The sequence below is a fragment of the Achroia grisella genome, unplaced genomic scaffold (genome assembly GCF_030625045.1).
Source record: "Achroia grisella isolate CSIRO2021 unplaced genomic scaffold, CSIRO_AGI_Agris_v1 utg1496, whole genome shotgun sequence".
NCBI classification, from domain to species: Eukaryota; Metazoa; Arthropoda; class Insecta; order Lepidoptera; family Pyralidae; genus Achroia; species Achroia grisella.
The window spans coordinates 48,303-120,391 of NW_026712646.1; the positions used below are offsets into that span (position 1 = coordinate 48,303).

General features: G+C 47.2%; 2 protein-coding genes across 2 annotated transcripts; one reads left to right on the plus strand and one right to left on the minus strand.

Moving 5' to 3' along the window:
- Positions 1–31,947: 31,947 nt before the first annotated feature.
- On the minus strand, positions 31,948–32,466 carry LOC131840864 (uncharacterized). Its single transcript, XM_059189056.1, has one exon. The coding sequence runs from the start codon at positions 32,464–32,466 to the stop codon at positions 31,948–31,950; it is 519 nt and encodes a 172-aa protein (XP_059045039.1).
- Positions 32,467–34,102: 1,636 nt separating this feature from the next.
- On the plus strand, positions 34,103–39,854 carry LOC131840866 (neurofilament heavy polypeptide-like). The gene is made up of 3 exons (XM_059189057.1): positions 34,103–35,165; positions 39,358–39,507; positions 39,688–39,854. The coding sequence occupies exons 1-3, from the start codon at positions 34,103–34,105 to the stop codon at positions 39,852–39,854; spliced, it is 1,380 nt and encodes a 459-aa protein (XP_059045040.1).
- Positions 39,855–72,089: the final 32,235 nt, after the last annotated feature.

Below are 72,089 nucleotides of genomic sequence, written 5' to 3' on the forward strand. Positions count from 1 at the left end.
TAAGATTTTATAATAAACTGCCAGAATCTGCACTAAATCTGACAGAGAGGCAATTCAAATCTTATATTAAACAATTTTTGTGTAAGAAAGCCTATTACAGGATAGACGAATTCATAGAAGACAACATATCAAGTAAATAATTAGTTTATTAGCATACAACGTTATAATTTGTTTATCTCATTGCTTTCTTGATTCAATTATTTTAGAAATATGAAAGCGTAGCGGGTTTTGTATTAATTGCCGCATGCATTCTTATGTGAAATGTGAATACTATAAACATCAGATGGCAATTGTGAGTAGCTATGACGTGGTCTGGTGTTTTGAGTAGTCATACTCACTAAAATGTCCAGACTTGTGGCGGCGTGGTGGGCCGGGTCATTGGGCTCCCTAAAATATGGTCGAGCGCAGTGATGGCTGGCTCATCCGTCATACTCGTGAACGGGTGCTGCTTGTAGGGACTGGTCTGCTCTAATCACTATGACTGATTTCCTCTTATTAATTGTTTAACCAGTTGGTTATGTATTCAATATTTTTTTTCTTTTTGAGTATTTAATTGAATTAGTGCTAATCGGTGGTTTGTATTCACACACTTAAACTTAAATTGTAAGTAAGAATAAATTATTTAAAAGAGCAACACACAAGTTTCTTGCTTGTTCTTCTTGTGATGAGACAGCATTCCGAATGAGCGGTAGATTAAAAAAAAAAAATGTTATGACTATTCAAAAGTGCTTCAATGTAAGTTTATTTGAATAAATGATTTTCTATTCTATTCTATTCTAATCATATCATCTGAGCCTAAATCAGAACCTAATATTAAAGATAATGCAGACCGATAAGAATTTAATGTACCATATTGTAAACCCTGTTCAAAGTATTTTGTCAGAAAGGACAAAACGCATGGCACTGATTTTTCATATGGATCTAAATTATTTGCAGAACAAAAAGAAAACCATCGCTTGTAAGCGATATCATATTGCTTCTTTGAATTATCAGATAAAGAGGCACCCATCACTTCGGTAGATGTAGGGGGAACGCCGCGCTTCAATAGTGCCGTCCGGATAACTTGCCAGCAACCAGGGTAAATCTGGGCAGATGGCGATTGCTGTGGGTAATTGAAATAATAGGTTCATCTTCAGGTTGAAAAGTTAATATATCTGATACTAGTAAACTTTCAAAAAGTGGATACCAAGGTTGTGTTGTCCATAGGGGTACAACCACAATACCTTGAGCGTTATCAGCTAATATCTTTCTTAATGTTTTTAATATTACCGCACATGGAGGAAAGGCATAAAAGTTTAACTCCTGCCAATCTAAAGTAAACGCATTAATGGCATATGCGTCTGGATCTTTATTCCACGACACGTAAGCTGTACACTTTTTATTGAGACGTGTAGCAAACAAGTCTATAGCAGGAATGCCAAAAGTGCTTGTTATCCGTTTGAAAGTCTCATTGCTTAGTTCCCATTCCATGTCGGGGTGATTCCGTCTAGATTCTGCGTCGGCGATATCATTATCTTTGGAACTGACATATGAAGCAAAAATATATAATTTTCTTACTTCACACCATTCCCACATATCCTTAGTTATCCTATTTAAATGAGGGAACCTAACACCCCCCATCCTATTTATATAGCTTATGGCTGTCGTATTGTCAATTCGTAATAGAACTTGACAATTAAATAAATGTTTTGCAAATATTTTTAAACCGAATAACGCAGCTAGTAACTCCAATTGATTTATATGGTACTCTTTTTCTGTATCGCTCCACTGACCATTGGCGGTCTCCCCGCCGCACGTTGCCCCCCACCCTGTTTTGCTCGCGTCTGAGAATATTTCTATTTTGTAATTGTCGTTCCTTATCGGACAGACAGAATTTCCAATTGATGTTAACCACCAAGATAAATACACTATTTATAGCTTCCGGTATATTCATATAAGTATCATAATTATCAGATTTTAACAAGGCAAGATATTTGCACCTTTCAAGTTGTTTCGTGTAACACCAACCATATTGAACAGCAGGGCAACATGATGTGAGGAGACCCACCAAGCGAGCAAAATATCTAATTTTACATCTGGATAATGTTTGGAATTTTAAAATCTCGTTCTTTACATGAAGTCGCTTTTTACTTGAAAGACTTATATGGAACCTCTTAGTATCGATCACGAACCCTAAGTATTCACAACAAGTTGTAGGGTTGTGAGAACCTTTATCATAATTTATTACGAAACCTAATGATTCTAAAACTAAAATCGTTTTACGAACATTCTCTAAACATTCTTCATATGAATCAGCTATACAACATATGTCATCTAAATATATTGTTGATTTAAAGCCAAGAGCCCTTAATAATGCTATTACAGGTTTCAATAATTTAGTAAATACATACGGAGCTGTATTTAACCCAAATGGAAGAACATTAAATTCATAAAGTTCACTATTGATATTATTTGAGTCACTCTGTAATGTGCGAGTGGTAGGATATTGAAATCTTAGGAATTTTTTATAATTTGGATGAATTGGAATTAAAAAATAGGCATCTTTTATATCAACGGTAGCCAGAAAACAGTTTCTGGTGACAAGCTTAATAGTAGATCGAAAATCTTCAATTTTAAAGTGTTGTGTTCTAATATGTTTATTGAGTGATTTTAAGTTTAAAATAAATCTCTTTCTACCATCAGGCTTGGGAATTAAAAAGGTACTAGAAATATATTGATCGGGTGTTGGCTGACACGGCGAAATAGCACCTTTATTTAAAAGGTCATTGATTGTCTCGATACGAATTTTCATATCGGATAAAGTCAACGATGGCATCAAAGGCACATTTGTTTGACATATAGGTTCATAAAAAGGTATTTTGTAACCTCTGACCCATGATAAAAGCGTACGATCTTGTGTAACAAGACGCCATTTATTATAAAAAAAATATAATCTACCAGACGGACTAACCGAATTTACTTGTGGGTGTGTGTGTGATTCCGCGAGCGCTGCGTATACGCGCGCTGCGGCGGCGCGGGCGGCGGTGGGGGCCGGCGGCTCGGCGCGCGGGTCACCCGCGCGCTGGCAGGCTGCTGGCGCCTCCCCGCTGGACCCGTCTGCCTGATCGACGAGACCGGAGGCTTCGAGTTTAAATTATGTTGTTGTTGAGGTCTCTTTTGTTGATATGTACTGGTAGACGGTGCAGAATGTTTCATTTCTGTACCAGATCTTTTTATAGCCTTAGCCGATTTTAATATATCAGGTAAGTTATCTCCAAAGAGGTTATTTTCTATTGGAGTGTTATATAGGTGGGTTTTTATATCTTTGCGGATTGATGAACACACGAAGCTGCGCCTATTCATCGACTCAGTATATTGTAGGTCACAAGCTAAACGTCCTGCTTCATTCAATTGTTGAATTAGTTTTAAGTCAGTGTCTTTCTGAGATAACAGAAGTGTCAATGACTGTCCAATAGAGGAAATAATGGCTGCTATTTGTTTTTGTTTATTTTCAATTGCCTTATCTTTTTTTATTAAAATATCTGTTAATGCTGCTTTAACCTCAGGATTTAAAACAGGCGCATCAAAACGGCGGCAATTATCAGGGATAAGTTGTTTATTAAGTAAATCTTTTTTGATCTCTTTTTGCATTCCTTTTACTGTTATATTCTCCCACCTAAGTGCTATGTCTTTTTGTATATTGTTACCATATACCTTTTCTGTCATTGGGGCTTCACCCAAAATATTTAAAATATCTACAGCCAGGGATTCAATAGGTACATCAGTACTGAGCAGGTCTGCTGCCGTCGCGGTACATTCCACCGATGTTGTTTCCTCTAATGAGGGTTCGGTCGAGATCAGAAGAGGATTTGGTATAGGATCCCCAATGCGTTCCTCAACATTGATCTCATTGGCTGACAGGACTTCGTTAGCATACTCGTCTGTAATAGACGATAACATTGAATTAAACAAGAGGGTATCACGAAGGTAACAGTCACTATAAACTGTACACAATTGAAACCCTTACGAGGTTGTCGGTAACATTCCCACAAAATGTACACACCTCGATTGGCACTTGTAGGTAATAACCCCAAGAGTTATACACAGTGCATTAAATATATATAGGTTTTTACTCGTAGATAAATAGGTTATCTACGAGTAAAAACCTAGTAAAAACCGAGTATTTTCTAATGTCGATATATACATAATTTCATTTCGAGTTCATAACAAAAAGCGGCGAAGTATATTTATCCGAGTGTAAGCTTGAATAATTCTAGGTAACTAAAAAAAGAATAGTTAAAAAACTTACCCACAATTACCGACGGTGACGATGTAATCGAACTATCCTGTGAATATGAATGTAATTCTTTCTTTTTTGCTTTCCTTCTAAGTTTGCGTTCAATTTTCCTTACTTTTTTCCGAATATATCTATCTAAGTCGTCTTCTTTATGTCTTTTAGGCATGTTTAAAATAAAATAGGTATTTTTCACAATTAACTATGAGAAACGTGGTTGATGACCCGAGCACTAAAACGCTAATGACTGGACCGGCAGTAGAGAGACGGTAATTCAACATCTACCTCATAATATTTTTTATTTTTTTAAATTTTCCTACCCTTTATTTAGGTTTTCAAATTTAGTGGTTAGATGGCAGCACCATGCGCGTTACTACATAGTTATCTTAATCTCGAGGACGAAGCGCTGGTATAATACCTACTTTTTACTTGTATCTATTGTTATCAAAATTAAATTATAAGTTCTTAACTTGACCACGACTATGTGACCCTCTCTTGGCGCCAAAACGAGTGAAAAAATTAACAGCATACGACGACGACGCAGTACCTATAGAGTGGAGCAACTGCTTATTCAGTTTTATTCAACTATTTAGTCCCTCCACCTTTACAATGAATGGAGGCGGATATTACAATGTATGTAGCATTGCGAATATAAAATATCTAGATTAGGTATAATAAATTCATAATTGATAGGCCGTTACGGTATCAGAGCCAAAAAGTCTTCTTTCTTTGTACTGTTAGATGCGACAGCGACTTTGTTTTATACCACACTATGTAATGATTGATATACCTAAAATAAATAAAATATCTGAGGTTTGGACAAAAATTCAAAAGGTACTTTATTTTGAAAAAGTATTTTGAAAATACCTATTTTGCATTTAGTATTTGAAATACAAAACACAAAACTATTTTTGTTTTTAGATTGACATTTCTATGAATTCACTGTCGATAGCGAGCGGTGCGATGGAAAAAGATAACCGTTTATAAAAATATAATAAATAGCCCTGGACAATTAACACTAGGGTTCATTCCCGGGAATTCTCGGGTCGAGAATTCCCGGGAAATCCTTGGGTTCTGTTCCCGGGAAATCAAGCTCGAGAAAAGTCGAGAACTCGAGAAATCAAGTACCTATATAGAAATTAAATTGACGTTTGTTGTATTGCGTGGCGGCACAATAATACAAGATATTAAGGTTTTCTTTCATGTATTTTTTTTTGTTTTACAGAAACTATTTTTGTTTACAAGTTTAAGGTAGATTTTTTCTAAATAACCAGCCAAAAATGGTGCTGTCATTATAAATATAAGTCTGAATAATATTAGGTCCTGACATATGAAAGTGGTGTTTTGTAAGGGAGTAACCTGAAGTATGTTTTTTCAAAATATAACATGTTTATTTCATCAAACTATGTACCATTGCTATTTACACTTTTGCCATCTCATAGGTATTTCATTGATCCCTTTACTGAAAAAAACATTTGAACGGGAACATTTGGACATATCAATAAAATCTTTGTACTTTGGACTGCCTCATCGGATTTGAATTTTTTCCCAATCAGTTATCCAAATTTCGAAAAAAATGGTAATCTGTTGGAGCAAGATCCGGGGAGCAATTGTAAAGTCTTAGACATTACAATTGAATCTCTTCCAATTTGGTAAATGTCAGTTGTGCAGTGTGTGGTCTAGCGTTGTCCTGAAGCAGCAGTAGCCTACGGCGATTGACCAGCCTCGGTTGTTTAGCAGCTAGCTTTTCCATTATGGTTTCTCAATTGCTGACAACACATATCTGCCGTAATCATCTGGCCAGATTTAAGAAAGCTGAAGTGAACAACACCGGAACTAGTCCACTAAACGCTCGCAAGTAACTTTTTTTGGGTCAATTTTCGCTTGGGGCAGGATTTGGTTGGTTTGCCAGGGTTTAGCCATTGCGATGAGCGTTTCCAAATATAATACAAGATCCACATCATCACAGGTTCGATTTAAAATCCCTTTATTATTATGCCGGTTGACTAATGTAACGCAGCAGTCTACGCGAGTTTGTCGATCGAAACGCGAATTGTCTACTCAATCCATGAGGGACCCACCTTTTAAGCTTTTTCACCCTCCCAATTTGCTACAAGTGGATTAATACAGTTTTGTCACTAACACCGCAACCTGAAACTAACTCTGACGTGGTTTGCGATGGATCTGCTATCATAATTACCAACCTTGGACTCCAGCCGCACACGGGGATTGTTTTGCAGGTCGAAATTTCCAGAACGAAAACGTTGCAAATACATTGTGCATTGCATTGTGTTTTCTTTTGCGACACCACCACCATACACATCATTAATCCTTCGAGCCGTTTCTGCAGCATTAGTGCCATGGCGGAACTCGTACTTGTACTTGTAAATGACGCGATATTTTAAGTTTTCCATTTTGTAAGCTGAGTGACCCAACGAAAAAACCAAGCACATGTATTACGGTTTTTGAAAAACAAATGCATGAGTGAATAGCCGTATAAATTTGAAATTGAAATTTCTAACCAAAGAGGAGATATTTAAGATCAAAGTGGCCAGTACGACAAAACGCTAATTTCATATTTAAGAACCTAATATATTTCAGTATTTAAAAAAAAATGGCTTATTCATAATATGTATAATGTTTTTAAATATACCTACTCAATAAAAGTTTTATAATTAATTTTATAGTTAAATTTTATAATTAATATTTAACAAAAAATGCAGTGGTTTTCGTCTCAAATGAAACCACTGAGTTTTTTGACGTTATTGGAACAAAAAATAAACCAAACGTACGTAAATGTAAATTTCTCGACAACCCGAGAAGACCCGAGAAATTAACCTCGAGAATTCTCGAGACCCGAGAAATCATGAACCCTAATTAACACAGACTGATATTGAACTGATATAAATAGATATTTTTATTTTGTAAATACATATAAAATACCCAGACCGATGAAAACAATCGATGACCGATGAGTACAATTGTTTGCACCGTGCGAGAAATCGAACCCGCGACCATCGGATGTAAAGCGGTGTGACCACCGAGGCAGTCGAAATATATAAATAATCTTATGAATTTAATTTATTCTAAGTTGTTTATATATATATATATATTTCTTATTCTTTTGAACTCCTGTTCTTTACAGTAAAAATGTTCTTTATCTTCATCTGAATGACTAGGAGATTCAGAATATCATCTCTTATTTGTTTAAACTTTGTTCAGTATTAAGTTGTTGATGTCAGGAAAATCTGAAAACAATATCATATATGTTACATTTTCATGAACTTACATGAAAGTAACTAAACTGTAACCTTATTAGCACAATAAACATATTATTCATACATCATATTCATTCAGTTCTAATAAAATATAAAAATAATACTACTGTTTAGTACTTTATTTTGATTAATAATTTTCAGTATTTTCTCAATCAATCCAAAATTATAAAATCAGTGTTAGTTTTCTTTTTTGAAGTTACATTCATAACAATAATAAAAACATAATAATACCACATTAAAGCGGTCACCAAGTACCTATGTTTATTATATTTTAATATGAAAGATACACACGCATATACATATGCAAGTTTTTAACAACTTATAGTTATACCTGGTATGAGATAATCCTCAAAGACACGATAGTTTACTAAATATTTGTAGTAGTCCTTAGACACATTTAAATTATTGAGTTTGACAAAAAAATAAGAAGTTCAATGAACTCTGAACAGGAACAATTCAAAAGTTGAATTGAAGTACCTACTTAACTTAAATGATGAAAAAAGAGAAAAAATCCAATGCTAGTGAAAATATGTTTTAAGCATTTGACTTAAAGTCGTTTATCCTATTCTTTTTATTATGGATTAAAACACATTTATATTTTAGAATCATGTTTTTAATATGAATGCTTGTATTGAGGCTTACATAGACTGATTATATTTAAGTACCCGACTTATTCAACTTTTTTGATAAAAAGTTATATTGAGGGTGCCAATAAAAGCACACACAATTATTGTTATACAACATACCTTTCCCTCAAGCTTAACACTAATATTAACAAACTCTTGAAAAAAATCAACAATGTATTGTTATCCTATTTACAATCTATCATAAGGGAGTTTAGAATGTCCTTTGGGTTTGTTTCTAATCTTTCCCACATTTGATGTTGATGGTATTCCCAGCATGTCCGCCCATTGGTCACAACTGGGTATCTCAATTGTATCTTGCTCCTGCACTGTTTCCCATGTCTGATCTTCACCTAAGTTTTCATTTGTCAATTCCTGCTCCACTTCTGTTTCCTGTTCTTGTATTTCACTTTCTGCCCCCTGTGTTCTTAACTCTTCTGTCTCTGTGTCCTTAAGGGGCCTATTACAAAATGATGCCGCTCAACTTTAGGTTTAATCGCATGGATTTACGCACACACACAGTAATACACGCACACAGACGCAAATAACCGTGTAGCGCAATCGGTGTGGATTTAGTATGAACCATTTTGATCCTTGTAATATTTTAATTAATAATGTGATATATTTCTACTTAACTGAGTAACATAAACTACTTATTGGATTTGTTTAAATAACGTGATTTATCTTAATTATCAAAGTGCTAATAATGACCATATTTTTTTATTATATTATTCCTAGAGGGTTGATGTCAGGATGCTGGCCGATTGTACAACTAAAAGCCAAAACCTTAAGTAATATGAGTAACAAATAATTGGGATAAGGACAGGAAGATGAAATTACTATAACATAAATTTACTAATTAATTCTTCTTACATATTAATTCAGTTTATTTATTAATAGATACAATATAATTTATTATAAGAGTCGGATACATTATTGCCATATTCACTTGTTCTAAATACTTAGCAAATAATTATTTTATTTATATATAATAGTTGTGTTTTCAAGGCTTTGTTTTGATTTAAAGGTCCCATCTTTATATGTATATTAGGTGTGTCCGCGACTTCGTCAGCGTGGTATAATGAAATTGACCAAATAAAGGAAATATATTTAGATTATAACCTAAAAAAGTTTCATTGTTTCACTTAAACAATGACGATACTTTTATACAACCTTTCATCTCCGCTTTTAATCCCTTACAATACTTTTTTCGCACTATAAAGTAGTCTATGACCTTTCTCAGGGTATACTATCTGTGTATATGTATATCTATCTATATAGACTACCTGTGTATATATATGGTAGTGAATTTACAGGGTACAGGGGAATAACACCCGAGTTTTCAGGAATGGCAACGCATGAGGGAAACAATATGCTGATATGAACATGTCAGGTACTGCTCATGTATATAGGCGACGGTTACCCCTTTCCATCAGGAGAGCCGTCAGCTTGTTTGCCATTCTAAGTTGTAAAAAAAAGCTTCAACTGCTATCATTGTTGTTCCTGCATCATTGACGTCGCCGCATGATATTGGCTGATATTGCAGCTTCTCGATCTTGGTTGGCCGATTCTTGATTCTTGATAAATAATTACTTGTTAATATCAAACCTTTTTATAAATTATTACAAGACGCCTCATTGATTATATGTAAGGAAATCACCATGAGCTATAGAGATTTTGGACAGAACCTTAAAAGACCTTAGAAACACCTCTGCTCTCATTGGCGGGATTACTTTTATACTTTTGCTGGAGATTTCTGAAAGACTCTGTGTTATTAACATCGTCTCCCTTATGGACTTTAATTAAAAGTATAAAACTACTGACAAATTTGAGAGCTCATTTTTATGGAAGCACAGATAGTGATTTCCCACACTAACTGCTCAAACTTGAGGAAGGAATTTCTCAAAAGCATGATCCAGTCATGAAATTTAAGCCCGCCGAACATGTGCAATGGCGTCCCATTGGATATGTTGCTTACTAAAGAATTGAAAGACAATTTAATTGTAGACCATTATAACCGGTACGTTAGCTGGGCAACCAGCTTATATACCAAGAATACCGATGATTCCAACTGATTCCAAGACCATTTTAACGACTTCAATTTCCGGTTAAAATATTATCAACACATGTAATAGATCTATGTATGTTTGATCTTAAAAAACTACGCAGATTTTGATTCGTTGTTATTTAATAGACATAATAGATAGACTCAAGAGGAAGGTTTATATATAACGTCCCAATACTGTACACGGATCTTTAAACTCGCGATAACCTATATATCCCATATTCACGCGGGCGATGCCGTGAGCTAAAAGCTAGTCTATAAATAAAAACATTTATAATGTTGTTGACTTTTCACCCAAACACGCATAATTATTTGACATAACTGTACAGTAATGAAAGTCCAACGAGTATAATAACAGAAACATTAAGGAATATAATTTATATATATGTAATTTGGTAATTTATTTACAATCCACATTGCATACTAGATGATATAACACAAGACAAATGTACGTAAAAATAATAATGGTATTTTTATAAACAATAATCCAATTTTAATTTAGAAAAAAAACTACAAAATAAACATAAAGTAAAATTGGTTTACATTTTTCTCTCAGATAAGCGTTATTTTTAAAAATACTAAAATGTTCTCTTTTTTAATTTTAACAATTAATTGCCATTAGTGTGACGAAATACCACGCTCTTGTGCTGTTCATAGTGCAGCAGGGTAATAGGTAATGTTCACTGACAAATGTTTACGAATATCTTATCGTAGCGGTGTCGTAAAAAATAGCATAGGTCCTACCTCGACGAGCGCTAGCGCAGCACTGAGAATTTACTTTTGGCGCAACGGAATTTATACAACTTTCAATTATTATTATTGTTTATTTTTTTCTTAGAAACTTATATTTTTTTTTATACTTCTAATTTACAAGTATATTAACTTTATTATTATGTTTTTTTTATGCAAAAATTTCGTTGTATTTATGAGAAAATTAGAAATGATTATGGCAAAGTTTTGTTGAAATTTCGGGTTTAATTATGATCAATTATTAGATATTTAAGTTGAAAATGAAAAAAAGGACGATGCTGTCTCAGTGTATAAAGTAATTATCAAGTTTTAGTAAAGATATCATATCAATTTATGTTTGTTCATTAATGAACGACGACCCCAAACTTCTGTCTCTTAGCGTTTTTGAATAAACTATTTTAGAAATTAGGAAGACTAACAAAGAAAAAATTAACATTTAAAAGATGTTGTTTTTAAGATTAGCTATCTATCTATATAATTCAGGAATCAAAATGTATATCCGACTCCTAATTTCTTAGAACCAGAACCCCAAAGACCCTGCTTTTAGGCCAAAAAATGTGAAAGGCCTCTTAAGTGTTACCAATTGATCTATGTGTCTATGCATACACTCTCCGTTTTCTGTTTCTATTCTATAGCTAGAAGGATCCTCCTTCCCTATTATTGTTCCAGATTTCCACTTTTCACCTTCAGCATAGTTCCTGTACATTATTTTCTTTCCAACTTGAGTTTCACGATTCTTCCTATTTGCATTATCTATAATCTGATTTTCTGTCTTTCTGTAATGATTGATATTTGGGTGAACAGTGTCTAATAAAGTCCGCAGCTGTCTATTCATCAATAATTCGGCTGGACTTCTCTTAGTTGATGTGCAAGGCGTACTACGCAATGTCAGCAAAATTCTTGGTAATTTTACTTCCCAAGGTACATCTGTCATCTTTTTTAGTTTATTTTTTAAAGTTTGAACCATTCTCTCGGCCTGCCCGTTGGTGGCGGGATGATATGGCGCTGTCCTAATGTGTTTTATTTTGTTAGCCACTAAAAAGTCCTCAAAATCCTTTGACACGAAAGATGTACCATTATCTGATACCAATGTTTCACAAAGCCCGTGTTGCGCAAAGATATATCGTAAATGTTTGATAACAATGCTAGATGCCATAGAATTTACAATGTGAACCTCAGGCTATTTTGAATATGAGTCTACTACTATCAAAAATATTTTATTTTGAAAAGATCCTGCAAAATCAACATTAATACGGGACCTTGGTCTAGCAGGCATAATCCATTCATGTGATGATCTTCTTGGCATCTTTCTATTTTCTAAACAGGAATGGCAGTTGCTGATCATCTTCTCTATATCTCTGTCCATTTGTGGCCACCATACATAACTCCTAGCCAGAGCTTTAGTATGTACTATACCATTATGAGTTTGGTGTAATAGTTTTAACATGTCCTCTCTAAGTTTATTTGGTAATACCACACGACTTCCCAATAAAATACAGCCATCTTGTATACTCAACTCCAAACGATGTAACCGATATGTATGTAACTCTTTATATGTAATTCGGGCTGGCCACCCTTTTAAAATGAACCATTTTACTCTATGGAGAGTTGGATCTCCAGAAGTTGCTCTTTCAATGTCTTTTAGACCAAATGGCAAGTCATGTGGTGTTTCTGCTATTAAGAGAACCTCCCCTGGAGTATCAATATCTTGACATGATACTGGCATTGGCCAGCGGCTAAGTCCATCAGCATTACTAATTTCCTTACCACGTTTATATTCAATTTCATAATCATGTGCTACTAAGGTCAAACATATACGAGTCAATCGTGGTGAAAGAATATCTGGTATCTTCTTCTTAGTCCCAAATATTCCCAGAAGCGGTTTATGGTCCGTTATAATTGTAAATCGACGACCCATCAAATAATTGTTGAATTTTTTAATCCCAAACAGAATTGCCGTGGCCTCTTTATCTAATTGAGAATATCGTCTTTCATGTGGGTGTAGTGTTCTTGATCCCATAGCTATTGGTTTCTCATCACCATTGTCCATAATATGTGCCAGAACGGCTCCTACCCCATAGTCTGATGAATCACAAGTTAAAATCAGTTTCTTCTTTGTGTCATAGTGTGTAAGACAGACATCATTTGCAAGTAGACTTTTTGCGGTATTAAGGGGGTCTTCCTATGTGATGGGTTGAAAAAATCGATTTTTTTTTTTTCATAAATTGCTCCCTTAACATGTCTAGAATACGGTAGTAAAGCGATTTTAGAAAATTCGAAGTCGTTTTAAAGATACAGCAGGTAAAAGAAAGAGCGGTTCGGAGCGGTGAGTTGGCAGTTAGAGACCGGGCCTATTGTGTACCGTCGGCTTTATACCTGGCCTCCCTTTTATTAATATATTTGTTTATACAAGTTTAGACACGTTTCTACAGACTTAAACAGAAATTTCTATTGTTATAATATTTTACCGAAGTTATTTTAGTCTTGGTTGAACTTCGAAGAGAGCAACAGCTACAAAATTCTACGGATTAGCAATTCGACGCCATCCAGATTCGCTTGAAGATATGAGAAAGGAAGTTTGGGCAACGTACTATCACAAATGTTCTTCTGATGAAAACCCTCAGCATCAATTTTGTCCAGAAGGCGAAGACAGTTGGTGTAAATGGCGTAAGGCTGAAGCTAATAATGAACTGGACCAATTTCATCACGATAAACCACCTCTAATTCCGCAAGTCCAAGAAGCTATCAAACCGGTTTTCGAAGATTTATCGAAAGACGAATTATTAATTCGTTGTTTAGGAGCAGAGACACAAAACAATAACGAATCTTTGAATTCTTTGATTTGGACTTTCGCTCCTAAACATCTTCATTCTGGTCCCAAAGTTGTTGAAATTGCTAGCTACTTAGCAGTTATTATCTTTAATGAAGGTTTTCAAGGTATTTTAAAAGTTATGTCGATTATGGGATGCCCTGTTGGTCGTGAAGCCCAAGCGTATGTTGAGAAACGGGATGAAAAGCGAATCTTACGCTCTGAGCGGCGCGTAAGTGATGTCGTTAAACAAGCCAGGATTGACTCAAGAGCTGAACAATCTGCTTTAAAAGAGTTTCACGAGGAAGAGGAAGGAATACTCTATGGACCAGGCATCGCCGATTGAGAGTAAGTTGATATTTTAATAGTTTTTAACGGACTTGAAACTTTAAACGCGTTTTTCTCAAAACTGTGTTTTTCAAACTTTCCTCCATTGTATCTCAGAAACGGCTGGACCGAATTACTTGAAATTTACAGGGCACACTCAATATATGTAAACGCATGGAATGAACTATTATCAATCGAAAATTTTCAAAACTTCGATTTTTTTATAGCAAAAAACAAAAAAAAAAAACGCCTAATTTGCAACTTTTATTTCAAATGTCTATCAAAAATCCAATTTTTTTTATATTCATTTGATTATAGGTCATTCCGTGCTTTTAAGCCTACAAATTAAAACGCCGTTTTTTTTTTTTTTTTCAGATAAGCCGATCAGCCGGAATCGTGGAGGAAGTGGGAGCTCTTTTTTTCGAGGCGGGGGTGTTCAGAGCGCTGTAACTCTAGTTTGACTGAATATTTTTAGCTGAAATTTTATATTTATACTGTCCAAATATGTGTTAATAAATGATAAAAAACTTGAAGCTCTAAATATTTACTGGTCGTAGAAAAAAAATCCTAAAATATCCCTAAAAAACAGGCCGTCACATAGGAAGACCCCCTTAAAAGATTGTTGTTCCTCTTTACTCCATTTCCAATCCTGCTTTTGGTCCAACAATCTATGTAGTGGCTCCAAAACTATTGCTTTGTGAGGTACAAAGCGTTCATAAAAATTATATAATCCAAGGAATGCTTGAAGTTGCTGAACATTCCTTGGAGGTGGCGTGTTTATTATTGCATTAATTTTGCTTTTTGCAGGGTGTATACCCTCGGCATCTATTAGAAATCCCAAGAATTCAACTTGCGTCTTTGCAAACTTACACTTGTTTTGATTAAGCTTTAGTCCGTTGTTTGTTAAACGTTGCAGAACAATATTCAGTCGAGTTTTCATTTCCTCTAGTGTATGACCAGTAATAATAAATAGTTTTTTTCGTGGGTAGGCGGTTAAATAAGTAACAGCTGATATTGTATATGTAGTATATTTATTTTAAAATAGTAATTCTTTATAATATAGTGTAAATAGTAGTTATAATTTATATTTACATCCCTATGCTATAATATTTGTGATTTGAATACCTGCCAAACACAAAAACCTGCCAAATACCTGCGCTAACACAACTTTCACTATCTCACTGTGCAACACACCCATACAATGACATCCATACTTGATGTACTTAGAACACAGGCCATCTTGGAGAAGAGACTTGACGAGCGCATTAACACCTTTGAAGCACAACTGAAGGCATCCCCACAAGAACCCAGCTTGAAGCAACTTAGTGACGAGTTCCAGTGTTTCCGTGAGCAGATGTGCTCTTCAGTTGCTTTGTTGAGGCAGCAAATTGGCCACCTTATAACCAGCATGGATGCAATGGAGAACCGTCACCGCAAGAAGTTCTTGCTTCTAGGGGGAATTGCAGAGAGGACAGATGAGGTAGTATGCGATGTAGCAGTCTCCGTCATTACCAAGCACCTAGGAGTACAGGAATGCACATCTGATAAACTCGAGGTCTGCCACCGCCTTGGTGCTCCTTCTGCTGGCCGATGTCGCCCCATTCTGATGAAGTTTACTGACCCATCACTTCGTCAGGCGATATGGGCAAAGAAGACGCTTTTTAAGGGCAGCTCGTATCTGCTGACGGAGTATTTGACTCGTTTGCGGCAGTCGCTGTTCATCGAGGCTCGAAAACATTTCGGGATCCGTAATGTGTGGACATTGGATGGAATTATAAGTGTGAAGCTTCCTGATAATTCACGTGTCAAGTTGTTTACATTAGAGGAGTTGGAAAAGCTGATCGCTTTACATAAGCCAGCCGAAACTTATGCGGCGCCTGCATCTGTGAATGTGGCTTCGGTTTCTGAAACTGTGGGCGTCAGTGGTAGGTCTGCTTCCGCTGTTACAAAGCAGCAGCGGTCGATCAGGGTGACCAGGAAATGATCTAGTCGTCGCGTGTTTATATGCCTTGTATACTACGTATATACTTCTCCACTCGAAAACATTATGTCAGTGGTTATATTTCTATTATTATGATATTTTTCTTGTTCTCTTCTTATAGTTTACACTTACAATTTGTTCATTTATTTATTTATGTAAATTGCTGTCTATGATATTACCGTAATATTGTTTTTATTTTATATTTAATACCGTCTTTTATTGTATAATATTAATGAAGTTTTGTTGTGACTATTTTTTTTTTAAACAACTCATTACTCATTGTCATTACGACTATCTTGTTGACATTTCATAAATTGTAATCATTCAATTTCAATTTGAGCATTTGATTGACACCGACTGACATAACCACTGATTGTCACTTTGAGCTTTCTCGACTGCGTTTCGTTTCACCTTTTTGTATATAGTATTGCTTGACTTTATGTATTGATAATTATATCTATTTATACTTGTTACAGCGTGCCGGCAGGTAATCAAATTACAAAGCGTTTTTGGCGTTTATATATTACTTTAGATTAATAATTCAATTATTATAAGTTAATCTTTAATATCTATACTTATTAATATATTTATTTTTTTATTTTCTATATAGTATATATGTATACATATATTTATTATATAGTTTTTAAAATTAAGTACTTGAGACTCAATGCTAACTGATGAAGACTTGTATGACTCTGCAGGTGATAGTAGTTTATCGTTCCATTCCGCTAACTCACCATTTTCTGACAATATTTGCATCAAAAACTTACTATGTGAAAAATTAGAAAAATCAAAATTTTTTAATGTATGCCACATAAATGCTCAAAGCGTGCCGGCACATTATAATGACTTGCTCGACACATTTTCTGAACCTAATCTCCACGCGTTACTGATCTCAGAATCATGGTTTAAACCTGGGTTACCTTCAACAACTTATCCACTTCCTGGCTTTGTCTTAATTAGCAACGACCGTACAGGTAAAGGTGGCGGCGGTGTCGCTATTTACCTGCGTAGCAATATAAATTATAAAATAATTTTATTTTCACCTTCGGAATTCGCAGGCACAGCTGAATTATTATTTATAGAGGTTGACTTCAAGGGGACCAAAGTTGCTGTCGGTGTTGTTTACTGCCCACCTTCAACAGATTTTTTCTTGGATCTTGATACTGCCATTGATCACATAAATACTTGTTATAAACACGTCATCATTATGGGCGATTTTAACACCAATCTGTTGAAGGACTCTTCTGAATCTCGCAAGCTCAAATCCATATTCACCTCCGCGGATTTCACAATTTTACCGTTAAGGCCAACACATCACAACTTTAGCACGGATGATACGTGGTTGGACATCATCTGCACATCTTCAACCGATCATGTTATCGAGTATGATCAGTACAGCGCTCCAGCATTTTCACGTCACGACCTTCTACTCCTAACTTATAAAATCAAGCCTGTTAAGCCAAAGCCAATCATCGTCAACGTGCGTAATTTCAACAGAATTGATAGAACTTTACTTTGTCAGGACGCTACACTTATTGATTGGAAGCCGCTGTATGACACTGCGGATATTAACGAGAAAGTATCTGTGTTTAATGCACAGATCTTATGTTTGTTTGACAAACATGCCCCAGTTCGTAAGGTAAAACTGCGTCGTCCGCCTGCTCCGTGGATTACAGATGATGTCCGTAAGGCTATGATGAAGAGAGACAGAGCTTTTCGCACTTATAAAAAGGAGAGAAGTGCTATTAACTTTCAGCTGTTCAAACGGGCTAGAAATCGTTGCAATCAGGTGGTAAGAGCTGCAAAACGCCGACATATTCATAAAAATATTTTAAATTCACCTTCAGCAGACGTATGGAAATTCCTCAATTCCCTTGGTTTTGGGAAAGCCCCAACCATCTCCGATTTAACAGTGCCATTAAATAATCTTAATAATCACTTCTCCTCTGTAACAACTCTCAATACAAGTATTAAACAATCCACCTTACAGGAAATTAAATCCATGCCTACACTCGCTTCTGACTCGTTCACATTTTCTCCAGTATCTGACGACGATATACGCAAAGCAGTCCTAACCATTAAATCAAATGCTAAGGGCTATGACGAAGTGAGTAGAGCTATGGTCTTTCTTCTATTAGATATAATTCTTCCTGTTCTTACTCACATTGTTAATTTCTCGCTATCCTACGGCTGTTTTCCCAAATTGTGGCTAAAGGCATTTGTTATACCCCTTGCTAAAATCTCAAATCCTTCTCTTCCTTGTCATTTTAGACCTATATCGATCTTGCCATTTCTCTCAAAAGTCCTCGAGGTTATTACTCATAAGCAAGTTTCCTCTTTTATTGCAAATTCCAACATTCTGAGTCCTTTCCAATCAGGTTTTCGACCAGGACAAAGCACCACCACAGCAATACTACAGGTAACGGAAGATTTTCGTGAGGCTATGGAGAACACTCGACTTACCATCTTGGTACTAATTGACTTCTCCAATGCCTTTAATTGTGTTGATCATGACCTGCTACTGATGTTACTCTCCCACCTAAACTTCTCGCCGTCAGTACTGGAATGGTTTTCTTCCTATCTTCGTGGTCGCCAGCAGGCTGTGCGCTCCGGGCAAGACTTATCTAACTGGTGTGACTTGGTCGCTGGTGTTCCACAAGGCGGTATTCTCTCTCCACTTCTGTTTTCTCTTTTTATTAATCTTGTTATCTCACACCTCAAATGCTCTTACCACCTCTACGCAGATGACCTACAACTTTATGCCCAAGCTGAACCTAATGCCATCAATGCAGCAGTTAATGAACTAAATGCAGATCTCGACAGTGTATCCCGCTGGTCCCGTCGTTTTGGCATATCAGTTAACCCAGTCAAATGCCAGGCGATAATAATAGGCAGCACAAAACTTCTATCCAAGTTAAATACAATCAATTCGTATGTGCGTTTTGAAAATAATGTTATCCCGTTTTGTCACTCCGTTAAGGACCTAGGTATATTGATTGACCCAACACTTCGATGGCATTTACAGGTAGCGGAGGTATCTCGCAGGGTTACAGGTATTCTCCGTGTTCTTTATCGGTTTAAATTCTTTCTCCCACCTTCCACTAAATTGCTCCTTGTCCAATCACTTATACTTCCGCATTTTGATTATGCTGACGTGTGTCTTACTAATCTCTCCCAAGATCAGTTGAATAAGTTGGACCGATTACTTAACAACTGTATTCGGTTCATTTTTGGGCTGAGAAAGTATGACCACGTCTCTAAATTTCATTCACAACTTAAATGGTTGTCAATTCGTAACCGCAGAAACTTGCGTATCCTTTGCACACTCTTCTCCATCATATTCGACTCTTCCTCTCCCACTTATTTGAAAAATAGATTTCGGTTCATTGGCGACTCTCATTCACGTAACCTCCGTTCAGTTCATAACCTCCTTCTCTCTACTCCTTCCCATCATACAAGCTTTATGTCAAACTCCTTCACAGTTACGGCAATTAACCTCTGGAATATAATGCCTGTAGACCTGCGTAGAGCACCGAGTAAGACCATTTTTAAAACGAAACTATTTAATTACCTGTTGAGTCGTCAAAATGAGCTTTAACTGTTTGGCGTTGAGTTAAGTAGGTACTTTCAACTATATTTAGCGTATTTATGTATTTATTCTGTATAATTTATATATTTCAATATATATATATATATGTGTGTGTATATTTAAAGTATATATTATATTTATATAACATAAATTATATATGTACATAGATTTTGTTTGCCTAATTATTTAGTACAGTATTAATATCACAAATTTTTGCCATTACTGCCCTACAACGCTTTCTAGTTCTACCCAAAGGTTAGCTGGTAGAGAATGCCATATGGCATTAAGCTCGCCTCTTGTACACTCTTTTAAAGTGCAATAAAGAATAAAAAAAAAAATGTCATCGAGCAGAACAGCAACTCCTGGGACATCTGCAAGTAATGCTGTCATTGCTCGCTGGAAAATACCTGGGCTGGCTTTAATACCAAATGCTAGTCTATGTACTGAAAACAGACCTTTGGTTGTATTTAATGTCAGTAGTTTTGATGTCTGGCATTCATCAACTGGCATCTGTGTGTACGCTCGATCCAGGTCCAAAGTTGTAAAAAATGGTCCTTCTGCCAGGAGCGCAAAAATTTCATTAGCAGTCGGCATCGGGTATGTATCCGATTCTGTAGCTTGATTCACTGTGCTTCGGTAATCACCACACAATCTAATGCTGCCATCTTTTTTTACAATGGGTACTACGGGAGTTGCCCATTCTGAATACGGTATGGGTTTCAATACACCGTCTTTGACCAAATTGTCTATCTCTTGTTCTACGCGATCTTTCAGAGCATATGGTACTGGTCTCGCCTTTATAAATTTAGGGACAGCTCCTGGGACTAAATGTATTGCTACAGGCTCTCCTTTGTAGGTACCTAAGCCATGTGAAAAAATATTTTTATATTTATTTAGTAAGTCTTCATACTGTATGCCCTCATGCTCTATTAAATTTATATTATTTATAGAAATATTTAGAGGTTGAAACCAGTTCCGACCCAACAAATTAGGGTCTTTTCCTTTGAAGGAATCTTTTTTTAGTCCGTTTACTTTTGGATTTTTGGGTTTTTTGGTGCTGATTGCTCCGGTGGGTATCTTTTAGTGGTTCAATAGGTGTTCCGGTAAACAAACCGCCTTCTCCTTCCCTATAAATAGAAAATCCGCGCGACACGAAAATCTTGTTTGACGTCAGTCTTCTTGACGACGTGTCGCGCTGATGTCTTTTACAGGGCGGTAGAAGATAGTGGATTTTTGCTGGCCCTATCGCTAGAAGATATCTGCTGTGTAGGATTGGCGTTCTGGTTGGGAGTCCGAAGGACACTTGCTCCCACAAATTCTGCTAGGTCGCTCCACTTTTGGGGAAATTGGTCATAGCTGGCAGTTGTAAATTACAACATAAGTTGGGTTCACAACTGTTAGTTGGCTGGTCTCTCCCAAAGTGGTCTGCGGGTGGCTGTAATGGCCCCCGCACCTTCCCCCCTCCCTTGGAGGATCCCCCCGAAAATTCGGGAGGAATTACTGATGGTGTGGCTGGGAAAGCCGCAAATAGTGCTGCGCCTGAAAAAGGCATTTGTTTGGGCTTTATGCTCGGAGGAGAGACGGAAATGGAGGTGGGTAACCCTCTGGCTCAGGAGCTGAGGGGCCCAGTAACCCGCTCTCGCACAAACTCGTGCGCATACGAGTTCGTTCGCCCTACAGAGCGTTCGATAGGCGGGCGCAAAAAGAGGCGCCTTGATGATGACGGGGAGTACGACTCCACCGACTCCGCCGTCAGTTCGGTGGACATGGTGGAGACCTCTGTCCCCAAGAAGGGAAAGGCTCCCAACAAAGGGGCTGAATATGTAGGGTTGGGGACTGCGAAAGTGGTCCTAACTCGAAGCAGGAGGAAGGAGTTCCTTAGGGATCCGGAGAGCGATAGTGACGGGGTGGAAGAGGACGTAGACCTCCGCAGTACTCGCACGGGGCTCAAGACCCCTAGGGACCCCTTGGACCCGGCAGAGGTCCAGATAAAGGAAGTGCGGGAAGCTCTGGTCGACAAGGCCATTGAGGCACTTGGAGTGGTCAAAAGGGCAGGTAACCTGAAAGGGACCTCCAGGAGGCAAATAAGGCTTGCTCTCGACGACTTAACGTCTATCGCACAGTCCTTAGACGCCGGCCTCATCCCGAGGGCTGTGACCCCCCTCCTCAAGAAGAACTCGGACATACAGTCTGAGCTTCAAAGATTGAGGAGGGAAAATGAGGAGCTGAAGGCCAAAATGGCTGCGGCATCCTCCTCCTCTGCGGCATCCTCTCCGGAGATCCTTAGGCCGACACCGGCCTTCCATCATGCGGCGGTCCCTTCAAGAAAGGGAAACGACTGGGACACCTTCAGGTCCCAGATCCTAGAAGATGTTGGCCGCATGATGGAGCGGCAAACTGCCGAACTAATGCGGCACGTAAGGACCATGGTTGCCCTGCAACCGGCGGGCGGGGACACGGAAGACCATGTCCCTGACTATGTCTATAGGCCCCCTCTTCAGAATGGGGACAAAATTGAAGCCTACCGCCAGCAGGGCAACATAAGGCCAGGAGCAGGTCCGCAACCCAGCGGAAGTAAGGCACCGCAGTCGGGGCCACGTAAAAAGGGGTGAAAGCTGGACACTCCCAGCCCTCCGCGCCTAAAAAGACGGGTCCAGCGACCGCTTCTCAGCGGTCTACTGCGGCGGTGGAAACGTGGGCCACCGTCGTGAGTAAGAACGGGCGCATGTCCAGTGTCCCAGAGGCTACGGCCGGACCCTCCGGAGCCCAGGCTAAGGGGAAGGGAGGGTCTAAGAACCAGACCCAGTCCCTACAAAAGAAGGGAAAAGGGGCCCCGTCCCCGAGTAAGCTTAAGGCCCCCGCTCGGCGGCAGTTATTCTGGCCCTTCCGCAAGAAGCAGAGAGGGCGGGAGCCAGCTATGCGGGGATCCTCAGGGAGGCCAAGGCTAAAATAGACCTGGCCTCCCTAGGAATAGAAGAGCTGCGGTTCAAGTCCGCAGCAACCGGGGCGAGGATCCTCGAAATACCTGGTTCCCAGAGCGGGGAGAAGGCCGACGCGTTGGCCCAAAAACTGCGAGAGGTCCTCGGGGAGAATCCAGTCCAGGTCTCCAGGCCCACCAAAACCGCAGAGATGCGAGTAATGGGCCTGGATGACTCAGTCACCCCCGAGGACATCGCACAGGCGGTGGCAAGGGACGGCGAGTGTGCGCCCGAGGAGGTTAAGGCCGGGGAAATCCGCCTTAACCCCTCGGGACTGGGCACATGTTGGGTGCGGGCGCCGATACTAGTGGTCAAGAAGATCACTACGACAGCCCGCATCAAGGTGGGTTGGGTGTCGGCCCCGGTCGAACTGCTGAGGCAGAGGCCGCTGAGGTGCTTCAAGTGCCTCCAGACTGGCCATGTCAGGATGCGGTGCCCGCACGAGGGGGATCGCAGTGGCCTCTGCTTCAGGTGCAGCAGACCTGGCCACAAAGCCGCCGGCTGCACAGCCGCCCCGTGTTGCACTATCTGCCGCGAGGCAGGCAAGCCGGCGGACCATTGGCTGGGGAGCAAAAATTGCTCCCCAAGCAGGCAAAATAAAGCCAAGAAGGGGCCGGCACCCGCACCACCTGCGACCGCCGCCGTCCCGACTAGAAACAGTTGGGCTGAGCTGGAGGAGGAAATGGACATATAATAATGGCCATTCACCTCCTCCAGGCGAACATTAACCACACCGCCGCGGCGCAGGACCTCCTACTGCAAACCGCGGCGGAGTGGCAGGCAGATGTGGTGGTAGTCGCCGAACCTTACAGAGTTCCGACCTCTGACAATTGGTTCGGCGACTACGACGGCCTCGTGGCCGTCCACCGTACAGGGGGGAGTTCTGTCTCCCCACCCTGTTCGCCCCTCTTCAGGGGCCCAGGGTACGTAGGTGTGAGTTGGGGGGAAATCGCCGTCGTCGGAGTGTACTTCTCTCCCAATAGGACTCTCGCCGAGTTCGAGGAATACTTGGACGGGCTGGGAATTGCAATCAGTGTGCACCCAGCCCGTTCCGTGCTCGTCATGGGGGACCTCAATGCCAAGTCTACGGCTTGGGGCTCCCCCATCACGACGATACGAGGCGAGGTCCTAGAGGACTGGGCGGTGGCGTCCGGCCTTTCAATCCTAAACGTGGGGTCGGTCGCCACTTGTGTGCGATGGCAGGGGGAGTCTATAGTGGACATCTCCCTTGCCAGTCCAGCCATCGCGCACAGGGTGCGGGGCTGGCAGGTGATGGACGAGGTGGAGAGCCTGTCGGACCATCGCTACATAAGGTTCGACATTCTCCCCTCGTCCGGAGCTCCGCACCCGGACCGCTCAGAGAGTGACACTTCGGCGTTCCCCAAATGGGCATCGAGACGTCTTAAAAAAGACGTGCTGGTGGAAGCTTCCATAGTCCAGGCCTGGTTTCAAATACCATCCAGGCCTGTGGAGGTTGAGGAGGAGGCCAATTGGCTCGGGGGTGCCATGACCCGCATCTGTGATGCGGCCATGCCCCGGGCCCGCCCCCCCCCACCTAGGCGTCAGGTGTACTGGTGGTCTGAAGAGATAGCGGCCTTGCGAGTGGAGAGCATGGCCGCTAGACGCCAGTACACCAGGCACCGCCGACTCAGGCGGGGCCGTGACGCCGCTATGGAAGCAGAGCTGCGGGCGCACTACAGTGAGAAGAAGAAAGCGCTGCAGCTCGCCATCAGCAGGGCCAAAGAAAGAGCCAGGGAGGAACTCCTGGAGACTCTTAAAAGAGATCCATGGGGGCGCCCATATAGGAGTGCAAGGGGCAAACTTCGCCCTTGGGCGCCTCCCGTGGCAGAGTCTCCAGCCCCAACAATTGGAGGGGTGTTGACAGCTCTGTTCCCAGAGCAGTCAGAGTTCACACCCCCTCCTATGGTGCCGCGCAGCCGTCAAATTGAGGAAGACGGTGGCGGCATCCAAGGGGAAGTTGGGGTTCCGTCGATAACGACGGAAGAGTTCTCCGCGGCCGTGGACAAGCTCCGGGGCAAGAAAACTGCCCCGGGGCCTGATGGTGTTCCCGGCCGGGCTCTGTATCTGGCCCTAGGTGCCCTTGGGGACCGACTCCTTAGCCTCTTCAATGAGTGCATGGAGTCGGGGCGATTTCCCAAGAAGTGGAAGACGGGCAGAGTAGTCCTGCTCCGCAAGGAGGGGCGCCCTGCGGATTCCGTATCTCCCTCGGCGTTCCGCCCGATTGTCCTTCTTGACGAGGTCGGCAAACTATTCGAGAGGATAATAGTACGCCGCCTCGTCAAGCACTTGGTTCAGGTAGGCCCTGATCTATCCCCGAACCAATTCGGGTTCCGAGGGGGCCGATCCACGATCGATGCGATCTCACAGGTTCGTGCCCTCTCGGATGAGGTGGTCTCCCAAAGGGGGGTGTTGTTGGCGGTGTCTCTCGACATCAAAAACGCCTTCAACACCCTCCCCTTCGACTGTGTTAGGGAGGCACTCAAATATCATCAAGTGCCTCCCTACCTTCGGGAGGTAATCGGGGCCTACTTCCAGGACAGGAAAATTGTGTGTTTCGGGCGGAACGGCACAGTGATTGAGAGGGAGATGCAGCGCGGCGTTCCACGGGGATCGGTTCTGGGTCCGGTCCTGTGGAACATCGGGTATGACTGGAATCTGCGGGGCGCCTTGCTCGACGGGACCAGCGTAGTCTGCTATGCGGACGACACGCTGGTAACGTCCCGCGGGCGGGACTACAGGGAGGCTGCCCGTCTTGCTACCGCCAGTGTGGCACTTGTCGTCGGCAGAATCAGGAGGTTAGGGCTCCAGGTGGCGCTCGAGAAGTCGGAGGTCCTTTGTTTCCATGGGCCCCGACGAGCGCCGCCACCAGGAGCCCATATCGTGGTCAGCGGTCATAGGCTCGAGGTCAAGCCACATATTAGGTACTTAGGGCTTGACCTCGATAGTCGCTGGGGTTTCCGGTTCCACTTCCAGAACCTGGCTCCCCGTCTAATGGCGGCGGCTGGCGCCTTAAGCTGGCTGCTGCCTAACATCGGGGGGCCGGGGGCCAATTTTCGCCGCCTCTACATGGGTGTGGTACAATCGATGGCCCTATACGGGGCCCCTATATGGCATGGGGCCCTGTCCAGGGAAAATATGGCCTTGCTCCTGCGTCCGCAGCGAGCAATGGCCATAAGGGTCATCAGAGGGTACCGCACCGTCTCGAGAGAGGCGGCGTGTCTGCTAGCGGGCTCCCCACCTTGGGACCTCGTAGCGGAATCCCGCGCGTCATTGTACCAATGGCGTGCGGACGAGAGGGCCCAAGGAAGGGAGCCCTCCGGAGTGGAACTCGGAGAAATGGGAAGAAAGGCTGGCCAACCCTACGGCCGGCCTGAGGACCGTCGAGGCTGTCCGTCCAGTTCTCAAACAATGGATGGGCAGGCGACGATGGCCGCTGACCTATCGACTTACGCAGGTGCTGTCCGGACATGGGTGTTTCGGGCGGTACCTGTGTAATGTCGCACGGAGGAGCCGACGACAATGTGTCACCAGTGCGGATGCGACCAAGACACGGCGCAGCATGTTCTGGAGGAGTGCCCTGCATTCGCAGAGGAGCGCCGCGTCTTGGTCGCGGAAGTGGGGGCCGACCTCTCGCTGCCGAATATAGTTCGGGCAATGGTTAGGAGCGAGGGGTCGTGGCTGGCAGTACTCACCTTCTGCGAAGAAGTTATTTCGCAGAAGGAGGCGGCGGAGAGGGACCGGGAATATGATCTCTCGGCCCCAATGATCCGCCGCCGGAGGACCAGACGTAGATGTCGGGACGTGCCCAACTCCGTCCCGAGTCTACCCCCCACGGGGGCCGGGGTGCATGCCTTGAGGGAGGCATCACCCCACAATCAGGCCCCTGGAGGCGTGCGCGTGTACCCACGCGCCTCCACGAGAAGGTAGGGTGCAAGCCATAGCACCCTAACCAGAGAGAGGGGGCCTGTCCTACAACATCTACAGGACAGGCCAAGCCGCCGAAGTCTGGGTAGAGTGCCAAGTGCGAACCCCGGACTTCGGCCCACGGCACCTCGAGGTATACCGTGTGGTTTTTTAGTGGGTACAAGTCCCACACACCACCTCGCCATCCCTCCGGCGGGGTGACGGTCTTTTGAAGATTTTTCCACACGTTAAAAAAAAAAAAAAAAGGGTCTTTTCCTTGGACTTGGACATTCCATATTATTATATGTCACATCAACATCTAATTGTCCTAGTAAGTGCAGTGATGTATTTGTCCATGTTGATAACCGTAGAATCATTGCTTGTAACTTATTCCTTAAGTATTTAGGCAATTTTTCAAATGTATTTACATTTATTATTGAATATGATGCCCCCGAATCTATTTCCATTTTTGTCTCGCAACCATTCAATAGAACATCAACCTGTATAGGCGGTATTCTCTGTAGATTATTTATATCATTCACACAATATATACCGTTAAGTGAATCATTATTCTGAATATTCGAATCTTCCTCAGTTGTGTAACGGATATTCTGATTTTTACGTTTCTGTGACAAATTTTCTCTAAATGCCCAATTTTTTGACAAAAATTGCATTTAGAGTTCACATGTCGACATGTACCACTATGTCTATCACCACATCGATAACAGAATCTGTATCTATTATTGGTGGTATTTTTGTCACGTATGGCACCAATATCCATTGGTTAAACATGTTGAACTGGATGTACTTGGGGTCGGCTGCACTGCACGCATCATTGTTAGTATGTAGGTAGATAGGTTAGTAATAAGTTTAGGGTAAGCAACACTTCATGTAACGGTCAGTTGTATAATAAACGAGCTCAAACACTCCCGTATTATTATTTAACAGTGGCGACGAGGATAAAAAAATTGAAAATTATAATGTCGATAGGAAAATTAAGTGAATTCAATTTAGACGACGGAAATTGGAGATCGTATTGTGAACGTTTGGACATGTATTTTGTCGTGAACAATATAAAACCGGAGTTACAATTACCAACGTTAATATCAGTGATTGGTGACGCGGCATACGACTTAATGGTAAATTTGTGCAGCCCTCAGAAGCCGGCCAGCTTAAAATATGACGAAGTGATCTCAATTATGCAGAAACATTTACAACCGGTTCCGTCATTATTATGTGAACGATTTAAGTTTCGGCAATACCGACAGAGTAACGGTCAATCGATTGCACAATATGTCGAACAATTAAAAAAGTTGTCTAGATTCTGTGAATTCGGGACATATTTAGATGAAAATATGCGAGACCAATTTGTATGTGGAATACGGAGTGACGGGATAAGGCAAAGATTATTTACGGAGGACAAGGTCACCTTTAAAATGGCGGTGTCGTTGGCGTTATCTTTGGAGGCAGCGGAGCGGAACGCACAAGCGGTAGACAACGTGGCACCATTGGAGAATTTTAATTATGGAAAACGGGAGTGCAGTTCAATGAACTATCATAAAAATGTTTCATGTGAAGCATGTGGGGACACGCGGCATTGTACGAATCAGTGTCGTTTTAGAGATTACACATGTAGCCGTTGTAAAAATGTGGGCCATTTGCGACGGGTGTGTACACGAGGGTTCGTGGAAAAGGAGGGGATGAAGTATGAACCCGGTCTCGACGTCGCATCGACGCGAGGACGCCGCGGAGGGAGCAACCGGCCATGGACATCGGGCCCGGCGCCGCGGCCGGCGGCACAGGCGGCACCCGCGGCACCGTCAGCGGCGGCGGGGCGCCGGCAACCCAACGGGAGGCCACCACGCGGTCACGCCGCGGCGCACTTCCTCGGGGAGGCGAGGGACGCGGAAGAAGCAGACCTCATAGAGGAAGACATCACGGAAGAGCCAATATTTCAAATGTCACTAGCAAAGTATAAGCCGGTCAGTTTACCTATTTTTATTAATAATCAAATTATATTAATGGAAGTCGATACGGGTTCGGCATTGTCATGTATAGGAGAAGAAGTATATGAAGGTAAATTTAAAAATATTCCTTTAGAGCCGTGTAATCTAATAATTAAATTTTATGATGGTAGTAAAATAACCCCACGGGGTTTAATAAGAGTGCGAGTAAAACATAAAAATATTGTAAAAATGTTAGACTTGTATGTTATCCATAACGGTACCACTAATCTGATCGGTCGGCAATGGCTGGCAGAATTAGAAATGACAGTACCGAAATTATCTGTGCATAACATGGAACAGGCGGATAATAATACTTTTAATAAAAATATATTTATAAAAAATGTTTATTGCAGATATAACGAATTGTTTGAAAACAAGCTGGGTCGATTCACGGGGGAGCGAGCGCGGCTACGAGTGCGGCCGAATGCGGAGCCGGTGTTCTGTCGCGCGCGGCCGCTGCCATACGCGTTGCGCGAGCGGGTGGATGGCGAACTCGACGCCATGCTGCGCACCGGCGTCATTGAGCCGGTGGAGCACGCCGACTGGGCCACGCCGTTGGTAATTGTACATAAAGCGGACGGATCGTTGCGTCTGTGCGCAGATTACAAAACCACTCTTAATCGCGTCTTGTTGGTTGATAAATATCCTGTGCCAAAAATAGAGGATTTGTTTACGGAGTTAAATGGCTGTAAATATTTTACAAAAATTGACTTAGCACAGGCGTACACACAAATTTTGCTCGAGGATCACGAGGATAATAGTGAAAGTGATTCTACGGCTTTAGCAGTTATAAACACACATCGAGGATTATTTAAATATAAACGTTTAGCGTATGGCTTATCTTCGAGTCCAGGTATTTTCCAAAGAATCATGAATAATCTATTAGGAAAAATATCTGGGGTTTCTATTTTCTTAGATGACATTTTAATAGCTTCAAAAAACGTTACGGATCATATTAAATCTATCAAAGAAGTTTTAAGCGCACTGAACGATCACGGTTTAAAAATAAAAAAAGATAAATGTAATTTTTTTGTGGAGGAAGTTAAGTATTTAGGTTTTGTGATAAATAAAAATGGAATTAAAGTTGATCCTTCAAAATTAGAACCCATCATAAACATGACACCCCCCACGAAAGTAACGGAATTAAAATCATTTTTGGGTATGATAAATTTTTATGGTAAATTTATAAAAGATTTAAGTAGTCACTTAGCACCTTTATATGAATTACTTCAAAAAGGCACTAAATGGTTTTGGGGATATCATCAGAATCGAGCGTTTACGAGGATTAAACAGCTTCTGAGTAGCGCAGAGGTTTTAGATCATTTCGACATGGACCGGGAGACCGTGTTGACATGTGACGCGAGCGCGCACGGCCTCGGCGCCGTGCTGGCGCAGCGTGCGGGCGCGGGCGGCCGCGGCGCCGGCCACGAGCGGGTGGTCGCGTACGCCTCGCGAGCGCTCACGGCGGCCGAACGTAATTACAGCCAGATACATAAAGAGGCGTTAGCGATCATTTTTGCCGTTAAGAAGTTTCACCAGTACTTGTATGGAAGGAAATTTGTCCTTAAAACGGATCATAAACCGCTTGTGAGCATATTCGGTCCTAATTTTGGTATACCCAGTATGACGGCCAGTCGTCTACAGCGCTGGGCGATGATTCTCTCTGCATATGATTTTGACATCGAATATATCGAAACGAATAATAACACGGCGGACGCGTTATCACGATTAATTGCTAGGCATAAAGAAACCGGTAATATGAAGGAAGATAACCAACTAGAGCAGACTTATTTACACTTTGCTAGCGAAGCGTTATTATTAAATAATGATCAAGTGATAAAAGAAACGGGAAAAGATCCCTTATTATGTCGTGTACTGAGGTATATTAGAGATGGATGGCCCAGTGAAGTTGAAATCAAAGAATTAAAACCTTACCTAAATAGGAAATCAGAATTATATGTAGAAATGGGTTGTGTTATGTGGGGACACCGCGTGGTCATCCCGCGAGCCTGTCAAAATAGAGTATTACAGGAACTTCATGAAACGCATATGGGCATAGTTAAAACTAAAAGCTTAGCGCGTAGTTATGTATGGTGGCCGGGGATAGACGAGGCAATTGAAAGACAGTGCCAGCTATGTACGGTGTGCGCGGCAGTAGCCAACATGCCACCCGCACATTCACCATGTTTGTGGTCATGGCCAGAACGTGCATGGTCAAGAATTCATTTAGACTTTTTAGGACCTATAGCGGGGATGAAGTTTTTAATTATAGTTGATGCCACCTCGAAGTGGATAGAATGCTTGAAAATGGTTAATACTAATGCAAAATCTGTAATAAAAAAAATACGGGATGTATTCGCAAGATTTGGTCTACCAAAGCAAATTGTTAGTGATAATGGTCCTCCATTTTCTAGCTCTGAGTTTAAAGAGTTTTGTAGTAAAAATGGAATCGATCAAATATTTTCGGCACCTTATCATCCATCATCAAATGGAGCAGCCGAAAATACGGTAAAAATATGTAAAAAAGTAATAAAAAAGGCTTTACTTAATCAAACCGAAGTTGAAACAGCCTTAAGTAGATTTTTATTAACATATAGGAATACCCCGCATTATATGACAGGAGATAGTCCGGCTAAATTACTTTTAGGGCGATCTATACGTACGCGTTTAGATTGCATAATGCCGGATCGGAAAAAACGTGTTACTAAAATACAAGAAAAACAAAAAAAATTATCGAGAGGAGTAGTGAGAGCGATTAAAGTGGGAGATGCGGTTTGGTATAGATCATATGGTACGAAAATAAAATGGCTAGCAGGGACGGTAATGGATAAAACGGGTCATACAGAATATTACGTAACGGCAGTCGATGGGACAACTACACACAGGCATATAGATCAACTAAGAAGACGTGATTTAAACGGGATTCCTTCGGATGATGATAATAATAGGGACATGTTAGGAAAAAAAATACATCCTAGTTTGATGATACCAACGGCGGGGTGGGTAACAGGTTCAAACCCCGCGCGTTCACAGAGCACTACTATGACTACGGAACAATCGGCTCCGCATTCGACACAGGGCTCAAGGGGCGCGGATGTAGTCGGGCGGCGATATCCCCTACGGAATCGCAGGCCTCCCGACTGTTATGGTTGGGATTAGAGATTATTTAGTATGTAATTTTTAAAAAGGAATCTAATTGTAAATGTAATCTAAGTTAAGTAAGTTATATAATAAGGGTGGAGGTAGTATGTAGGTAGATAGGTTAGTAATAAGTTTAGGGTAAGCAACACTTCATGTAACGGTCAGTTGTATAATAAACGAGCTCAAACACTCCCGTATTATTATTTAACAATTGTGACGTCACGATGTGCTGTTTCTGCTGCTGTAAGACAATCCACCACTTCCTTGTATGTTAAGTTGTCTCGTTTCAGTAACTCAAATTTCAATTTCTCATCTTGCATCCCACATACTAAACGATCACGAAGATTTCGTTCCAAATTACTAAAGTTACAATGTGCAGCTATTTTCCTCAATTCTGTTAAGTAATCGAGCGCCTTTTCGCCTTCTCTTTGGTTGCGGTTGTAAAATTTGTAGGACATGGTGATTTCATTAGATTTAGGTGTATAATGTTTTGTCAATAAATCAACCACATAGTTAAAACTGACTTCATGTGATTTTCTTGGTATTATCAAAGCTAGCACCGTTTCAAACACCTCAGAGCCACAAATTGTATAGAAATTAGCAAGTTTCACATTATCGTCGCAAATTCCATTTGCCACAAAACAATAATTTAGCCTATCTATGTAGTGGCTAAAATCTTCATTCCCGGGTCGGTACTCGTGGAATTTAATTGCTTGCATGTTTGTACATTTATTATCACTATAAATTTATCACTCGTCGCCAATATTATGGATTAAAACACATTTATATTTTAGAAACATGTTTTTTAATATGAATGCTTGTATTATTGCTTACATGGAATGATTATATTTGAGTACCCTACATATTTGACTTTTTTGATAAAAAGTTATATTGATGGTGACAATAAAAGACACACACAATTATTGTTATACAACACTTTTATTCCTATATTTTATAATTTTAACCTTTCATTTATATTGCCAGAACTCGTTGTCATTTCGATATAATAAAAAAATATGGACCAACCTTCGATTTTAAATCGATATTTTTATTTGTGATGAAATCTAATAATATAAATTATGAATAACCTACCCTCGAATGGAGATATTAAAAAACTAATTATCATGAATAGTAGGTATTAGGATCAGTAATATATCATAGTATTATGAATGATTATCGTTTCAAAACCTTGTACAATTTAGTAAGGTTGAAAATATCCTTCTACAAAGGCAAAATTCGAGTATTTGTAAAGTTTCTTATGAGTATTTGTAAAAATTCGAGGATCCTCATATTTAGCTATCAATGCCAGTAATTTAGATACCATATAACACTTGTTTATTGAGGTTTCATAAAGGTATAGCTGACCTTATATACTCTATACCACATTCAATTCTCATTCATTAAATTACAATGAGTAGGTATTTATTTTTTTTAACAGAAGAACTATGTCACTAATGTCTTTAATTGCTATAATTACCAGGGTGACCGCGTGGAGGTTGATATAATAGAGTACACTTGTATCAGATCAATCTAATTAATATTTCCCTCTTCAAGTTTCGAAGTTATGAGCGAACAGATAAATATATAGTACTTGCATACCTGTCAAAAGACTGGGGGCGGGCCTGCAGTCATATCTCATTAAAAAAGTGAGATATGGACGCAGGCCTACTCTACCACCTCCTTCAGAGGCGGTAGGGAGGCGCGGTCTTAAGGGAGAGCGCAAGTCGTGTAGATCCTTAAGGCAAGTTCGGTAGATATCCTTCACGAGGTTGCCGCCCTGTTATTGGTCTAGTTCCCTATGAAATAGACGTAACCGAAACTACCGGGCGACAAATGCAGGGATGAAGAGGTCATGTCCTTGCGTGTCCATCATCGAGCAAAAAACTGAAGGTGGATAGTAATGACCTCCCGCGTGTTTGTGCCGTGCGCGGTGACCCGTACGGAGGGATGAAGGAGTCCTGGCGGTTGAGTGCAGCAGGGTACCGGCTGTAGTTGTATGCTGCTCACAACACACCTCTTCGGTCTGGATTTCCTCTCAAACGGGCGGTCGTGGAGTAGCTAACCACGATCAACCGGCTGCGATTCCCCATAAGCGGGCAGTCAAGCGAGGCTCGGCGAGCTGGGGGGTGACAGTCGGCGTGGCGCGGTGCTTTGGGGCTAGCCTGCCTCATCGTCTCGTGAGGTAGGTGTCCTCGCTGTGCTTCGCTGCGTGCGGACTCGTCCACTTCTCAGCCTGCTGGACCTATACCAAGGGAGTAGCTCTGGCGATCATTCGTGGAACGAATGACGTCCCCGAAGTGAGGGCTCCGTGGAGGGTGGAGAGCTCCTGAGGTGAAGTATATAAAAAACCAACTCATGGATCTAGAGGCAAAAAAACTAAAAAACAAGAAGCAACAGGCTGCGTCTACGAATGCGCCAAAGCAACGACCATCGAAGGCTGCGTCGCAAGATGCGCCAAAACGACCAACAATCAAGGTCGCGTCATTTGATGCACCAGGACACTCTACCGGAGATGCGCCGAGCAAGGCTGCGTCCGAAGAACCGAAGAGGAAGGGTACCGAACAGGATGCGCTACCCCAGGCTGCGTCCAGTGACGTACCATCCACGTCATCCAAGGATGCGCCGTGCAAGGCTGCGTCGCAGGAGATGATGAGGAAGGCTACCGATCGGTATGCGCCAACCAAGGCTGCGTCCCGTGGAGTACCAACCACATCATCCAAAGATGCGCTGGAAGAGGCAGCGTCAGGGGACACGCCGAAAAAGGTGACTGAGCGGAATGCGCCAACTCAGGCTGCGTTCCGTAAAGTACCAGCAGCGTCGACCAAAGATGCGCCAAGAAAGGCAGCTCCCACTTCTCTGCCGAAGATAGTCGCCGCACCAGGGGAACCAAAGAAGGGTTCACTCCACGATGCGCCTAATAAGGCTGCGTCAACGAGTGAGCCATCCGAGGTGAACCTGGCGGCACTGTTCAAGGTGGAATCGGAGGAGATGTCTGTTTCAGCGGCATCAGGGACCGAATCGGACAACCAGGCTATGGACTTGACGTCACTGAAAGACGCGATCCAATCACCATCAAAGCCGAAACAACCAGGGAACACCTTAATAAAACCCAAATCGGCCTCCAAGAAGCGGCGCATGAAAGCCAGAGCCAAGGCAGCGGCACAACGCGCAGAAGCGGTAGATGCTGCGAGGCATCAACTCGGGTCCTGCCCAGCGACGACCAAACCTAAAGGGGAGGCGTCAACGAGTGGACCCAGTGCACCTGCAACTGGGACGAGGGCCGTTCTGGCTGCTGGCACACAAAAGCGCAGCATGAAACCGCGAGGCCGTAAGAAACCCAGGACCAACGACCCAAAAAACGAGGCAAGACCGCAAAAGCGTACACGTCCAGAAGACACCGTCACACCAACCGGGGAAGGTAAAAAACCCAGAACCGCTGGTGCGACGGGAAGGGGTTCTATGACATACGCAGAAGCGGCTGCCACCTACCTGGCCAACGAACTCTGTGTTGCGGTCATGGTGGAACCCTTTTTTTTTTTTTTAACGTGTGGAAAAATCTTCAAAAGACCGTCACCCCGCCGGAGGGATGGCGAGGTGGTGTGTGGGACTTGTACCCACTAAAAAACCACACGGTGTACCTACGAGCGCCTATGCCGGAGCCAGGGGATTCGCAAGTGCATTCTACCCCAGCTCCGACGGCGACGGCCCGCCCTGTAGATGTTGTAGGGCAGGCCCCATCTCGTTTTGTGGTTAGGGCGACCTATTTCGCCCTACTCCATTGTGGAGGCGTGTGGGTACACGCGCACACCTCCGGGGCCTTTGGATTGGGGGGACTGCCTCCCTCAAGGCAGTCACCCCGGCCCCAGTGGGGGATAGAGGGGGGCGGAGTTGGATACGCCCCCACCTCTAGGCCTGGCTCTTCTGCGGCGGAGGGAAGCGGGACGATCTGACTCCCGCTCCCTTTCCGCCGCCTCCTTCCGCGAGATAACTTCCTCGCAGAAGGAGCTCACCGCCAGCCACGATCTCTCGCTACTGATCATCCTCCGAACTAAATTCGGCAGCGAGAGATCGTCCCCCACTATTCGTGTGAGGACACGGCGCTCACTCTCAAACGCTGGACATATTTCCAGCGTGTGTTGCGCCGTGTCCTCAACACCTCCGCACTCGTGGCAGCCGGTCGTCGGCTCCTTCCTCGCCCCATGACACAGATACCGCCCGAAGCAACCGTGCCCGGACAATATCTGTGTCATGCGGTACGTCAGTGGCCATCGCCTACTCATCCACCTTTTGAGGATGGGACGGACAGCCTCGACGGTCCTCAGGCCGGCCGATGGACTGGCCAGCCTTTCTCTCCACCTGATCCTGAGGATCCGCCGAAAGTCGGACCTCCGCGCTCCAATCTCCGGGCCAGCGGGTGCCTCCCCCATGGAACGTCGCTCCGCGCGCCAGTGATACACTGACGCGTGGAGCTCCGCTACCAAGTCCCACGGAGGAGACCCCGCCAGCAGACCCGCCGCTTCCCCGGATATGGTGCGGTAGCCTCTTATGGCCCGTATGGCCATGACCCTGTGTGGCCTGTTGAGGCAGGCCACATTTTCCCTGAGGCAGTCCCCCAATTCAAAGGCCCCGGAGGTGTGCGCGTGTACCCACACGCCTCCACAATGGAGTAGGGCGAAATAGGTCGCCCTAACCACAAAACGAGATGGGGCCTGCCCTACAACATCTACAGGGCGGGCCGTCGCCGTCGGAGCTGGGGTAGAATGCACTTGCGAATCCCCTGGCTCCGGCATAGGCGCTCGTAGGTACACCGTGTGGTTTTTAGTGAGTCAAGTCTCACACACCACCTCGCCATCCCTCCGGCGAGGTGACGGTCTTTTGAAGATTTTCCACACGTTAAAAAAAAAAAAAAAGGCCACATTTTCCCTACCTAGGGCCCCCACCCAGATGGGGGCCCCGTACAGGGCCATGGACCGCACCACGCCGAGGTATAGGCGGCGGGAACCTTCTCCCGGGCCCCTCACATTTGGCAGCAGCCAGCTAAGAGCGCCGGCGGCTGCCATAAGGCGAGGGACCAGGTTCCGGAAGTGAGCGCGGAAGCTCCAACGACTGTCCAGGTCAAGCCCCAAGTATCGAATACAGGGCTTGACCCCCACCCTCTGGCCACTGACGACCAGCTGGGCATCCGGAGGTGGCGCACGCCGAGGCCCATGAAAACACAGGACCTCGGTCTTCTCCAGCGCCACCTGGAGCCCAAGCCTTCTTATACGACCGACGACCAGCGCCACGCATGCCGTGGCAAAGCGGGTAGCCTCCCGTAGGTCCCGCCCCCGGGCAGTGACCAAGGTGTCATCCGCGTAACACACGAGGTCAGTGCCCGTTAAAAGGGCGCCCCGCAGGTTCCAATCATACCCGATGTTCCACAGGATCGGGCCCAGAACCGACCCCTGTGGAACACCGCGTTGCATTTCTCTCGGCACTACAACGCCGTTCCGCCCCGTGCATAGCACAGACCTGTCTTCGAGATAGGCCCCGATCACGTCCCGAATGTAGGGAGGCGCGCGATGGTACTTCAGCGCCTCCCTAATAGTCGCAAAGGGCAGGGTGTTGAAGGCGTTCTTAATGTCTAGAGAGACCGCCAACAACACCCCACCCTGGGACGTCGCCTCTTCCGAGAGGGAGCGCACACGCGAGATCGCGTCGATCGTTGAGCGCCCCTCTCGGAACCCGAACTGCTTCGGGCTGAGATCGGGACCTACCTGAGACAGGTGTTGGACGAGTCGGCCCGCCAAGATTCGCTCGAAGAGCTTGCCGATCTCGTCCAACAGTACTATGGGGCGGAACGCCGAGGGAACCACCGAACCTGCGGGGTGCTCCGCTTTGCGGAGCAGGACCACTCAACCCGCTTTCCACTGATTGGGAAACCGTCCCGACTCCAGACACGCGTTGAACAAGCGCCGGAGTCGGTCCCCTAGGGTGTTTAGGGCCAAGGCCAGGACGCGGCCGTGGATACCATCCGGACCCGGGGCGACATTCTTGCCCCGGAGTTTATCCACGGCCGCGGCGAACTCCTCCTCGGTAATGGCAGGAACCGCAGCAGCGCTGACGCCGCTGGCCTCTCCATCACTGCCACGCGGCATCATCGAAGGAGGTGTGAAGGGAGGCTGTCTCGGGAACAGCTCCTCCAACACCCCCTCCAGCTGCTGCGGCTGGAGACCCTCTGCCACTGGGGGCGCCCAGGGGCGTAATTTGCCCCTGACGAACCTATAAGGGCGCCCCCATGGATCCCTGTCCAGGGTCTCCAGGAGTTCTTCCCTGGCTGTCTCCTTGGCCCTGCTGATGGACAGCTGCAGAGCTTTCTTCCTCTCTTTGTACTGCTCGTACAGCTGTGCTTCCTCGTCGGCGTCGCGGCCCCGCCTGAGTCGGCGGTGCCTGGTGTACCGGCGGCGGGCGGCGGAGCACTCCTCCCTCAACGCCGCTATCTCCTCCGACCACCAGTACACCTGACGCCTAGGAGGTCGAGGGCCGGCTCGGGGCATCGCCGCGTCGCAAATGTGCGACAGAGCCTCACCGAACCAGCCCACCTCTACGTCGACCTCCACAGGCCCCTCCGGTATTGGAACCCAGGCCTGGACGATGGAAGCCTCCATCAGCACGTCTTTATCTAGACGTTTCAACACCCATCTGGGGAGTTGTGGGACATTGCTCTCCCGGCGACCAGGGTGCGGAGCTTCGGGTGAGGGGAGAACATCTCTGCGTATAGACCGATGATCTGATAGAGTCTCCACCTAATCCAACACCTGCCAGCTCCGCACCCTCTGTGCGATCGCTGGACTGCAGAGGGATACGTCGACTTGCGACTCCCCCTGCTGTCTCACGCACGTGGCGGCCGACCCTCGGTTCAACACCACCAGGCCGGCCGCGGCCGCCCAGTCTTCCAGGACCCTGCCTCGAGAGTCGGTGATGGGGGAGCCCCATGCCGTGGATTTGGCATTGAAGTCCCCCATCACCATCATTGGACGGGCCGAGTATAGCTCCAGAGCGGCCCCCAGCCCGTCCATGAACTGCTCGAACTCGGCGAGGGTCCTGTTCGGAGAGAAGTATGTCCCGACAACGACGGTTTTCCCCCAACTCACTCCTATGTACCCCGCTCCGCCGAATAGGCGGCTGACGAGCGGGGTCGCGGGGTTGCCCGCGCCGACAATGGCCACCAGGCCAGAGGGGTCGCCGAACCAATGGTCGCTTCGTGGGACGCGATATGGTTCGGCGACCACTGCAAGGTCAACTCCCCACTGCACCGCGCTCTGCAGAAGCAGATCCTGGGCGCGCGCGCAGTGGTTCAGATTCCCCTGCAGGAGGCGATGGACTGCCATTATTAACCGGTGTCCATCACCTCAGCCTCTCCCCGGCGGCCATTGCCGCGGGCCGACGACAGTGCGTATCCCTTCTTTTTGTTGCGGGACTGGGGGCACTTTTTGGCCCCCACCCGGTGGTCAGCTGGGCGACCTGCCGCTGCGCAAACCACGCAGTGTGGGGCCGCCGAACATCCGGCCGCTTTGTGGCCGGGAACCCCACACCGGTAGCACAAGCCACTCCGGTCCTCCTCGTGCGAGCACCTGGCCAGCACGTGCCCACTTTCGAGGCACCGGAAGCACCGGAGTGGCTTCTGCCGCAGCAGCTCCACAGCAGCCGAGACCCAGCCGATCCGGATCCGCCCTGCCGTCGTGACCTTCACCGCGGCCAATGGGGCCCGCACCCAGCAGGTGCCCAGGCCCGACGCGCCGCGCCGAATCTCCCCGACATTGACGGCGTCCGCCGTGCACTCGCCGTGCTGTGCCACGGCGGCCGCCACCTCCTCCCGGTCGGTACCGTCATCCAAGCCCATGACCCTCATTTCGGCCGTCTTTGTGGGCCTGGCGATTCGGACTGTACCTTCCGGGAAGACGTCCCGGAACTTCGACGCGAGCGCGTCGGCCTGGTCTCTCCCGTCTGGGACCCTGGGATCTCTAGGATCCGGGCCCCAGTGGCCGCGGTCTTAAACCGCAGACTGTTTATGCCCAAGGAGGCGAGGTCAATCTTGTCCTTCGCCTCCTTGAGGACCTTTGAATAGGTCATTCCCGCCGCTTCCGCCTCCGGACAAAGGGAGACAACTACAGCCGCCGAGCGCGGTGCGCGCAATTTTGATGGTGAGGGCGGGGCCGGTTTGCCCTTCTTCCCCTGAGAGGGGGCCCCAGAGCTCCTCTGAGTACCTTGAGTACTCTGGGTCTGCCTCTCAGGGACGTTGCGATTTTTACCCGTCTCACCACCGTGCTCCAGCCATCGTTTGCGCGCCCCGCGCCCGGCTGTTGACTACCGGAGGTCGGCCGGCTGGTCGGTTGAGCCGCTGGAAGCGGCGGGAATTCAGCACCTCGCGCCCCGCGCAAATGGGGGGCGTCCCTGAAGCCCGGTCCCCCTGCGCCAGGGATGCGGGACAGAACCTCATACTGCCCATCGCTCTGCAGCGGCGGGCGGTGTACCGGGCGGATCGACGCCTCCTGAAGGGAATGAACCTTTTGGATCATTTCCTTCAGCTCCTGGAAACGGGCGTCGACCATAAACCCGGTCGAGCGCAGAAGTTCCGCCCGCAGTTCCTCGGTGTCTATCACTGACGCCGGGGCCGGGCCAGGTGCCCTCACCCTCGCAGGCCCCTGTGGTGCCTGGGAAGCAGCTGAGGGAGTCTGTGGTGTCCTCGCCGCGAGCTGCTGCATTTGTGTTTGGAGCGCCTGGATCTGGCGACGGAGCTCCTTATTTTCTTTATGGAGCTCCCCAATTCGCTTCTCCATATCCCGGCGCTCCACAGCCATCGCGGTGACGTCGTTGTTGGCGGGGGCATTAACATCCAAGCCCTCCGCCAATCGCATCACAGCGCCGATGTTGTCCCTCAGCAGCTTATGGTCGGTCCCCTTAAGGTTTCCGCACCTGCGCACCGTCTCCAGGGCAGCCACCAGCTTTTTCTGGGCCTCCGCCCTGAAGACGGCCACAGGCTGCATGTCATCTTTTGGGGGGACCTTCCCCTTCCCCACAGGGACCTCCGAGGGTCGGACGAACATCTCGTCGTCCCCCCGTTTCTCTTGCCGCCGGGATTTCGGCGACGTTGCCGGACTCTCCGTATTACGGCCCAGGGGCACCAATAAGGTGACCCCGTTTCCGGCCGACGGGCAGGGGATCTTCGACGGCTTGGCACTCCCGCCCGCCGCCCCGGAAGGGCCCGGTCCATCCGCGTGCGGCCGCTTCGACACGGCCGTTTTTGCGAGCCCGTCTTCGCTCGACACTAAACATCCGGACATCTCGTCCTCCACCAGCATCGAGCGCGTAGAGCGCGTCGACGACGCTGAGGAAGGCCGAGACGCCCGCGACCTGGCCCGCGAGACGGGCCGCGACCTCGCCGACCGCACCGTGTCGGCATCCGCCAGCGTGATAGAGTCCGACATGGACCAAAACGCTAAGTCCCGCGGCAGAGACAAGCTCTCCTCGTCCCCCCCAGTGGGGGACGGGAAAAGGAAGGGGCTGCTACCACCAGCCAATTTCCTCAACCCGGCCGCAAGGACGTCACGCCCGACCTAAGTCGGGCGGGTACTATGGAGGCTTGCGCCTCCACAAACTGCTCCAGGGTTTCCCCTGGAGCGGGGCACACGAGACTGGTCGTCTGTGTACGTCGCGTAGAGTGCTGGCGAGATGCAGCTGCCCTGCGGGACTCCGGCGGCGATTGGGCGTGTGGTAGAGTCACAGTTCTCGACCGAAACGTAAAAGCTCCGGCCCGAGAGGAAAGCGTCCACTACTCGCACGTATGCTGACGGCGTGTTGGTGTCGAGCAATTTCGACACCAAACCGTCGTGCCACACACGGTCGAACGCCTTCTCTATATCGAGAAATACGCCGACCGTGTAGTGGCCGCGGTTGTGCTCGACAGCCATGTGGTGGAGCACGCGCGTCAGCTGCAAAGTCGTCGAGTGTCCGCCTCTGAAACCGAACTGTTCGTCGCGAGGCGACAGGGTCGGTTTCAAGCGGCGGAGCAGAAGGCGCTCGAACGACTTTGCTACGTGCGAGAGCAGAGATGGGCCGGTAGCTTGCCGGCAGACGTTTGTCCTTGCCGGCTTTCGGGAGGACTATGACTCTACCCAACTTCCAGCTGTTGGGGAAGTGGCCGGTCCGGAGTATGCCGTTGTAGAGCCTCACTAGACATACTAGGGCTCTACGGGGCAGCTGTGCGAGCGCTGCGGTGCTGATCCCGTCCGCTCCGGGCGCTTTGCGCTTCGGCAGGCGGCTGACGAGCCGCCTTACCTCGCCGGGCGAAACGAAGCTCACCTCGTTTACGTCCGGCGACGGAGCGGTACGGAACTCGCATACGCGACGTACGACTCGCTCGTGGTGCTCGACGACAGTGCGTGGTGCGTCGGCGGCGACGGGATTGGCCGTAAATTGCCCCTCCAGGTGCTGTGCCAGGATTTCTGCCCGGTCCTGAGCTGCGTAACAACGTCTGCCCGTCTCGTCTAGCAACGGGCAGACGGGGGGGGTCGTGCGTTTGTGAGCTGTTGGTTGAGTGCGTGCAGGGTGGTGGCGTGTTCGTCCGCCCGGGAGATGACGGCCTCCCAGGAGGAGCCACGCCAGTCCCGCATCCCTTCCGACAGCTCCGCAGCCAGGCAGTTGAGCTCACGCTTGACCCGCGGGCAGCGGGTGCGAGCCCATAGGCGGCGGAGATCTCTCTTTCGCGCCAGTTTTTCGCGCAGATGGTATGGCAGCTCCTCTCGACGGCGAGAAGCCACGTTTACGGTGGTAGTGGCCGCCTCAGTGGCGGAGCGAATTCGCTCCGTCATGAAGACGGAGGCGGCCTCTATGTCCTCGGGCGTTGATAGGTCGCCGTCGAGGTGCAAGTGCTCCAGTTCTGCGCGAAAAACGCGCCAATCCATCCGCCGCCTCGACGGTCTCGTCGATGTGGTGGTGGTGGAGAGGTCAAGCGTGGCTAGGACAGGGAGGTGCTGCGTATCGAGGTCGTACAGCACCTCCAATGTCACCGGGCAGGGCACAGCCTGTACCAGGGCTATATCCAGAACGTCTGGGTTGTGTCTCGGGTTCGTGGGTACGTGGGTGGGGTGTGCAGGGCCCAACACCTCGTACCCGTGGATTTGGGAATCCTGGAGGAGCCTTCGACCTACCCGCGAAACAAGACGGGAACCCCAAGCCGTGTGTTTCGCGTTGAGGTCGCCCATTAGCAGGGTAGGGCTCCTCCCATCCAGTACGTTCCGGATATCGGAGGGGCAAAATTCAGGCACCGGGGGGCGATACGCTGCCAGGACCTTCAGTTCCGCGCCGTCGACATTGATGCGCACGCCTATGGTGCGCATGACGCGGAACTCGGGGCGCTCTAATTCCACGTGTACTACGTCGCGGCGGACTAGTACCGCTGTGCCGCGGTACCCTTTGCCCGCCGGTGACCTTTCGTCGCGTCTGTACACGTGATAATTAGGCACCCTCAACGTCTCCTTTTCTGTCAGCTTCGTTTCACCCAGGAGTATAATGTGTACGTCCTGGGTGTGAGCTAGGAGACGGAGGTCCTGGATCTTGTCTCTCACTCCCCCGGGGTTCCAATACACGATGCGTAGCTCGCTACTGGCCATTCGTGTATTGGTTTATTTTGGCCAATCCTTTTGTCGCCGCCGACTTTATGTCCACGCCGGCTGCGAGCGCGAGCAGCAGCTCCGTCAACAGGCTAATAAGCATATCTAATGCACTGTTGACGGGCGCTTGTGTGTTGGGCGCGGGCGCAAGCACTCTACGTGCCGGTCGCGTCACAGAGTGTGCAGGGGGCGCATTTCGCGCGTCCACCGCTTGCGAAACGGCGGCTGCTGTCGGCACTGTTTGTGCCGGTAGCGCCGCCTGGCGGCGGCGCGGCGCAGCTCGCGGGCCCCTTGTTTGTACCGTGGATGCGGGTGGGGCGGAAGGCGCTTTGTCCGCCTCCGGGATGCGGTGGGAAGGGACCGGCGTCGATGCCAATACTGGCGCATCCCCGGTCCTCTTCTTACCACGCCTACGGCGGCGACGCTTCTTGGTGCCGGCTCCGACGCCGCGTTGTGTCGGTTCATTTGCCGGCGCCATTAGGTTGGCGTCTGTGGCTTCCTCGACCGTAATAACGGGAGGGGGGGCCTGGGCGACAAATGTGCGCGGTTTCGCGGAGGGCTTGCCGCGCCGCTGTTGCGCCCTAGGCACAATTGTATTCGTCTGGGGGAGAGGGGGCGGGGTTTGATACCCCTCTGCCTGGCCTCTCTTTTGTAGACCGCACACTTGCGGTCATTGGCTGTGTGCGGCTTGGCACAGTTGGCGCAGGTCGGTTTGTGGTCCCGCGGGCGGTCGCAGTCCGCTGCCAGGTGGTCACCCGCGCAGCGGACGCATTTGAGTGGACGGTGGCAATTTGTCGAGGCGTGCCCGAACGCCTGGCATCGGTGGCATTGCGCGAGCACCGATGCCGGCTTCCACGCCTCGATGACCACACCTCGCATGCAGAGGAGCTCTGTGACGGCATATAGCCGAGCGAGCTCCTCTTTCGCCATGGGGTCCAGCTGTGCGTGGAATATGCATCCGGGGCGGCCGCGGCGCGCCGGAATGCCGCGCACCAAACGCACGCCGAACCCCCTGTGCTTCAGGGCCTCCACTATGCTGTCGATTGGGGTGTCCGCTGGGAGGCCCCTTATGGCTACCTTGGTCGGTAGCTCCGAGGCCAGACTGTAGTAGTACCAGCTTATGGTGGGATCCCTCTCGCTAGCCTCCACCAGGTACTTTTGTATAGCACGGAATTCCGCATCCGACTTAGGGAGAAATCGGAATCCCGTGCTGAAGGGGCGGGCGTTGGGTGCCTCGCCCAGGACTCTCGCCAGATTCGCAAAGTGGCGGGTCCAGTTCGGCAACCTCTCAGCCACTATAGGCGGATATTTAGCCGCCGCAGTGGCTGGCCCTTCGCTTCCCGAGGGTTGGGGGGGGGCTGGCACGACCGGTGTACAAACCACACGGTGTACCTACGAGCGCCTATGCCGGAGCCAGGGGATTCGCAAGTGCATTCTACCCCAGCTCCGACGGCGACGGCCCGCCCTGTAGATGTTGTAGGGCAGGCCCCATCTCGTTTTGTGGTTAGGGCGACCTATTTCGCCCTACTCCATTGTGGAGGCGTGTGGGTACACGCGCACACCTCCGGGGCCTTTGGATTGGGGGACTGCCTCCCTCAAGGCAGTCACCCCGGCCCCAGTGGGGGATAGAGGGGGGCGGAGTTGGATACGCCCCCACCTCTAGGCCTGGCTCTTCTGCGGCGGAGGGAAGCGGGACGAGCTGACTCCCGCTCCCTTTCCGCCGCCTCCTTCCGCGAGATAACTTCCTCGCAGAAGGAGCTCACCGCCAGCCACGATCTCTCGCTACTGACCATCCTCCGAACTAAATTCGGCAGCGAGAGATCGTCCCCCACTATTCGTGTGAGGACACGGCGCTCACTCACGAACGCTGGGCATTCTTCCAGCGTGTGTTGCGCCGTGTCCTCAACACCTCCGCATTCGTGGCAGCCGGTCGTCGGCTCCTTCCTCGCCACATGACACAGATACCGCCCGAAGCAACCGTGCCCGGACAATATCTGTGTCATGCGGTACGTCAGTGGCCATCTCCTATTCATCCACCGTTTGAGGATGGGACGGACAGCCTCGACGGTCCTCAGGCCGGCCGATGGACTGGCCAGCCTTTCTCTCCACCTGATCCTGAGGATCCGCCGAAAGTCGGACCTCCGCGCTTCAATCCCGTGGCCAGCGGGTGCCTCCCCCATGGAACGTCGCTCCGCGCGCCAGTGATACACTGACGCGTGGAGCTCCGCTACCAAGTCCCACGGAGGAGACCCCGCCAGCAGACCCGCCGCCTCCCCGGATATGGTGCGGTAGCCTCTTATGGCCCGTATGGCCATGACCCTGTGTGGCCTGTTGAGGCAGGCCACATTTTCCCTACCAAGGGCCCCCACCCAGATGGGGGCCCCGTACAGGGCCATGGACCGCACCACGCCGAGGTATAGGCGGCGGGAACCTTCTCCCGGGCCCCTCACGTTTGGCAGCAGCCAGCTAAGAGCGCCGGCGGCTGCCATAAGGCGAGGGACCAGGTTCCGAAAGTGAGCGCGGAAGCTCCAACGACTGTCCAGGTCAAGCCCCAAATACCTAATGCAGGACTTGACCCCCACCCTCTGACCACTGACGACCAGCTGGGCATCCGGAGGTGGCGCACGCCGAGGCCCATGAAAACACAGGACCTCGGTCTTCTCCAGCGCCACCTGGAGCCCAAGCCTTCTAATTCGACCGACGACCAGCGCCACGCTTGCCGTGGCAAAGCGGGTAGCCTCCAGTAGGTCCCGCCCCCGGGCAGTGACCAAGGTGTCATCCGCGTAACACACGAGGTCAGTGCCCGTTAAAAGGGCGCCCCGCAGGTTCCAATCATACCCGATGTTCCACAGGATCGGGCCCAGAACCGACCCCTGTGGAACACCGCGTTGCATGTCCCTCAGCACAACAACGCCGTTCCGCCCCGTGCATAGCACAGACCTGTCCTCGAGGTAGGCCCCGATCACGTCCCGAATGTAGGGAGGCGCGCGATGGTATTTCAGCGCCTCCCTAATAGTCGCAAAGGGCAGGGTGTTGAAGGCGTTCTTTATGTCCAACGAGACCGCCAACAACACCCCACCCTGGGACGTCGCCTCTTCCGAGAGGGAGCGCACACGCGAGATCGCGTCGATCGTCGAGCGCCCCTCTCGGAACCCGAACTGCTTCGGGCTGAGATCGGGACCTACCTGGGACAGGTGTTGGACGAGTCGGCCCGCCAAGATTCGCTCGAAGAGCTTGCCGATCTCGTCCAACAGCACTATGGGGCGGAACGCCGAGGGAACCACCGAACCTGCGGGGTGCTCCGCTTTGCGGAGCAGGACCACTCTACCCGCTTTCCACTGATTGGGAAACCGTCCCGACTCCAGACACGCATTGAACAAGCGCCGGAGTCGGTCCCCTAGGGTGTTTAGGGCCAAGGCCAGGACGCGGCCGTGGATACCATCCGGACCCGGGGCGACATTCTTGCCCCGGAGTTTATCCACGGCCGCGGCGAACTCCTCCTCGGTGATGGCAGGAACCGCAGCAGCGCTGACGACGCTGGCCTCTCCATCACTGCCACGCGGCATCATCGGAGGAGGTGTGAAGGGAGGCTGTCTCGGGAACAGCTCCTCCAACACCCCCCCCAACTGCTGCGGCTGGAGACCCTCTGCCACGGGGTGCGCCCAGGGGCGTAATTTGCCCCTGACGAACCTATAAGGGCGCCCCCATGGATCCCTGTCCAGGGTCTCCAGGAGTTCTTCCCTGGCTGTCTCCTTGGCCCTGCTGATGGACAGCTGCAGAGCTTTCTTCCTCTCTTTGTACTGCTCGTACAGCTGTGCTTCCTCGTCGGCGTCGCGGCCCCGCCTGAGTCGGCGGTGCCTGGTGTACCGGCGGCGGGCGGCGGAGCACTCCTCCCTCAACGCCGCTATCTCCTCCGACCACCAGTACACCTGACGCCTAGGAGGTCGAGGGCCGGCTCGGGGCATCGCCGCGTCGCAGATGTGCGACAGAGCCTCGCCGAACCAGCCCACCTCTGCGTCGACCTCCACAGGCCCCTCCGGTCTGGGAACCCAGGCCTGGACGATGGAAGCCTCCATCAGCACGTCTTTCTTCAGACGTTTCAACACCCATCTGGGGAGTTGTGGGACATTCCTCTCCTGGCGACCGGGGTGCGGAGCTACGGGTGAGGGGAGAACGTCTATCCGAATGTAACGATGATCGGATAGCGTCTCCACCTCATCCAACACCTGCCAGCTCCGCACCCTCTGTGCGATCGCTGGACTGCAGAGGGAGACGTCGACATGCGACTCCCCCTGCTGTCTCACGCACGTGGCGGCCGACCCTCGGTTCAACACCACCAGGCCGGCCGCGGCCGCCCAGTCTTCCAGGACCCTGCCTCGAGAGTCGGTGATGGGGGAGCCCCATGCCGTGGATTTGGCATTGAAGTCCCCCATCACCATCATTGGACGGGCCGAGTATAGCTCCAGAGCGGCCCCCAGCCCGTCCATGAACTGCTCGAACTCGGCGAGAGTCCTGTTCGGAGAGAAGTATGTCCCGACAACGACGGTTTCCCCCCAACTCACTCCTATGTACCCCGCTCCGCCGAATAGGCGGCTGACGAGCGGGGTCGCGGGGTTGCCCGCGCCGACAATGGCCACCAGGCCAGAGGGGTCGCCGAACCAATGGTCACTTCGTGGGACACGATATGGTTCGGCGACCACTGCAAGGTCAACTCCCCACTGCGCCGCGCTCTGCAGAAGCAGATCATGGGCGCGCGCGCAGTGGTTGAGATTCCCCTGCAGGAGGCGATGGACTGCCATTATTAACCGGTGTCCATCACCTCAGCCTCTCCCCGGCGGCCATTGCCGCGGGCCGACGACAGTGCGGATCCCCTCGCTCTCTTGGACCGGGATTGGGGGCACTTTTTGGCCCCCACCCGGTGGTCAGCTGGGCGACCTGCCGCTGCGCAAACCACGCAGTGTGGGGCCGCCGAACATCCGGCCGCTTTGTGGCCGGGAACCCCACACCGGTAGCACAAGCCACTCCGGTCCTCCTCGTGCGAGCACCTCGCCACCACGTGCCCGCTCTCCAGGCACCTGAAGCACCGGAGCGGCTTCTGCCGCAGCAGCTCCGCAGCGGCCGATACCCAGCCGATACGGATCCGCCCTGCCGTCGTCACTTTCTTCACCGCAGCTAATGGGGCCCGCACCCAGCAGGTGCCCAGGCCCGACGCGCCGCGCCGAATCTCCCCGACGTTGACGGCGTCCGCCGTGCACTCGCCGTGTTGCGCCACGGCGGCCGCCACCTCCTCCCGGTCGGTACCGTCATCCAGGCCCATGACCCTCATCTCTGCGGTCTTGGTGGGCCTGGCGATGCGGACCGTACCGTCCGGGAACACGTCCCGGAACTTCGACGCGAGCGCGTCGGCCCGGTCTCCCGTTTGGGACTTCTGCCGGTCTGCCGGACTTGGCCTTGGAGCTCCCTATTTTGCTTACGGAGCTCCTTGGCCTCCGCCTCCATCTTCTTTTGGATGGTAGCCACCGACGAGAAGTCGCCGGCCACCGCGGTGTTTGGGTCCAGAGACTCCATCAGTACCATGACGGTCCCTATTTCCTCCGTCAATGCCTTCTGGTCGGTCCCCTTAAGGTTACCACACCTTTTCATTTTTTCGATGACCAACGACAATCTCTTTCTGACATCGGAAGAGAAGGCGGCCACCGAAACCGGGTCGCGTTTGGAGGCCCTCTTCCCCGAAGGAACCTCCAGTGGACGGACGAACACGACGTCGTCATCCGACGCATCCGCCCGTCGGGACTCCGCCGACGTCGTTGGCCCCTGTCCAGCCGGGTCCGCATGGAAGCGGAGGGACGCTCCCGGCGAGGTTGGCGGGCAGGGTATCTTAGATGGGCGGATACCTCCGCCCACCGCACCAGAAGGGCTCGATCCGCCCTCATGTGGCCGTTTGGAAACGGCCGCCTTCACTAACCCGTCCTCGCTGGACACCAGGCAACCCGACAGCTCGTCCTCCACCAACATCGAACGCGTCGAGCGGGTCGAGCGCGTCGACGAGGCCGATGAAGGACGAGAAGCGCGCGACCTGGCCCGCGAGGCGGGCCGCGACCTCGCCGGTCGATCCCCCATTTCGAGGTCCGCCTCGGTCACTGAGTCCATGGACCAGAACTTAGCGTCCCAAGGGGACGGATTCTCCTCATAACCCCCTCCGGGGAACGGGAAGAGGAAGGGCGCGTACCTATGTGAGGTTGCCACACCCACAGCCTGCAACCAACAATTACCACTTCCAACCTAAGTCGGAAGGGTGTTCGGGAGACGAGCGCCTCCAAAACCTACTCCGGGGATCCCCCCGGAGCGGACACACCGGGCAGGAGTGTGATCCCCTGCACAGTGCAGCCGCCCCCGGTGAAACACCACACTACCACCTCAGCACAACAAAATAACAAAAACCTAACCTAAGTAACCTAACTATATACAAAACCTTTTTTTTTTTTTTTAACGTGTGGAAAAATCTTCAAAAGACCGTCACCCCGCCGGAGGGATGGCGAGGTGGTGTGTGGGACTTGTACCCACTAAAAAACCACACGGTGTACCTACGAGCGCCTATGCCGGAGCCAGGGGATTCGCAAGTGCATTCTACCCCAGCTCCGACGGCGACGGCCCGCCCTGTAGATGTTGTAGGGCAGGCCCCATCTCGTTTTGTGGTTAGGGCGACCTATTTCGCCCTACTCCATTGTGGAGGCGTGTGGGTACACGCGCACACCTCCGGGGCCTTTGGATTGGGGGGACTGCCTCCCTCAAGGCAGTCACCCCGGCCCCAGTGGGGGATAGAGGGGGGCGGAGTTGGGTACGCCCCCACCTCTAGGCCTGGCTCTTCTGCGGCGGAGGGAAGCGGGACGAGCTGACTCCCGCTCCCTTTCCGCCGCCTCCTTCCGCGAGATAACTTCCTCGCAGAAGGAGCTCACCGCCAGCCACGATCTCTCGCTACTGATCATCCTCCGAACTAAATTCGGCAGCGAGAGATCGTCCCCCACTATTCGTGTGAGGACACGGCGCTCACTCTCGAACGCTGGACATTCGTCCAGCGTGTGTTGCGCCGTGTCCTCAACACCTCCGCACTCGTGGCAGCCGGTCGTCGGCTCCTTCCTCGCCACATGACACAGATACCGCCCGAAGCATCCGTGCCCGGACAGTATCTGCGTCATGCGGTACGTCAGTGGCCATCTCCTATTCATCCACCGTTTGAGGATGGGACGGACAGCCTCGACGGTCCTCAGGCCGGCCGATGGACTGGCCAGCCTTTCTCTCCAGCTGATCCTGAGGAACCGCCGAAAGTCGGACCACCGCGCTCCAATCTCATGGCCAGCGGGTGCCTCCCCATGGAACGTCGCTCCGCGCGCCAGTGATACACTGACGCGTGGAGCTCCGCTACCAAGTCCCACGGAGGAGACCCCGCCAGCAGACCCGCCGCTTCCCCGGATATGGTGCGGTAGCCTCTAATGGCCCTGATGGCCATGGCCCTGTGTGGCCTGTTAAGGCAGGCCACATTTTCCCCACCTAGGGCCCCCACCCAGATGGGGTCCCGTACAGGGCCATGGACCGCACCACGCCGAGGTATAGGCGGCGGGAACCTTCTCCCGGGCCCCTCACGTTTGGCAGCAGCCAGCTAAGAGCGCCGGCGGCTGCCATAAGGCGAGGGACCAGGTTCCGAAAGTGAGCGCGGAAGCTCCAACGACTGTCCAGGTCAAGCCCCAAATACCTAATACAGGACTTGACCCCCACCCTCTGGCCACTGACGACCAGCTGGGCATCCGAAGGTGGCGCGCGCCGAGGCCCATGAAAACATAGGACCTCGGTCTTCTCCAGCGCCACCTGGAGCCCAAGCCTCCTTATTCGGCCGACGACCAGTGCCACGCTTGCCGTGGCAAAGCGGGTAGCCTCCCGTAGGTCCCGCCCCCGGGCAGTGACCAAGGTGTCATCCGCGTAACACACGAGGTCAGTGCCCGTTATAAGGGCGCCCCGCAGGTTCCAATCATACCCGATGTTCCACAGGATCGGGCCCAGAACCGACCCCTGTGGAACACCGCGTTGCATGTCCCTCGGCACTACAACACCGTTCCGCCCCGTGCATAGCACAGACCTGTCTTCGAGATAGGCCCCGATCACGTCCCGAATGTAGGGAGGCGCGCGATGGTATTTCAGCGCCTCCCTAATAGTCGCAAAGGGCAGGGTGTTGAAGGCGTTCTTTATATCCAACGAGACCGCCAACAACACCCCACCCTGGGACGTCGCCTCTTCCGAGAGGGAGCGCACACGCGAGATCGCGTCAATCGTTGAGCGCCCCTCTCGGAACCCGAACTGCTTCGGGCTGAGATCGGGACCTACCTGAGACAGGTGTTGGACGAGTCGGCCCGCCAAGATTCGCTCGAAGAGCTTGCCGATCTCGTCCAACAGCACTATGGGGCGGAACGCCGAGGGAACCACCGAACCTGCAGGGTGCTCCGCTTTGCGGAGCAGGACCACTCTACCCGCTTTCCACTGATTGGGAAACCGTGACGAACCTAAAAGGACGCCCCCATGGATCCCTGTCCAGGGTCTCCAGGAGTTCTTCCCTGGCTGTCTCCTTGGCCCTTCTTCCTCTCTTTGTACTGCTCGTACAGCTGTGCTTCCTCGTCGGCGTCGCGGCCCCGCCTGAGTCGGCGGTGCCTGGTGTACCGGCGGCGGGCGGCGGAGCACTCCTCCCTCAACGCCGCTATCTCCTCCGACCACCAGTACACCTGACGCCTAGGAGGTCGAGGGCCGGCTCGGGGCATCGCCGCGTCGCAAATGTGCGACAGAGCCTCACCGAACCAGCCCACCTCTGCGTCGACCTCCACAGGCCCCTCCGGTATGGGAACCCAGGCCTGGACGATGGAAGCCTCCATCAGCACGTCTTTATTCAGACGTTTCAACACCCATCTGGGGAGTTGTGGGACATTCCTCTCCTGGCGACCGGGGGGTCGCCAGGAGAGGAAGCGGTGCGGAGCTACGGGTGAGGGGAGAACGTCTATCCGAATGTAACGATGATCGGATAGCGTCTCCACCTCATCCAACACCTGCCAGCTCCGCACCCTCTGTGCGATCGCTGGACTGCAGAGGGATACGTCGACATGCGACTCCCCCTGCTGTCTCACGCACGTGGCGGCCGACCCTCGGTTCAACACCACCAGGCCGGCCGCGGCCGCCCAGTCTTCCAGGACCCTGCCTCGAGAGTCGGTGATGGGGGAGCCCCATGCCGTGGATTTGGCATTGAAGTCCCCCATCACCATCATTGGACGGGCCGAGTATAGCTCCAGAGCGGCCCCCAGCCCGTCCATGAACTGCTCGAACTCGGCGAGAGTCCTGTTCGGAGAGAAGTATGTCCCGACAACGACGGTTTCCCCCCAACTCACACCTATGTACCCCGCTCCGCCGAATAGGCGGCTGACGAGCGGGGTCGCGGGGTTGCCCGCGCCGACAATGGCCAAACCTAACCTAACCTAACCTAACCTAACCTAACCTAACCTAACCTAACCTTTTTTTTTTTTTTTTTTTTTTTTTTTCGAGGGGAAAGGTTTCAGTACCGAAACGTCCGCCTTTATGAAGGGGAGCGGACGAATACTGTGGGACTGGACGAATCCGACCCACCAAAACCCCTCGGTGTTCCTCCAAAAACCACGAAAGACGCCTTCGTGCGGGTTCGCATTTGCATTCGACCGCACTCCGGCCGCGGGTCTCCAGTGAAGGAGCCGCCGAAGGTGGGCGCGGGGACCACTCCACGCCCACACTCCACGGATCACTCGCCTCCTTGGAGCTTCGGATGCCCCTACATCCTCCACTCCGAGTGTCCAACTTGGGGCTTCGGGTGGAAAGTACACCCTCCACCCCCCTCCTCGAGGACCGCGATCGCCGCTGCGTTGCGCTGCGCACCGCAGCCGCGACCGCGTATCGCCTCCGCGCCGGGCGCAGGCGGCGCCGCCGGAGCGACGGCACCGTCTCGTCCGGTGCCCCGACACGGGTCAGGGCCACACACACACTGACACGCCAACAGCGACCATATTCAGCCGTCGGCGGTCTGACCGCCGATGTTAGTTGTGTTATCATCGGCGGCCCCACACAAACGTACATACCCCGGGTCGCGAGGCGTTCCCCTGGATTGTATCCTCTGGGCGGGCACAGCAGCGTTAAACGTTACTGCGCCCGCTGCCCCGATAAAGGGGGGCCACACACGCATGCATTCACACACCCATTCACACAAAAACCTTCCCCTCCAGGCCGACCGCGCGCGCCCGGGGCACCCGAATAACGGGGGCGCCGGCCACGCGCGCCCGACCCGCCCCGCTCCGCCGACCGTCCGAAAGCGGACGCAAGGCAGAGAGAGGGTGAAGGGAGGGAAGACCTACGCCGGACGGACAGACGGGCACTGTGTGTCCATCGCCTCCGGCCCCTCTCCGGAACGCACCGTAGCACGGTCCTCGCTAGCGCGACATCGCGTCCCGCCCACCTCATGGTTGGCCTCTTGGCCAGCCACTGCACAGTGGAGGCAGCGAGCCGCCGCGGAACATGAAGGAGCACTGTGCCCTTCCTGTCCGCAGCGGAAACACCTACCACTGTACCGTATCCTCCTATTGCACCTGCGCCCGGTATGACCAGGGAGCAGGCAACAATAGCACCTCATAGGCCTCGTCTTTAGCAGCTCCACCCGAACCGCTATCCAGCCGACCATAAGCCGACCTGCCTCACTCAGCCTTTTCGCCGCCGCCACAGGACAGCGAACAAAGGCGTTGCCGCTTCCGGAGGGGCCACGATGAATGTCCCCAACACGGACAGACGCCGCAGCGCACCCTCCGGCACGGACAACCGCGTCCACCACATCAGGCACCGAAACCGAGTCATCCAGGTTCCAGATGCGCAAGTCCACCACCTTGTCCGGTCGACTGACCCTAACGTCCTCACCAGTCACCACTCATCTCACTCTCTCCACTAGGGAGCCCGCCTTATCGTCACTAGTGGCTGCCGGGAGCTGTAACAGCCGCGCACCGGTAGCCGTAACCCTAAACTTCACTGCATCTATGCCTAGGTCGGAAATGTTTACCCTGTCCTTCACATCTTTAAGCAATGAGGCGTAAGTTACGCCTCTGGCCTCGGCCTCCGGCTGTATATCGATCACTACAACCGAGGACCGAGGCACGCGTAGTCTGTTCGGCGCACGTGCCTGCCTACCTACATCCCGTCGAACGGGAGCCGTCTCGTCCTTATTATTGTTCACCTTCAGGGGTCTTTTGCCCTGGTTGCGGCGCGGTCGCACCACCGTCTGCCACTGGTGGTCGGCCCCGGGCACGGGCCCGCTCGGCGCCGCCGACGCCGCCGCCGCCGCCGCCGCGTCTCCGCGGGCGGCGGGCGGGGGGCGCGGCGGAGCGGGCGGTGCGCCGCGTCGCGGTGCCGTCGTCTGCAGCGGGGCCGCGGCGGCGCGCGGCCGCGCGGTTATGCCACCTTCAATAGCGCTCAGTCGCCGGTCCAGTTCCCCGAAACGGGAATCTAGGACGGCTTCTAAGCGCGACATCGCAGCAGTGTCGAGAGCGCGCGGCGGGTCGTCCGCGGGGGGGTCAGGAGGCGCACTATAACGCGCCTCCAGTTCCGCCCTCAGACTCCTCAATTCGTCACACTTCTTGTCCACTGTTTTTTGCAACTCGTCCCTCTCAGTAGTGAGAGACGCACAGTCCGTCGACAACTTATCACACACTTCCTTGAGCTGTGTAATACGCTTGCGCGAGGCGTACCTTCTCGCCTCTAGCACAGCGTACTCACTAGCTACTTCCTCACCTTTTATTGTCACTTCCTCAGATTCTAAGTCCGATTCGAACAACGTCTGTATATCGGACTCTAACCTTTTTTTTTTTTTTTTTTTTACTTGGAGAAAATCCCTCATGGAGACCCGCCGGCCCCGGGGGAAGCCCGCGGGTACTGTGAGACTCCTACTCACTAAAAACTCCAAGATGTCCCTCACCCAACGCCATATGTCGGAGTCGCGGGATCGATAACATTCCACCGCGACTCCGAATCGGACTCTAACCTAACCTAACCTACAGTTTGTTTTTTTTGTGTGAGGTGTTATCCCCCCGAGCACACCCCCTTCTCCCCGCTCCACTGTTAGCAGAATTGGAATTCAAGCAGTCACTTAAAACTCTTTTTTTTTTACGTGTAGAAAATCTTCAAAAGACCGTCACCCCGCCGGAGGGAGGGCGGGGCGGTACGTGAGATTTGTACTCGCCTATACCGGAACCAGGGGATCCGCATGTGCATTTTAACTCCAGCTCCGACGGCGACAGCCCGCCCTGTAGATGTTGTAGGGCAGGCCCCATCGCGTTACGGTTAGAGCGACCTATTTCGCCCTACTCCATTGTGGAGGCGTTTGGGTACACGCGCACACCTCCGGGGGTCACTTAAAACTCTTTTTTTTTTACGTGTGGAAAATCTTCAAAAGACCGTCACCCCGCCGGAGGGAGGGCGGGCGGTGTGAGACTTGTAGTCACCAAAACCACACGGTGTACCTACGAGCGCCTATGCCGGAGCCAGTGGATTCGCATGTGCATTTCCACCCCAGCTCCGACGGCGACGGCCTGCCCTGTACATGTTGTAGGGCAGGCCCCATCTCGTTACGGTTAGGGCGACTTGTTCTCCCCTCACCCGTAGCTCCGCACCCTGGTCGCCGGGAGAGGAATGTCCCACAACTCCCCAGATGGGTGTTGAAACGTCTAGATAAAGACGTGCTGATGGAGGCTTCCATCGTCCAGGCCTGGGTTCCGATACCGGAGGGGCCTGTGGAGGTCGACGCAGAGGTGGGCTGGTTCGGTGAGGCTCTGTCGCACATTTGCGACGCGGCGATGCCCCGAGCCGGCCCTCGACCTCCTAGGCGTCAGGTGTACTGGTGGTCGGAGGAGATAGCGGCGTTGAGGGAGGAGTGCTCCGCCGCCCGCCGCCGGTACACCAGGCACCGCCGACTCAGGCGGGGCCGCGACGCCGACGAGGAAGCACAGCTGTACGAGCAGTACAAAGAGAGGAAGAAAGCTCTGCAGCTGTCCATCAGCAGGGCCAAGGAGACAGCCAGGGAAGAACTCCTGGAGACCCTGGACAGGGATCCATGGGGGCGTCCTTATAGGTTCGTCAGGGGTAAATTACGCCCCTGGGCGCCCCCGTGGCAGAGGGTCTCCAGCCGCAGCAGCTGGAGGGGGTGTTGGAGGAGCTGTTCCCGAGACAGCCTCCCTTCACACCTCCTCCGATGATGCCGCGTGGCAGTGATGGAGAGGCCAGCGGCGTCAGCGCTGCTGCGGTTCCTATCATCACCGAGGAGGAGTTCGCCGCGGCCGTGGATAAACTCCGGGGCAAGAATGTCGCCCCGGGTCCGGATGGTATCCACGGCCGCGTCCTGGCCTTGGCCCTAAACACCCTAGGGGACCGACTCCGGCGCTTGTTTAACGCGTGTCTGGAGTCGGGACGGTTTCCCAATCAGTGGAAAGCGGGTAGAGTGGTCCTGCTCCGCAAAGCGGAGCACCCTGCAGGTTCGGTGGTTCCCTCGGCGTTCCGCCCCATAGTGCTGTTGGACGAGATCGGCAAGCTCTTCGAGCGAATTTTGGCGGGCCGACTCGTCCAACACCTGTCCCAGGTAGGTCCCGATCTCAGCCCGAAGCAGTTCGGGTTCCGAGAGGGGCGCTCGACGATCGACGCGATCTCGCGTGTGCGCTCCCTCTCGGAAGAGGCGACGTCCCGGGGTGGGGTGTTGTTGGCGGTCTCGTTGGACATAAAGAACGCCTTCAACACCCTGCCCTTTGCGACTATTAGGGAGGCGCTGAAATACCATCGCGCGCCTCCCTATATTCGGGACGTGATCGGGGCCTACCTCGAGGACAGGTCTGTGCTATGCACGGGGCGGAACGGCGTTGTAGTGCCGAGGGACATGCAACGCGGTGTTCCACAGGGATCGGTTCTGGGCCCGATCCTGTGGAACATCGGGTATGATTGGAACCTGCGGGGCGCCCTTTTAACGGGCACTGACCTCGTGTGTTACGCGGATGACACCTTGGTCACTGCCCGGGGGCGGGACCTACGGGAGGCTACCCGCTTTGCCACGGCAAGCGTGGCGCTGGTCGTCGGCCGAATTAGAAGGCTTGGGCTCCAGGTGGCGCTGGAGAAGACCGAGGTCCTATGTTTTCATGGGCCTCGGCGCGCGCCACCTTCGGCCACCTTCACCTAACCACAAAACGAGATGGGGCCTGCCCTACAACATCTACAGGGCGGGCCGTCGCCGTCGGAGCTGGGGTAGAATGCACTTGCGAATCCCCTGGCTCCGGCATAGGCGCTCGTAGGTACACCGTGTGGTTTTTTAGTGGGTACAAGTCCCACACACCACCTCGCCATCCCTCCGGCGGGGTGACGGTCTTTTGAAGATTTTTCCACACGTTAAAAAAAAAAAAAAAAAAAAAAGGGTTAGGTTAGGTCGCCCTACTCCATTGTGGAGGCGTGTGGGTACACGCGCACACCTCCGGGGCCTTTGGATTGGGGAACTGCCTCCCTCAAGGCATTCACCCCGGCCCCAGTGGGCGATAGAATGGGAGCGGAGTTGGGTACGCTCTCAACTCTAGGCCTGGCTCTTCTGCGGCGGAGGGAAGCGGGACGAGTCCACTCCCGCTTCCTTTCCGCCGAGCTCACCGCCAGCCTCGATCTCTCGCTACTCACTATCCTCCCGAACTAAATTCGGCAGCGAGAGCTCGTACCCCACTATTCGTGTGAGGACACGGCGCTCATCCGCGAACGCCGGACACTCTTCCAGCGTATGTTGCGCCGTGTCCTCAACACCTCCGCATTCGTGGCAGCCGGTCGTCGGCTCCTTCCTCGCCACATGACACAGATACCGCCCGAAGCAGCTGTGCCCGGACAGTATCTGCGTCATGCGGTACGTCAGTGGCCTTCTCCGATTCATCCACTTCCTGAGGATGGCACGGACAGCCTCGATGGTCCTCAGGCCGGCCGACGGGTTCATCAACCTTGCCCGCCATTCGATCCTGAGGATCTGCCGAAAGTCGGACCTCCGCGCTTCAATCTCGTGACCAGCGGGTGCCTTCCCTATGGAACGTCGCTCCGCGCGCCAGTCACTTAAAACTCTAACCTAACCTAACCTACGGTTTGTTTACTGTGCGAGGGGTGGAGGGGGTGGGGATACCCTTACTGCTGCGGTGGAATTTGTTATTGAGAGATAATATAATCTCTCAAAAACAAATCCAGGAGCATATTTTAGCAATGGATGATTTGATTGATGTCAGTAAATACAACGCTGATCGATTCGAGTCGTTGATTAAACATTGTACATGTGATTATATAAATTTGCCAAATAATAATTCAGTTTCAACTGTGCTGAAAAATTAAGTTCAGGGGACTTGTGCCCGTGACTATAACCCTAAAAGTAGCACAATGGTGTTTTCTGACAGAATAGACTGTAATTTTGGGTCTATTTTGAAGTATCATCTTAAGGGTGATTTTTTAAACTACTGTATGCCAGAGGCATCATTTGCACAAATCATTAATAAAATAAAGTCTACTAAAATGAATAAAATGACCATAGTTGTGTTATTTTTCGGTAAGAGTATTAAATTATATAGACAGGATATAGTTAAAGGTATTGAATAGTTATTACAATTAAATGTGTACAATATTGTATTGTGCGCTCTTCCTTATACAAGTAGCCATTATCATAGAAAAATTAACAGTAAGGTACATTACCGTAACAATTTATTACATACATGTCGTCATAGTGACGTTTTTACATTTTTTGACACTAATAGTTTTATTATTGATTTTTATTTTACAAAAGATACAATGTATCTTTATAAATATTCTAAGAATAAAATATCCACATTAGTGGCTTATAATATTGACTTCATCAATAGTTTACATGGTAAATTTCAATATAAAAATTGTAACATAATAAATGATTCTATTAATTTTTGTATAAATAGTGATATAAGTAATTTGACTGCAGATTTAAACTGCTCACAAAGACAAAGGGAAAGCAATCAGAATTAATAATTGTCCATCAGAACATACAAAGTTTTCCCGGCAGTGAGTTAATTATACAATTATTTTTGGAAAAATACAATATTGACATTATCTTTTTCACTGAACATTGGCTTAAAGAAAGCAATATGATGTTCAGTTTAAATAATTATAACGTTGTCAGCTGCTTCAATAGAAAGTCAGTTAACAGAGGTGGGTCTATGATAATTGCAAGAAATAATATTAAATTAAAAGAATGTGCTGACATTGTTAGACTTTCTATTGAATGTTGTACAGAAATCTCATGTATAGAACTAGATAATTATATATGTGTTTACAGGCCTCCTAATAGTGATTACAATATATTTGAAGAGGTGATAGAGGATATATTAAAAAAAGTATTTAACAGCAATAAAAAAAATATTGTGTGTGGAGATTTTAACGTTGATATTCTTTGTGATACGCCCACATGTACAAAAATTATTAGTTTATTTCAGTCATTTGATTTGAATAATGTATTTCAGGAACCCACTCGTGTAACCGCTACGACTGCTACTTGTTTTGACAATATTTTTTGTAACTGTGAGTATATTGAAAAATTAATAATAAATAAACTTCCTTCAGATCACTGTGGTCAAGTTGTTAAGTTTAGTAATCAGACTAAAAAAAATACCACTAACAATAAATCTAAAAGACAAATAAATACTTACAATATTAATAAATACAAAAGCATGGTTAAATATAAATTAGACTTACAGTTACAATCTATCAGTCTCAATAATCCTGATATTCTTTACACCAAGTTAATTAGTCTTTTGTCAAAAGAATACCAGAATATTTTCAAGAAAAGAGAATATTGTGTTAAATCTAAATTTACAGAATGGGCAACAGTGGGAATACTTAAAAGTAGGAACATTTTATTTGATTTATATGATAAAAAAAAATATAGATTTGATGACAAATTTACGACTTTTGTGAGAAATTATTCTAAAATTTTCAAACAAGTTTGTATTGCAGCCAAATCTAATTATATAAATAAACAAATTAATTAGTCTTCTGACAAAATTAAGACCATCTGGGGAATTATAAACAAAGAAACTGGAAGGTCTGAAAAAGTCTGCAATCAATTCTCATTAAATTATTACAATAATTTAATAACAGAAACAAAAGATATAGTTCATATTTTCCAAGATTTTTTTGCTAATATTCCGATTGACATTAGATCTTCTCTAGGCTCATCTCCAATTCGAGCAAAAACATTACTAGAGGCTAATGTCGACCCTTGCTCTTTAACATTTAAATTTTCACATGTCAGCCGTTTTCATATAATTATTAAGTATTCAAAGATTTAAATTTAAAAAATACGGAAAATCTCTAGGGTATGTCACTTAAAGTAGTTAGTTCATTCATAGATATTGTTGCTCCTTATCTAGCTACTATTTTCATAAATGTGTTGATAATGGCGTTTTTCTTCAACTAATGAAATTTAGCAAATTAATTCCACTCTTTAAATCTGGAGATAGATTTGAGCTAGGCAACTATAGACCAATTTCTATTTTGCCAGTTCTAAGTAAAGTATTCGAAAAGATTATGTTTAACCAAATGTTAAAATACTTCAGGGATAACGGACTGCTTCACAGTCACCAATATGGTTTCACCGCCGGCAAGTCTACTACTGATGCAGGTGTAGCGCTTATTACACACATATACTCAAATCATGGGAGAACTCACAAGATGCTCTCGGCGTTTTTTGTGACCTATCGAAGGCGTTAGATTGCGTAGATCATAAAACACTTTTGCACAAGCTCGAACATTATGGTATTAGAGATAATGACCCAAATCTAATGAAGACTTATCTATAGGATAAGGTGCAAACTGTAGATATTGATGGTGTAAAGTCTAAGGGAACTAATATTAAAAAGGACGTTCCCCAAGGTTCAATCTTAGGCCCATTTCTCTTCTTAATTTATATTAATGACCTTACTACATGGTAGAGAAAGTTGCAGATATAGTGTTATTTGCGGATGATACTTCGTTAGTGTTTAAAATTGGTCGACAAAGTAATCATTTAGACGATGTAAATTATGCTATATCTGCTATATTAAATTGGTTCATAGGTAATTACCTATTATTAAATTCCAACAAAACTAAGTGTATTAAATTCACGCTTCCTAATGTAAGGACAAATAAATACGCAGTTATTGCTTAATGATGAAATAATAAATTTTGCTAATGATACAGTTTTTTTAGGAATAACAGTGGACTCGAAGTTACAATGGGAGCCCCATATTTCTAAATTAGCCAGTAGACTCCGTTCTGCTGCTTATGCAATAGAATAGAATAGAATAGAATAGAATAGAAAATCATTTATTCAAATAAACTTAATTTAACTTTTGAATAGTCATAACAATTTGTTTTTTATCTACCACTCGTTCGGAAAGCTGTCTCATCACAAGAAGAACGAGCAAGAAACTTGTGTGTTGCTCTTTTAAATAATCCTTGTAAGTTTACATTTACAAGTCGAAACGTGTGAATACAAACTACCAACAAGCACTAATTTTTTGGGTCAAATATAATCATGCAATAAGATTAAATCAGTCGTAGTGATAAGAGCAGACCAGTCCCTACAAGCAGCACTCGTTCACGAGTATGACGGATGAGCCAGCCATCACTGCGCTCGACCATATTTTAGGGAGCCCATTGACCCGGCCCACCACGCCGCCACATGTCTGGACATTTTAGTGAGCATGACTACTCATTCCAAACGACCACGTCACAGCTACAAAAATTACTATATGGTAGTTACAGTATTCGCACTTTACATAAGGATGCATGCGGCAATCAATACAAAAGCCGCTACGCTATCATATATCAAGAAAGCAGTATGAAAATTAAAATTATAACGTTGTCCGCAAATAAACTTATTCTTGCTATATATTGCTATCATCTATAAATTCATCTATCTTATAATAGGCAATTAGAACAATAAGACAATTAACAGACGTGGCGACGGCTAAACTTGTATATTTTAGTTATTTCCATAGCATTATGTCATATGGCATACTGCTATGGGGTAAAGCTGCCGATATAAATACTGTATTTATTTTACAAAAGAGAGCCATACGTTCTATTTATGGTATGGGTTCTAGAGAGTCATTACGTCAATGCTTTAAAGAATCAAATATCCTCACCGTTGCTTCACAGTACATTTATGAAAATATTATGTATACAAGGAAAAACTTAGATAGTTTCAAAAAACTTAAAGACTGTACAAGTAGAAACTTATGCAATAAAAATAAGCTAATTTTACCTAAATGCCGTCTACACAACGTTAGTAATTCATTCTATGGTAATTGCATAAGATTTTACAATAATCTGCCAGAATCTACGCAAAATCTGACAGACGCAATTCAAAATTTATATTATACAAATGTTATGTAAAAAACCCTATTATAGGATAGATGAATGCATAGATGACAGCAATATCTAGCAAGAATATTTTTTTTAACGGACAACGTTATAATTTCTTTTTCATACTGCTTTCTTGAAATATGATAGCGTAGCGGCATTTGTAGTGATTGCCGCATGCATCCTTATGTAAAGTGCGAATACTGTAACTACCATATAATAAATTTAAATAAGTAGCCGTGACGTGGTCGAGTGGAATGAGTAGTCATGCTCACTAAAATGTCCAGACATGTGGCGGCGTGGTGGGCCGGGTCATGGGGCTCCCTAAAATATGGTCGAGCGCAGTGATGGCTGGCTCATCCGTCATACTCGTGAAAGAGTGCTGCTTGTAGGGACTGGTCTGCTCTTATCACTACGACTGATTTAATCTTATTGTGTTTTTATATTTGAGCCTAAATAAATTTGTGCTGGTTGGTAGTTTGTATTCACACGTTTCGACTTATAAAATGTGAACTTACAAGAATTGTTTAAAAGAGCAACACACAAGTTTCTTGCGTATTCTTCTTGTGATGAGACAGCTTTCCGAATAAGCGGTAGATTTAAAAAAAATTGTTGACTATTCAAAAGTGTTTAAATTAAGTTTATTTGAATAAATGACTTTCTATTCTTTACTAAAAATCAATATCGTAACGAAATTGTGATAACAAATATTTCAAAAATTTTTATATACATTACGATGTGTATTATAATAAAAACTAAATTAAAATAGGAAAAATTACCTAAAACTATTTAAAAAAAGTTTAACACAAATTATATAACGAATAACGAAACGCCGAGCGGATGTCAAAAGTGTTTACCAACTAGTTTCACGTATTGTAATTAAAATTTCAAAAATTAATGTCTCGAAAACTATGACTTTCTGCTAGTTGAAATTTTAGGAGTAGACTAACAGTAACGAGATCTATTAAACATAAAATTTTCAATTCTCAAATCGATTGTAGATATTGTACAGTTGAGCCAGAGTAGTCTATGACACTTGCAAATAGTAGTGTTATATTGGTAAAAGATTTTTCTAATTTCCCCCTACAACCTTTGTGAGGTTTTGGTTTTGAGGAGGAGACTTACAGATTTTACGTCTTTATGATATATATAGAGTATGATGATCATTACAGGCATGTGGGTGAGCTTTTTCACTACAGCTGGCATACCATCAGATGTTGCTGCTACATACGCCCTCACCTTCACAGAGAACAGGATCCAAAATGATATGCTATTGGACTTGAACAAGGAGTATCTCAGAGATATGGGCATCACCAGGATGGGAGATGTTATTACCATACTGCGGTGAGGTCATAATATTTTTCTTTATTATTTTAGTTGTTGATCAGTTGGAAGTTTATAAGCACATGTGTTGAGTGCTGCTGCGTTCAAGTATTACGTAAGCAGATTTATTACAATTATTTACCTCCCCATTTCCCTTGTCAGCAAAATTAAGCAAAGCTCTTATCCACTACCCCCATGCTTACGTAAGCATTTTTCAATTAATGTATTGTTTTTTTAGCAAAGACAATGTGAGGGTTGCCATTAGTATAAAAAAGTAAATAACTACCCATGACATAATCATCATTCAATCATTAGACACCCCCATGTCATCCAAAATAAGCAAAGCAAAGAGTAGTCCTTATGTAATACTTGAACGGCCCATTGACATCAGTGGGCTAATTATCAAACTTCGTTCGCGACGATTTTCGTATGTAACGTAGTGAAAATGACGTCATCTGCCAATAATGCGATTATATTGACGCCATTTGACGTTGTCAACTAGCATTGCAACGTAAATGCAACTTTACATATCGATAAAAAATATTTCTATCGAATGTCGGTTTAGTAACCTCTTTGCAATGTCACGGAATCGCTATCGCTCGAAATGACAGCGTGGAATTGAAACGGTTTTTAGAGTAAGAAAAAATTTAGAAGGTGTTTCTTTTAGTTACAATCTTTAAAATATTAGCATTAGCAGCATTATTTACCTTGTTTTGGTAATTTTCAGTATTACATATTTTTTTAATATATTAAATAATACGTAGAAAGTCGTGGAAGGGTTTTAAATTTATTAAATTGGGAAAATTGTCACGACTTACTACATGACAGTAGTGTTGCTAATTCGATATTTCATTTTTGTCCAAAATCACATTGAACAAAAAATTTTGGTCCAAATTAATAAAAAAAAAGTTGTATCAACTAGACTACATTTACGTTTAATATAAAATTAGGGTTACTACGTTTAATATACGATTAGGGTTGTTTATTATATTAATATAATTCAAGAACTATTTCAATGAATACGGAACGTTTATGGTGCTCTGTGATTTGTTTAAAGCAAATAGATTTATTATCGGCATGTGACGATGCACAGCATCTGTGAGAGTGCGCCCGTAGTACTTCCCTTCTAATCTACCAATAGTAAGAACTTCCGGTTTTGTTTAGCGACTTCCGGTTCCGTTTAAGAACTTCCGTTTCCGTTTAGCAACTTCCGGTACTAATTATTTGCTGTCTTAGGAGGTGTGTCGACCAACGACCACCAAGCCTCATAGCGTCGTTACTTCCCGAACAGTGAACATCTAATTTTGTCTTAGTTTGCTAACGATATAGTTGCAAAATGTATAATTAGTTTAATACTTAAATCTAATGTGTGATCATGAGTAATAGTGAAGTGAATAACGAAGAAGCTCCGCTACACCGCGCATCGAGCCCGGCCTCAGCTCCGGCATCCGGCTGTGGCGGTACCCGGCGCCGACATACCTGCAGTAGCGACTCTGCTTCCGCTTCATCGGATTCCTCAGACCACCAGGTAAAAAGAAAAAGACAAGGTGAATCAGATTTTGATATACAGAATCTTATGTACAGAGTTAATGCATTGACAAATATTTTATTGCAAAATTCATGTCTACTGTCTTTTCAAACGGAAGAAATTCATTTAATTTAAAGGAAGAACAAAAACTTTTCAACCACCTATCGCCCAGAGCAGAAAAGATCGAAGAAAGTTTATCATCGAAAGGACCCGGCAAAAAGAAATTCGATAAATGACTCGCAACTCACACAACCCAGGTTTTACGGAGGCTGTCTTCGAGCGTATCGGAGGCAGTGGCAGGCGCTTCGGGCTCCGGAGGCCCTTCTCGGAATGATCTCGGGAATGCGTCTACCATTTACCTCCAAACCATTACTTGTCCATCCATTGGCGAAAACCCTAAATCGCTTCAGAACAATCCAGTCTCCAGATATGTCGGATCAGATAAAGATCCTGTTGCAACAAGGTGTCCTGGAAATTCCAGACCATCAGGATCTGGGCCCCAGTTTCTTCTCAACAATGTTCTTGACAAGGAAGAACGATGGGACTCACAGACCTATTTTCAACCTAAAGCGCTTGAACCAGTACATACTACCAAAGCCTTTCAAATTGATTTCACAATTTCTAATACCCTGTGGTATTAGAAATTGTGAAATTCCTGCAGAAAAACGATTGGATGGTAAAGCTGGACCTTTCATCAGCCTACTTTCATCTGCCCATTGCCAAGACCCACCGAAAATTTCTCAGTTTAATTTACGGTCAAAAGATACTCGAAATGACCTGTCTACCCTTTGGCCTTTCATGCGCCCCGAAAAATTTTGCGACGCTAACCAACTGGATCGCACAGTATCTTCGGAACCAAGGCATATGCGTGTGATTGTCTACTTAGACGATTTTCTTATAGTAAGTCAGTCACAGCTGTTACTCAAAGATCAGGTGAGAGATGCTATAAAAATTCTAGAACAGCTGGGGTGGACGATAAACTACGAAAAATCAGTAATGATACCTACACAAGTGATAGAGTATCTAGGACTACGGTTGTTGTTCGTATCCCACGAACAATGATCTGAAATGCTTACCGGAGAAAAAAGCTGCGAGGATAATCGCAATCGCGACAAAAATAATGCGCAAAGGCGCAATGGCACTGAAGGAAGCACAAGTGATAATGGGTACCCTAAACTTTGCAAATTTTGTCATACCCAGGGGCAGACTGCACTCCAGGCAGCTTCAGCTATATGCACGGAGTTTGTCGAAAATATCTGCTCCGACCCAATTGATCATCCCAGCACTAGTACAAGAAGAGCTAACATGGTGGATAAAGACGTTAACAGACTGCAAGGTATCCAGAGATCTACATCCAAGGGCAGTACAACACTTCTTGACCACAGATGCTGCGGATTACGGTTGGGGAACACAAGTGGACGATCTAATGGTGTCAGGCAGGTGAATTTCCAATCAAAGGATTTGGCACTGCAATTGCAAAGAAATGTTCGCGATTATAGCAGCAGTAAAACATTTCAGATTCCAACTACACGGAAGTCACCTGATTTTACAATCCGACAACCGTACAGTCGTCTCATACATACGAAAAGAAGGCGGCACACGATCGACAGCATTGCTCAACTTGACATACCAACTCTTGAGTATTGTAGACAAATGGGAAATGACCTTGACAGCGGAGTATCTTCCAGGCAAGTTCAACGATTTTGCGGACAAGCTGTCGCAAGGGAAACAACCAGCCGAATAGCATCTTCAACAGCCAGATTTGGAAAAGTTTTTCGTCAGTTCGGAGTGCCGTACATCGACCTGTTTGCTACCAAACAATCTCGAGTTGTAGACAGATATGTCATAAAAGATTGTCGGGACAACTCTGCACTATTCCACAACGCTTTCAGCCGCCCATGGAACTATTAGTTGTCGTGGGTCTTCCCACCACCGAACCTGATACCACGGGTACTAAATCATTTAAATACCTCCCAAGGAGTATTTCTTGGCGTAGCCCCAATGTGGACGAAAGCGCTTTGGCTGCCGGATCTTCGTCGACGAGCATTGAGCAGACCCATGAAAATCACCAACTTATCTCAAGTGCTTATAGATCAGAGCACCGGCCTCCCTCCACCGAGAGTATAAGACATGTAATTGTATGTTTGGAGAATTGGGGGTGGGGCGACATAACAAGTAACTGGTCAGCCGAAGAACTAAGCCTATTGAGATCTAGTTGGAGAGATTCAACATTAAAAACTTACAAACCAGCTTGAAATAGATGGGTTAGGTTTTGTGAGAAAAATAATATAAACTTTAAACATCCCGACGCAGTAAATCTAACTAGGTTTTTAGCTTATTTGTGGCTTGAGGAGAGATTAGCATATCAAACTATTTTGTTGCATAAATCTGTAGTATTAACATTTGTAAGAACATTAAACAACGAAAATTTAAATTCTAATTTTTTAGTTAAACATATGCTAAAGGCTATCTCTCTTCAAAACCCAAGAACAGAAAAACCCCCCATTTGGGATCCTAGCGATCTGGTTTGCTGGTTACAGGATAACCCGCCAACAAATGTAACGCTATTTGAAGCCTCACGTAGATTAGCAGTATACTACTGCTAGCCTAGGGACGGCGTGTCCTTGACTTAACCTTGTTAAAAGTATCCCTTGACCACTTTACTGACGACATCGATAACATAACTTTGTACCCATAATTTGGATCCAAAACAGATACTGCTTCATACAAACAGTCTGGTTGGCGTAGGAAGGTTATTGAACTAGGTTCAGAGAGACGTACAATAAAATGCAATAATTCTCTATTTATCAAAATTAGAGGCTCCATGGGATCAGCTTCGCGAACGGTTATAGGTAACTGGGTTAAAACAATATTCAAACATGCAGGTATATGCGCCTCTCCGGGCAGTGTGCGTTCAGCTGTCGCCTCTCTAAATTGGTGAAAATTTCCCCGTAGAAAATATTCTTAGCCGTGGTAACTGGCGTAGTGAAAATACTTTGCAAAATACTACCGTAAAGAAATTATTGGTAGGCCGCAAATCTTTCAAATAATTTTGAACCAGTCTAGAGTATGATTGTTATGATGATTACTGGTGTATATTATTATTAATATTATAGAATATATAGTGTTAAGTTGGCATTTTATAAGTATGTAATAGTTAAATTTTGTTCTATTATTATGATGTTATTTATATAAATATTGGAATATATCGGGTTATATGTCAGACTTATAATTTATCTTGATTATACTATAGCATATGTTATTACGTTATCACATAGCGTCATTTGCTGTCACCAGGAGTTATAAACACGTCTCTCACAGATGCTGTGCACCGTCACATGCCGATAATAGTACAAGTTTTACATAACAATAAAACTTGTATTATTGAGCAGAGACGATGCACAGCATCCAATTTAGGTCTCCTGGTGAGAGACTGCTATGAGGCTTGGTGGTCGTTGGTCGACACACCTCCTAAGACAGCAAATAATTAGTACCGGAAGTCGCTAAACGGAAACGGAAGTTCTTAAACGGAACCGGAAGTCGCTAAACAAAACCGGAAGTTCCGGTAGATTAGAAGGGAAGTACTACGAGCGCACTCTCACAGATGCTGTGCATCGTCTCTGCTCAATAATACAAGTTTTATTGTTATGTAAAACTTGCACTATTTGTATAAAGTTTTTAAAATTATGTACAAATTTAAAAAGATGTTCCCATATCATTTTAAATTTATACGGATACCCACGTACCAACCTATGTATCTCTAGCAGAAAAGAAAAAATAATTTATAGGTTAGATTAAAATTATTAATGCTTATAAATAATTTGTATAAAATATGCTTTTATATTTAAAAATATTAACCTTATTTCTTCATTAAAATAAAATAGACTTTATTTTATTAAATGTCTATTAATAAAATTAATATAAAAGAACAAGTGAACGCTGCAGTTTATTTTGTAATTTTTGAACGTAATAAAAATTGTTTCAAATCAACCAACTAGTATATTAACCCAATAAGTTAATATGTTTCCTTCTAAATGTACAAGCTATCTAATGTACTCACTTTTTAAATTGATCGGATTACCAATATTTCGCTGCAACTTCATAGTAGTGTTTTATGGATAGAAATTATTTATGTTGCCGTCATTCGATCATACGTGATCGCATTTTTTAAATTGAAATGATTTTATATTGCATCACAACTTTCTTATAGTATACAAACAATTTCATATCGTGTTACATAATTAGCCCACAGATCGTCTGCTTCAGAAACTTCTGTTGTCGTAGAGTGCTAGTGATCATCCTCACCTGCCTGTAGGTCGTCTCTCTGGATCACCAAGTTGTTCTGAAATCAGTAACTTAGTCTGAATATTTTCAAAAAAATTACAAATTTCGTTTTCAGCCGTCGTTCTTTCATACTATTTTCAGTTTTCGCCCTAGACTTTTATTGTTCTAGGGTGCCTAAAGTATCCTCCGTCTAGTAGCGTAAAACCTAGGTCAGATTTCGGTCAAGTTTCATCCTAAATTTCGGTCAAAGTCCGAAAAATCATAAGTTCCGTCTAAAACTTTGCTCCCCATCCTAGAATTTCCCTGACATCCCCTCACCACCACGCCTCGTCGGTTTACACCACTTTCGTTTAATTCTGACATTTTTTTGAAAAAAATATCAAACCCAGGTTACCTAAGCGGTGATATTTCATATTAAATATTCTAAATTAAAACATTGTTTCTTCTAAATTGTGCCTAAGTAGTCGTAATCTTATTCTTGTTGTTGATTCCATCCGGTCCAGTTTCGTATCCCATTACCTAAAAGTAATACCCCACCACAAATCATCGCCCTATTTAGTAAAATTTTTTTCAAAATTACTAAAAAATACACAATTTCATCGTTCAGTACTCACCAGGTCGTCTGCTTCAGAAACTTCTGTTGTCTTAGAGTGCTAGTGATCAACCTCACCTGCCTGTAGGTCGTTTCTCTGGACCACCAAGTTGTTCTGAAATCAGTAATTTAATCTGAAAATTTTCAAACAATTTACAAATTTCGGCTTCAGTCGTCGTTCTTTCATACTATCATCCGTTTTCACACTAGACTTTTGTTGTCCTAGGGTGCCTACAGTATCCCCCGTCTAGTAGCGTAAAACCTATGTCGGATTTCGGGTTAATTTTCATCCTAAATTTCGGTCTAAGTCAGAAAAATCATAAGTTCCGTCTAAAACTTTGCCCCCCCACCTAGAATTTCCCTAGCATCCCCGCACCACCACGCCTCGTCGGTTTACGCCACTCTCGTTTAATTCTGACATTTTGAAAAAATATCAAACCCGGTTACCTAAGAGGTAACATTTCATATTAAATATTCAAAATCAAATTCAAAAATCATTTATTCATGTAGGACATTTTAGCCGCTTATGAACGTCAAGTTTTACATTATAATATTTGTTTCCCTACCGTCCAGTTCGGTATATAGATCCAATTGAGAAGAACTGGCAAGAAACTCAATTGAATTACTTTTTTTTTTAAAAGCCAGTTTATTTACAATGTATATTTATATAGGTGTCTATTTCTAACATTAAATGAAAATCCCGAACATAAAAACTATTGCCATGCACGCTCGTCGTTCAAGTAATCGTTTAGTGAGTAATAGGCTTTGCTCAGTAAATATGATTTAACAGATGTTTTGAATTTATTTAAGGTTAATTCCAATATATCCTTTGGTATCTTATTGTAAATTTTTATACCTATTCCCATAAAAGACCTATTGACTTTTTCTAAACGATACTTGGGGACAGCAAGTTTGTCTTTAAATCTAGTATTAATATTATGAATATTGCTGTTTTTTGAAATAAGTCAAGATTTTTATGAACGTATATTTGAATATATAAATTGAGAAGCAACGGTGAGAATATTTGCCTCTTTGAATTTCTCTCTTAATGAGTCACGACGTTACAGTAGATCGCTCGAATGGCACGTTTTTGTAATATGAATATATTTTTAATATCTGCCGCTTTTCCCCATAATAATATTCCATAAGACAGTAAATTATGAAAATAACTAAAATAGACCAATCTAGCAGTATCAGTATCAATGTACTGTCTAACCTTACGTACGGCAAAAGCTGCTGAACTCAGTTTCTCTGCAAGACTTTGAATTTGTGCACCCCATTGTGTTTTATTGTCTAATGTGATTCCTAGAAAGACAGTAGATTCTATAAATTCGAGAGATTCGTCATTTAAATTTATGTTGCAATTAGTATTAAAACTTTTATACAGATAAAAATTAACACATTTTGTTTTTTTAGCGTTTAACATAAGATTGTTAGTTGTAAACCAGTGCAAGAGACGTCGCAAAGCACTATTTACATCGTCATAATTATTAGTCATTC

What these genes read in the sequence shown, in the direction of transcription:
- LOC131840864 (XM_059189056.1), bottom strand. Translation starts at nt 32,466, where the DNA reads ATGCAAGCAATTAAATTCCACGAGTACCGACCCGGGAATGAAGATTTT.
- LOC131840866 (XM_059189057.1), top strand. Translation starts at nt 34,103, where the DNA reads ATGGATCTAGAGGCAAAAAAACTAAAAAACAAGAAGCAACAGGCTGCG. An exon ending in CGTCACACCAACCGGGGAAG is followed by an intron (nt 35,166 to 39,357) that starts GTAAAAAACCCA and finishes TCCTCGTGCGAG; the next exon opens with CACCTGGCCAGCACGTGCCC. An exon ending in ATGGGGCCCGCACCCAGCAG is followed by an intron (nt 39,508 to 39,687) that starts GTGCCCAGGCCC and finishes CCTTCCGGGAAG; the next exon opens with ACGTCCCGGAACTTCGACGC.